The sequence below is a fragment of the Trematomus bernacchii genome, unplaced genomic scaffold (genome assembly GCF_902827165.1).
Source record: "Trematomus bernacchii unplaced genomic scaffold, fTreBer1.1, whole genome shotgun sequence".
In the NCBI taxonomy this organism is placed as follows: Eukaryota; Metazoa; Chordata; class Actinopteri; order Perciformes; family Nototheniidae; genus Trematomus; species Trematomus bernacchii.
The window spans coordinates 17,257,600-17,321,898 of NW_022987689.1; the positions used below are offsets into that span (position 1 = coordinate 17,257,600).

General features: G+C 41.5%; 1 protein-coding gene across 3 annotated transcripts; it reads left to right on the forward strand.

Moving 5' to 3' along the window:
* Nucleotides 1-12,186: 12,186 nt before the first annotated feature.
* ccdc18 (coiled-coil domain containing 18) lies at nt 12,187-46,670 on the forward strand. 3 transcript variants are annotated; one of them, XM_034138127.1, is made up of 26 exons: nt 12,187-12,689; nt 13,943-14,147; nt 15,428-15,574; nt 16,162-16,268; nt 17,748-17,876; nt 18,182-18,278; nt 18,900-19,021; nt 19,171-19,471; nt 20,710-20,797; nt 21,975-22,192; nt 22,738-22,848; nt 23,406-23,537; nt 23,675-23,809; nt 25,579-25,656; nt 26,165-26,281; nt 26,385-26,552; nt 29,383-29,525; nt 32,719-32,882; nt 34,044-34,257; nt 36,900-36,999; nt 37,231-37,368; nt 38,167-38,307; nt 38,948-39,073; nt 40,983-41,384; nt 42,774-43,493; nt 46,376-46,670. In XM_034138127.1, exons 1-26 carry the CDS (start codon nt 12,589-12,591, stop codon nt 46,469-46,471), a joined length of 4,500 nt encoding a protein of 1,499 aa, XP_033994018.1. In that variant the 5' UTR covers nt 12,187-12,588; the 3' UTR covers nt 46,472-46,670. The 3 variants fall into 3 exon arrangements, with proteins under 3 accessions (XP_033994018.1, XP_033994019.1, XP_033994020.1); XM_034138128.1 differs by having other exon boundaries at nt 25,582-25,656; XM_034138129.1 differs by lacking the exon at nt 38,948-39,073.
* Nucleotides 46,671-64,299: the final 17,629 nt, after the last annotated feature.

Consider the following 64,299-nt stretch of genomic DNA (forward strand, 5'->3'; position numbering starts at 1 on the left):
TCGGGTCGATGATCGTGTTGCTTTTAATCATACGAAGCCAGATTAAATTAAATAACGACTTCTCCAACCTTATACTTTTCTCCAGAGTGCCGTGGTTCATTGTTTATTAATGTGTTTCAGCGGCATTTACCGACCGCTGCAGTGCTGGCTGCTCTTCCACGAGTGTATTCTCCCGTTAGCTCCGGGTTAGCTCACACGGCTCTAAAGTATTCACTGTCTGACTGTCACACAAGCAGCTGATACATATCCCCAGTTCCCCTTAAGTGAATGTGTGTCAGTCTGAATTGACGCTGTTTGGCATCACAACGCTGTTATGAAAGTTTCTCTGGTATAACATGGGTGATGTTAGCATAGCAACCGAAGCTAAACTGACTACTTGCTAAGCCGTTTTCTACAGGCACATTTTACCGGCGTATTTTTCATTATGATTCTACTTGTGATAGTCGGACATGACAACCTGTGCAGCCCATGTATTGATTCCATCCGATAGCTGCTATAATAACAAACAAAACGTCTGCCTGCTTTCCACAATGATCAATAACAGCGAACGGATGGTCAAAGTAAGGTACAAATTTCCTGCACGCCTCGACGTAAGAGAGACGTAAGCGACGCCGCGTCATAGCTCCGAAGCTCTTGCCTCAAGACCGACAATTTTTTGGAGCTGGAAGTGAACCGCATTCCGGAGCTATGACGCGGCGCCGCTGCGGTGTGAACAGGAAAAAACGGCGCTTTTCCAGCTCCAGCTCCGAGCCGGAGCTGGACAATTGTGACATCACTTACGCGACTCTGGGATTTGTAGTCTTTCTCATTGCGTATTTTTCATAGTCTTATATTTCAACAGTTTTACGACAAACAGTGACTTTTTTGACATGGAAATGATTTTTTAAGATTGACAAACATAATATGTGTAATTCATGGCACAATTCAAACGGGATCGAAAGATAAGTTTTCTCTCCCCATTGACTTCAATGCATAATTTTTCCGAAATAAGGTTCCATGGACCGGAAGTAGATGGGCGTGACTTCGCCACTCTATAGAGAGGCGAAGTCCCTCCCCTTCCGGTGGGACTCATGGGACCTTATTTCGGAAAAAGTTTGTATTGAAGTCAATGGAGAGAGAAAGATTATCTTTCGATCCCGTTTGAATTGTGCCACGAATTACACATATGATGTTTGTCAATCTTAAATAATAATTTCCATGTCAAAAAAGTCACAGTTTGTCGTAAAACTGTTGAAATATAAGACTATGAAAAATACGTAACTAGAAAGACTACACATTAAAAAAAAAGCGTCACATACAGCGCTACATTTTACACCAAAACGGAACACAAAAGCAGGAACAACCATCATACATTGAATTCCTTGACTAACAACAGAAAGATTCATTCATTTAAATAAATGTTTAACAACAAATGGGCCAGTTCTAAGGGGTTATTCAGTTGAGCCCGATGAGAGGGGATACAGCTGTGCACATGTCATCATTAACAGACGTCGTTTAAAAGTGACGTTTGAGTGAACGAGGACATCCCAATTAATACCTGAGGACTCCTCTGTCCTCGCGTCTCCTCCTCGTGTCTCTCGCTCGCATCTTACGGAGGCGGAGCAAGACGCAAGGAAGGGACGCGAGTGAGGGAAAGGAGGAGTGGAGGAGGGGTATTGAGATGAGGCTAAGGAAACCACAAGAAGCAGGGAAATGAGTTTTAAGAGCAATGGGACGTCCTTTCCTCCGGAGCGTCACGTGAAGCGACGTCCGTTTGTGATGACTCCGCACAGCTGATCGTCTGACAGCAGCCAGCTCTGTCCCCGTTATTTTCACAAACACCCCCGCCTCTGTTAGTACACATTGACTGACATAAACATTTGTATCATCTGTTGTAGACCCAAATACATTAAATAAAATAAGAACTCATTCTCAAAAAAGATAAACGCCATTCTTAAAGGTCCCATGTCATGGCCATTTCTACTGATCATAATTCCATTGTTGAGGTATACTAAAATAGATTTATATTGTGCAATTTTCCAAACTCACATTAGTTTCTCATACAGCATCTCTGTAAACTACGTGTATTCACTGAATTTCACTCTCTGCCTTTTTACGGCTCGTTGTAGCTCCAATAGCTCCAGCCCCCACCCTCCCTGTGAGCACAGTGTGCTCTGATTGGTCGGGACGTTGTGAATCGCGCTGAACTCCGTGGAGGTGTTGTTTCCTTGTTTAGCATACACAGCCAAACACAGCCAAACTCATCCTGAGCACACACAAACTCACAGCCGAAGTAAAAACAATAAGTGTGGCTTGATATTGAGTAAGAAAAAGGTTGATAAACGCTGTGAGAATGGGTCTGCAGCAGTGGCGGTTCTAGAACATTTTACATGGGGTGGCAAAGGGGGGCCAAGAGGTCATGCCAGGGTGGCATGGGAGGGCGGACCGTACGTGGTATTTTATACTGTGTATATAACCTATTTATTGTTAAATCATGCCCTAACACAAGTGTTCTTAATGCACAAGAGAAACAAGGTGTTCAGACAAACAAACTAAAATATAGTATAAAACAGCAGAAAATACTCATGATACCCTAGAATTCTGTTTACTGTGAGTACAGTAAAAGTACTTGGTTATAATTAAGTACACAAATGACATCACCCATCTCTTAAGAGAGCTAAAGGTGACCTGTGCAGCAACACATTTCAATAAATATTTGTCAATACTAAGAGCCGCTAGATTGTGCTGCTGTAATGGAATATGAATGCAAGGAGAATAAGAACATACCATGTGGTCCAGCTGGAGTCTCATCTGCCTCCTGATCCCTGCCTCTGTCCCTCTTTCTGACACTTCTTCTTTATTCCTCACATACATTTCTTCTTCTTCACTAATGTCTTCATCTCCTCCTGGCTTTCTCCTGCTCTGACCCTCCTGGTCTCTTCATCTCTCTTTTCCTTTTCCTCTTTCTGTTCGTCCTGATCACTTCTCAGATATGTCTTTGTGTTGTTGTTGACTCACTCCAGCTACTCTGGCCTGCAAGAGTCTACTTGTGAAAAGCACTGGTACAAATGATTGTATAACTTTACACGTTAGGGCCATGTAGCTAATAAGTAGCATATAATATAAAATCAGAAAGTATTTATCAAGCGCACACAGCTGTGTTTAGACCCAGTTTGACGGTAAAGGATGTATCCTGGTTTCATTGATCTGGCCTCATTGCTGTGATGTGTAATATACGTGGATTTAATAGTACCGCATAGTTTAGCAAATAAAGTGATCGATCTCAAAGCTAGCGCTGTCTGCGTAGTATTTTGTAACTTAACGTCCCAAACAGCGACTGTCTGTTAAACGCTATCGATTCAAACGGCAGCGTTTTATTAATATTTTGTTTCAAGCTCTCGTCCTTAGTAAAAACAAAACTAGTGGAAGGGGAAATGCACCCATGGGAAGCTGATCCGCCTTCAGGTGCTGGGACAGCTCGGTCTCTCTGCAGCGGTGTGTGAGCCGCGGTCTGTGTGAACGCCGCTCCGCAGTTTAATGCAGGGCCGTAGCTGCGTTTTTAACGGGCCTAAAATGATATTTAAAATTATTCACTTTTAATGAATGAACTGCTTGTTTCGTTGCTTGAGAAGCTTGTGGACATAGTGTAGGTTTGTTTCTACAAGTACAATTTTAGGAACACAAAAGTTAGGGGGGCAGCTGGGGGGGGCAAGGCTCTACAGTGGGGGGGCAGCTGCCTTCCCTTGCCCCCCCCGTAGATCCGCCCCTGGTCTGCAGAGAGAATTTCGCCGCGACGGGGTTACGTCACCCCGTCCTGGAAGAATCAAATGGACAATGACGTATCTCCAACGAGGCGTTTTGGGGAGGTATTTTCTGTGTTAGAGTTTTACTCGCTACAGGGTGTACTTTGAGGGTTTTGACTCTGCACACCGTTCACATGCATAAAAACCTTCATAACACACAAGGGGACGGGTAATAACCGGAAAAGCATGACATGGGACCTTTAAAATGTATAAACGAACAATAGTTTGATTAATATTGATTTGAGTGCACAAAATAAATAAAATAATTAAGAGAAGAAAAAGAGATATGTTATCTATCAAAACCCAGTTAGATTAACATTCAATGGATTGCACACTTTGTTTGTGTGGATATGTAGCAAATTAACATTTTAAATAGCACTTAATGACTGACTGAATGGAAATGACAATAAATGAAAATGTAAAACGAAAAAAGCGATCATGAAAATGTTTCCAATAAAATGAATAAAATGATTTTTGTCCATGTTGTTCAGATATATCACATATTTGTAACTAAATGATGCATTAATTGAAACAAAACACAGTATAAACTGAGGAGTGAGTCCCGTGAATTTAATGTGTTTTCTTCACTCCGCTGTTAAATTGCTCTCATGTCAAGAAGCAACAGATCAGTGCATGCACTGCATCGTCCAATCAGTGAGCGATACACAGTAAGGGGGCGGGGCGAGTGTCTGAGGATTTCACCGGAGGATGGTCTGGTAGTTCCTCGATTATCGCTCTTCCGTTATCACTCCTCGGTCCTCGATCCTCCGTCCTCCGGACCACTGGGACGGTACTCAAGATGGCGCAGACAAATCAACTTCCGGTGATACCGAGCCCGAGGAGCGAGGAAATGAAAAATAACCGAAGTGAGACGCACCCATAGGCTGCATCTCAGGTCGGTTATTTTCATTATACCGCACTGTGAATGAATTAAAAGTAAATATATAAGTCATCATGAACACAGTTCTGTCCATCAGACAGAGGGCTGTGCCTCCTGTCATCATTAATGGACGTCTCTTTAAAATGACCACTCAGAGGAGAGGATTTCTCATTTCTCTAACCGCCTGCTGCTTCCCCTCCTCTCTCCTCGGTTCCCTTCCTCGAGTCCTCCGCTCGCATCTCCTGTGGGCGGGACTAAAGAGGCTTCTCAATTATTGTGTGTGTGTGTGTGTGTGTGTTGTGTGTGTGTGTGTGGTGTGTGTGTGTGTGTGTGTGTGTGTGTGGGTGTGTGTGTGTGTGTGTGTGTGGTGTGTGTGTGTGTGTGTGTGTGTGTGTGTGTGTGTATAGAGGTGTCACTTTGCCCAGGTGGTTTCCACAGACGGACCAAAACATGTTAACGACCATAAACACACTCGTATACCATAGGTACCGGCGGTCTATCCGCCAAAACAAACTTAAAGGTCCCATGTCATGGCCATTTCCACTGATCATAATTCCATTGTTGAGGTATACTAAAATAGATTTATACTGTGCAATTTTCCAAACTCACATTGGTTTCGCATACAGCATCTCTGTAAAGTGTGTGTATTCAGCAGTATTCACTCTCTCCACTAAACGGCTCGTTGCAGCTCTTGCCCCCCCCTCCCTGTGAGCCCAGTGTGCTCCGATTGGTCAGCTCGGCCACTCTGTTCTGATTAGTCAACCACCAGAGAGGCTCCGCCCATGTTTAACAGTGCTTTTTTCGGCTCGCTGTGAGCGGAACATCAGTCTTATAATGGCGTCGGTATAGCCGTATATTTCATACGCTAACTAACCAAACTGTACCTACAACTGTTGTTATAGAAGAGTAATTTATTTTTACCTGTAATAAACTACTACTATTTGATGAGAAATCAAATCATGGTTTGCTATATATGAATGATATGTTATAGGAGCAAATAATTCAGGGAAGAAAGGATACTAAGTATTTCCATCAAACTTTATTTTTAGAAATGTACAAAATGAACATGTGTAAATATACATATATACACTGTATATCATCCATTCCTCCCCTTATAGGCGTTTTCTGCATCTTGCCTATCGCAGCTTTGTAAGTGGCTGCCGGGGCTTTTTAGGACGAGGCATCAGAGTGTTCATCCTGTGTGTGTGTTGTCCGCCAGATACGCCAGGAGTTTCCTGATCTGGCTGGACGAAATCAAATGCAAATCACAAAATATTAGAGAAACTTAGTTGTTTTAGATTCGTTAGTAGTAGTTGTGGTAGGAGTGTGTATCTATCTAATCAACACAGTTAGCTTGCCAGCTAATATGCTAACCTACGTTTGCTAGTTGTTCAGTGTAATATGCCAATCTACTATGAACAACAGCTAGTCTAGGCTAGCAAGAACATGTTTACAATTGCAATCTTATACGGGTAGTCTGCTACGTTCGGTCATTCATTGTAGCTGGCATGAAAACAATGTTTTCCCTAGCATGTCTAGCTCTAGGTAGCCTTGTTGTTTAGCTATGTAGCATACACGCTATGAACGGTAGCTCGGTAGCATACACGCCAGGAACGCCAACTATAATGTACTGACCGTACGGTAAATCACCCGGAGTATACTGTCTATGAGTATTTCGTGTGTGATTGCAGACATTCTCCAGCTATGAGATACATGTAAGGCCATCTGCTAACATTGGAGTTGATATATGGAAACGCTAGCAACTTATGGCGCATTTCCACTACACGGCCTCGCACGGCCTCGTTAGGACTGGCTCACTTTATGGCGCATTTCCATTACAGTTTAGGAACTGGGGTAGTATCTATAGTAACGCAGTGTAGGCGGAGCCGTGACGTCATCTTCAATGAGAACCCCAGAAAAACAACACAGCCGTTAGCTGTTAGCACTCAGAGCTCACAGCTCCTCATATATGTTCAGAAACTAGACAAAAGTTAAACAAGTACAAACCACAGACTGCCTGTGTCATGGCGAATACAGTCGCTGCTTTATTTATGTCTGTATAGGCCGTTGTTGTGAGTGTGGACGGTCGGAGCATATACTGCGTTAGCTTAGCCAATCTCCATTTAGAAAACACGCATTTTAAAAGGTTTTTCGCCTGCCGTCTGTCTGCAGACTTGTCAAAGCATTAATTCATGGTTTTTACTAACCGGTATCAGTATGTTGTTACTTCGGCATCATTTTGAAATGTGTATTACAATTAAATCACGGTCAAATATGTCCATCTTGTTGTAGTTGTAGCCCCCTTGCCAGCGATTCTCTCTCTAGTTTAGCATACTCAGCCCGACTCAGCCTGGTTGTTCCTGGCCCTAGACCCACGATTTTATGAGGCCAGAAAAACTGTGAATTAGGACCCGTCGGCCGGTACTAGGCCAAGTGGAAACGCAACCAAAAACGGGCCGCTGACGTCACAGCCCTCTTAAACCGTGCTCCGCGCTGTAGTGGAAACGCGCCATTAGTTAGCCCAGTTAGCATTGCTCGCACACACACAGACACACACACTGCTGGAGGAGCAGACAGGCTTGGCGATACAGCTAGAACAAGCGAAACTCATCCTGAGCACACACAAACACTCACAGCCGAAGTAAAAACAATAAGTGTGGCTTGATATTGAGTAAGAAAAAGGTTTATAACGCTGTGAGCATGGGTCTGCGGAGAGCATTTCAACGTAATAGTCCGAAAAACGTTTACCCATTTAAACAGTCGTGGTAGATACCTTGTTTGTTTTAAACATCATAAATACACAAACAACAATGAATACTTACAGGTTGTGTACCTGAACTCCCGCTGGTCCAAACAAAGTAGGAACAGCATCGTTCTTCAGTGCCCTACGCTGTACATATCCGGCATGAATCCTGAAAGATTTTGGGAAGCTTTGTTACGTGAAAGGCTGGCAGAGGGTGCGGCCATAGCTCTGGGCGTGGCTACTGGGTATCCCTACGTAGCGATACCCAGGAAGTAAACAATGGAAAATGAGAAATCTCCAACGAGGCGTTTTGGGGAGGTGTTAGAGTTTTACTCGCTACAGGGTGTATTTTGAGGTTTTTTTACTCTGCAGACCGTTTACATGCATAAAAACCTTCATAACACACAAGGGGACGGGTAATAACCGGAAAAGCATGACATGGGACCTTTAAGTTTGTGTCAATCACTTGCACGTCACTTCTGGTATGATGACATTCCCTTTCCGGTTTGATTCTCTAGTTTGTTAAAGTGTTTCGGCAAATGTTAAAGTGTTTCGGCAAATGTTCCGGTTGATCAAGTTTGATAGTCCTATACGCCCGACCCTAACCTTCCCTTATATTGTAAAGTGATTTTGAGTCCTTGAAAAGCCCTATCAAAATATAATGTATTATTATTATTATTATTATGATTATACTGACAGGTATCAGATCTTGCTGTGTAAAATAATCTTCCTGAGAGGTGTCACTTGATGTAGTCTGTGTGGTCTACAGTGAATGTATTCCTGACAGCCACAGGTGATAAGAATCAAAGGTTCCCATAGGATTCCATAGAAAAAGCATGCGGGTCAATTTTGACCCACTTATGGAAGCTTGGGGTAAACAAAAACTACAATTTCTTAAAATGTATAAAATTTAAATGTAAAATTTGAATGGCATGATATCCAAAACATGTTTTTTGAGGAATAGCTGGAATATGAAATGATAAAAAAATGTAATTACAAAGATACTTCAAGAAAACCACCTCACCGGGTCAAAAAATACCCACTTATGCATCTAAGGCAGTGTTTCTCAAAGTGGGGGGCGCACCAGGAGGAAAAATTGTTATTTAAACTAAAAAAATTATTGATTCGAAAATAATATGATACAGTACAGTACAATTACGTCTGGGTCTCTGTGTTTCATTCAAGCTCGGCTCTGTGTGTGTGTGGAACGAGCCATTTTGTGTGCGTGCGTGCGCGAGCGAGAGAGAGAGAGCACACCGGTACCGGAGATCGTTGTTGTTAGCTTCTGGTGCTAGTGAGCTACGCTAACGGATACAAGGAGCTTTTTCAACAACAAGGTGAAGGATAGTCCTCTCCTGTCAGACTGAGAGGCTCAGTGAACTAAAGGACTCTCTGAGTGTTTAGATAGTTAACTTTAGTCTAAGTTATCTCAGTGGGTCTCAAACGTTTTGGTCACGATTAATGTAAACAATTATTTCCGAGGCAAACGCTTATATGATCATTATAGTTATAAAAAAATAAGAGAATAAATGAAAAACAGGTATGAAATACTATATGACAGTAAAACAAGAATAAAGTTTAAAAGGGTGATTTGTAAAATATCCATAAAGAAAAAGTAAATCTGTTTACAGTTCTGTTTCATATGTGTTGAGAGTTGTATCCATAGATCTCTTTATTTTGCTCTCAAAGTGCACCAGATTGATGCTTTTAACTTCAATATTTAAAAAAAAATCTTCCCTGGGGAGCATGCCTAGAGGAGGTTAGGTCCACACACCACCTATAAAGCACTTTACCCCTGCTTACACCTATATGCCGTGAGCTGATTATCGAGCCTTCATTGTAACAGTCGCAGGTACACTGTGTATATGCGTGGGGATTGTTGCAGTAGAAAATTCCACTGTAGCGACCGGTACATTAATGGGAAACCCTAAATGTTTGAGCACCCTCTATGAAACGTCAAGCTACCCCACAGCACCCCCAAAATAAATCTCTGGCGCCGCCACTGAGCCTGCAACCCTGTTTTGAAGAAATGTGCAGTGCAAAACAGGCTCACTGCAGCCACCTGTGATAAGACACACTTTTTTGCCATATATCAGCATTTTCTTTGCAAAGTGGCAAAGTATTATGACTTATTGTTCTAGCAAAGGGATTGCACAATTGTATTATGTATTATTTTTTTGAGCACACAGACTTATGGAGCATTGTTTTATTATCAGTGTTCTAGCAAAGTGATTTTTAATTTTTTTTTGAAAGGAATGCTCACGTTCATATTGATGTATTTTAATAAATGTTAACTTGGCCCATTACGTGACTATTTGTGTTGGAGGGGCCCCGACTTATTTTTTTCTCCAAAGGGGGGGCCTGACAGAAAAGGTTTGAGAACCACTGATCTAAGGGTAGTGTTTCACACTTTGTAATTTAGTGGGAATGCTGATACAGCATTCAAACTACTTGTTATGCTACGCACGAAGTTCTTTATTATTCCGCCGGGTTATTTTGCACCTCTTCTTCTCCCACATTCCACATCGCAGAAACTCCGTTCAAACATCAATACGTTCAGCTCGGTCGGGAATCGATGGCTATTACTTTTCTCATTCATAACTTTCATAATACTTTCACTCAGAAACCTCATTCCAACTTTAAAATGTTACACATCTTTCTGACATTATTCGTGTAACACAACTTTTAAATCTGATTCATACTTTTAGAGATATTAAACATTGTTCAGACCTTGGTAAAGAGGCCTTCTTCAGATTTTAGAGTGCGTGATGTCACAGAGTGGAGGACAGATTTAATTTTGCCTTCATATTTTCTTTTAAACCTGCCATAATTCCCAAACCGAACATTCCTGAGACATAATCTTTCATGAGAAACGTAGGAAAACATCTCATAGCTTGAAAAATTAAAAAAAAATTAGCAAAAGAATTAAACAAAATGCCTCTTGAGGGCATGAAGTGACAAAAACTTTCAACATGTCTCCATTAAACTCCATTGTAAGTTCAGCCTCATCTTTCCCCACCACAGCAGCCGCACACCTTTAGTTAATCTGCCAAAAAGGCCACATTATTAACCCGAAAGTACACAAAAAGTACACTTGACATGCTTCACGCTTTGAAATTTCACCGATATCTGTTATGGTTCTTCAACAAAACGTTCACATGTAAGAGGTTTATCTCTCATTCAGAACAATGAAAATGCTCTCCTTTCACTGATTACTGCACATCACCATGGAAACCTTTGATCTCTGGACACGTCGTTAGCTCAAATATAAACACCTGTGTCATGGAACACGATGATGTCATAACTCCAACTGACATGCTCAGAGCAGCAGACTTCAGATAATGGTTAATGGTCCTGCCCTCAACAGCTCTACGTCAATTATGGGGTGTCATCATATGCCGTTTCCATGGAAACGCATCCCTCGCCATAAAAGACGATGTCGCTATAACTCCTACGAAAATGTTCAAAAAGTGCTCAAACTTCACATGTGTGCTAACAGTCCAGCCGTGAAGACATCTACGGGACAGTTTTGAGATTTCTTCAATTGCCGTTGCCATGGCAACACAATCCTCACCATAAAACACAGTTTTCTCATAACTTCAGTGAAAATGCTCCAAACGGCCCAAAACTTCACAGGTTTGGTAACGATGCAGCCATCAACGCATCTAAGCGTATTATGGGATGTCATCAAATGCTGTTGGCATGGTGACAGATCATTCGCCATCAAGTTAGTTCAAAAGTTTGCAGTTCAAATATTCTGCTGCTTTTCCAAGCCTTTTTACTTTCTTTTCTTCTCTCATCACACATTCAAGCCCCCAGTGTTCATCATTTCAATCTAAATTCTAGACTTTCTTCTTGCACATTACATTTCAGCATAGCAGTTTAGCATCAGCTTTTCAGCATAAAGCATTCCCACTAGCAATTTCTTCAGGAATTGCATTCTCTAGTTATTATTATTCCGCCGGGTTTTTTGCGCCTCTTCTGCTCCCACATTCCACATCGCAGAAACTCCATTCAAACATCAAAACGTTCAGCTCGATCGGGAATCGATGGCTATTACTTTTCTCATTCATAACTTTCATAATTCCCGAGATATATCCCATAATTCATCAAATTCTTAACATGGAAGTCAATGGAGAAACTCTTCAGACTTGAAAAATCTTCATGCGACTTCAACTGCTAACTGTTCCTTCATACTTTCACTCAGAAACCTCATTCCAACTTTAAAATGTTACACATCTTTCTGACATTATTCATATTACACAACTTTTAAATCAGATTCACACTTTTAGAGATATTAAACATTGTTCAGACCTTGGTAAAGAGGCCTTCTTCAGATTTTAACATTAGTGTGTATTGCGCAGCTCGTTAAGGCTTAGAGTGCGTGATGTCACAGCTAGAGTGGGGGACAGCTTGAAATTCGCCTTCATATATTTTATTAAACCTGCCATAATTCCCAAACCCTACACTCCTGAGACAGAATTTAATTTAAATTGAAATGAATCAAATGTTGTAATTGAATCTGTTCTTTTATTATTCACATATCTGTTCTGAATGGAATGATGGTGTTGATCTGTATTGTTTGTTTATTATGCTTTTGTCAAAAGAATCTTAACTCTAGGCCTAGGGCCGTTGAAAAGTGACAGTTCAGCGCAGGCGCCAGTGTTCGCGCCTACTGTAATTAGCAACCCTTTCCACCAATCAATGCGCACACAGCTTCTGTTCGTCCAATCATAAAACGTGTTGTTAAGGCGTGGGCGGGGACTTAAAATACAAATTGTTCCGGCTACATTGCTTCTACACGGGTATCCTGGAAAGTTTTGTTGAACTAGAAGTTTTAAATACATATATTTTAAACGTTTACAGTGACAGGAAACATTTAATATTATACTCGGAACGTAAATGTTGTCAGTGAGGTTGTTCGGTAGGTTATAGGCTTTGGAACGATAATGCGAATTAGCTAGCCACCTGTTAAGCATCTTTGTTTACATTTATCGAGTGTAGCTAAGGTAGCTGCTAGTGTGCCATGCTAACTATTAACTTACCGATTTGTTGATGATATAACTTAGTTGTGGGTGTTCTTCACTTTTCCAAACATTCACGTTGGATATGTTGTAACTTAAAGCCAACCTCACCAAGTCGACAAGTTGTTGAGTAGTTACCATGTACTCATCGTTACTCTAATGTTTGAGAACGAGAGGAGTTTAACCGAAGATGTGGTCAGTCTGAGGAATCTGCTTCTACTGACAGAGCTCAGTCTGATCAGTGTGGGACAGAAACTGAGGTGAGCAGCACACTGCATGACATGGACTCAGACACACAGTGAACCTGCTGCTAATGTCCACAACAGCACTTATACCACTGAGAGAAACCACAGACACCAGTTCAGGATATTACAAAGAGTTTTCACGCATTCATTGTATATTTATGTAAGAGAATACTTAAAAAAAGTATCCAACGTTGCACATTTGATGCTAGTGTGACAAGTTAATAATGGTTTACAGCAGATTTCCTTTCTGCAGAGCATACAAGATGATCACATTAATAAAACAACAAAACAAGGAAAAAACACAAGCAGTCACACAGAAAGGACAGATGGGCCCAAATCTCTAAAGTATTAATTCTGGTATAATAGGTCATTCAGGAATATTTCCCTAACAGATTACACAAACGTATGTTAATCAACTTGTCTGGTATTGACTTTAATTAGTTCAGTTAACCAATAATATGCATTTTTAGAATAAAAACCAGATTTATAAGGCTTTGGTTAATCTTTACAAATGATTGTTTAGTGTTATAGGAAATTGTATTGTGATCTGTGTATGTCTTTTAATTTGTTGGTATTGTATTGTTATTTCAGCCCCTGTACATGACCCCATCATATGTTACCTTGAGACTTGAAATAATTGTAATTTGGTTTAATAAAAAAACAAAAACGTAATTAACATAAAGTTTGTATTTATTTTGCAATAATATTTGATGTCTTTGACCAAAAACGATATGATTGGATAACTTGCAATATATTTCTGAAGCTATGCTTTCTGCCCTCCCACTTCAGTTTGCTTTGTTTTCTTGTAACTTGTCTGTATATATTCATTTTAGTGAAGTGTATATTACAATACCATATTATTTCTGGTAAATTCATAAATAATTAGCCTAAACAACATAACCATTACGTAAAACCTGTTTTTGTATACACGTGTGAATTAAATATTTGATATTATTTAAAAAGAATGTTTAGATCTTTAGTGCAAAATGAACATGCATATCAACATATTTCCATATGTGCTTGTTATTATCAATTTAGACAAAGTAATTGTCTATAACGAAATCTTTATCTTTATACAATATCTATTCACAATTATCCAGATAATGGAATTCATCACAATGAATGTATTGTGAGTTTACATCGTCCAGTGTTGGAAAGAGAGTTATTGTTTTAAATCTAAATGTCAAATGTATTTGAGTAGTTCTGATGCTGTGTTTGACTCCTCATCCTCCTCTCTTGATCCCCTTTTGTATATACATGCTCTACAGTCAGTCAGGAGGCCATGAAGACAGAGGGGAATGTGAGCAGAAGAGTCCTGAGCAGTGTGAGCACCTAACCCTCACCTACCTGCTGACCGAACCTGATGTTCCTCCATCCCAGTCGGGCTGTGTTTGCCAGGAGAGTCCTCTCAGTGGGACGGCTGAGAGACGTGCTGCTGCTGGCAGTCTCACCCCACCTTCCCCCATCTCTCAGGTAAGAAACACCAAACTTGTGGGTGAAAGAATAACAAACGGCCATCAAGATATGCTGTGCATTGCGTACGAACATGTTCATGTTACATACTGTATGAGTGCAAGCCGAGCGTACAAAAAGTATAATTGGTCCCTCTAACGAAGAAATAGGTGGGTAGATATTAAACTTCTCTTCTGTGGGTTGTGTGGAATATATTTAAATGGGGTAATTTGAGACGTTTGGTTTGAGTCACATGACAGATTCATATTTGACGAATTTGATTACTTTGACAAAAAAATACTTCCTTAAACCTGCATTCTTTCAAATAACCAGCAGAATCAGAAACGGGTTTATTGCCAGGTAGGTTCACACGTACGAGGAATTTGACTTGATGGTGCATACATAACATTTAAAACAACATTTATTTTTAATGTACACAGATAGCGAACTATATTAAGAACACTGTAAAAAAGTATAGATAGATAGCAATAAAATAAAGCAGTAATTTACAGCGAAATAGAATGCAGTGAATGATAGAATATGAAATATGTGCAGTAAGCAATATTTGAACAATATTTGAACATTGTGTGCATTAATGTAATGCATAGAGTCTGCGTTGTGGCTGAGGTAAAGTGTCAGTGGGGGGGCCGGGCCTTGTTTAAGAGGCCGGTAGCGGAGGGGAAGAAACTGTTCAGGTGGCGAGAGGTTTTGGTCCTGATGGAGCGCAGCCTCCTGCCAGAGGGGAGGGGGGTGAACAGTTTGTGTCCAGGGTGGGAGGGGTCGGCCACTATCTTCCCTGCCCGCCCGCAGCAGGGGGCAATTTATTATTTATTTGCAAAAAAAGAAGTCTATGAGAAAATTAGCCTCCTTCACACTTGATTTATGAACTCGGTGAACATTTAGGTAATTTGCTCATTGCCTCGATTACATGATGTTAATATTTTAAACTGTTAAACCTATTATTACCACACAGAGTATTGTCTGTGTTTTTGTCTACAACTTTTATAGAACAGTGAGTTTTCTATTCATGAAAGTTAGTTGTAACATTAAAGCCGGCTCAAACTGTCCGGTTCAGCGTGAGATTGTACTTAGACACCACTTCTTGTCTCATTTCGGGTTTGTGAAACCAAGAAAATGCCCAACTCAAGGGTTCAAAACAGCAGTCCACACACATAGCTGATATCACGGTGACTACTTCCATTTTTTATATACAGCCAATGCTTGAGAAAATCAACTTGAGTACATCCTTTCAAACTGCAACACATGTCTCATCCACACTTGTGTTCTCTCTTCCCCCTCAGTGTGCCTCACTCAAGTCAGTAGAGATGGAGTCTTTTTCTGCGAGGCTGCGTCAGGAGAACGCCTGTCTGAGCGTGCAGGATGAACAGATGCAGCTCATCAGCGACCTCGATGCCATGCAGTATGAACTGTCCTCCTCCAGGTCTCAGGTGTGGTGATAATCCCTGAATGGAGGTGCTGAAATCTTCTAATGGTCTATGTTGTGCTTTATAGCATATAGATACATGGATGGATGTTCAATGTCACATTTAATCACTTTATTTCCCCTATTTACAATATCTCTTACATAAAGGCAATATTCAATATAGGCTCTAAATGTGGGGATTTACATGGACAGATGGATGGGTCCGCATTGGGGGAAAGAAAGGTGTTTAAGCAGGCAGCAGCAGGTTATCAAGGCATTGCACACAATGAAAAATACATCAAAATATATCATTATGACCAGTAGAATGGTGTGTGTATATACTACATTCTATATAAACGATAGGCAATATAAGTTGTAAAGAAATCAGAAAAAACCTTGGATTCTTTATATGCTAGTAAATTATGCAGTTTTATTTATTTTCTGTTTTATAAGAGTTCGTAGTTTCAGTGTTTTGTTGCAAAATACATTGCTCCATTGACTCTTCACATGAAATGTCAAGGCACAACAACGAGAGCATAACCACTGTCACAGATGTGTGATGAGTACAACTGTAAATAAATATCCTGTGTGTTGTTGTTTGTTGTTTTTTAGGGCCGCCTCAGAGGCCCCAGGCTGGGGGTTAAGAGCAGTTTGGCAGCCATGAGTGAGCAGATTCGTCAGCTTCAAGCAGAGCTGGAGACTCAAACTGCACAACTAAAGTAACCCCCCCTCAACACAGATTACTGTCGCTGTTTATGTAACTGACAATTGCATGCCTATTTCTACACACTGGATACCGAATTTATGTTAAAACTATAAACCTTCCCAAATCAAATGTAAACGATTAGACTTAAATACGATTTTCTTTTTTTCATTGAGTACTTCAATTATGTAAAATGTGTTCAACACTTTTTAAACCTAGAGAACTCTGTAATTGAACCAAGGTGATGCTGCATTTCATTTGGTTGACTGCATTAGAAACCTACCCTTTTTGCGCATGTGTGTTGTCTACCGTCAGAAGCATTCCTCCATAGTCTTTTTATCCAGGTTAACCACATTTTGAACAATACCATGTTTGATCTTGGTTGTTTGTATATATTTGAACCTGGTGAATAGTTTTAGTCATCAGACACCTCGGCACATAATCACAAAAAAATGAAAAGACAGAAAAGATCTAAGAAATCAATTCTAGCAAGGATTCCTAGCTAAGGATGTACTTTAGGAGACTTCTCTGAGCAACTCTAAGCAAGAAAGAGACAGACATATTAAAGCTAGTGAGCAGGCTTTGCTGACTTGGTTCCTAGGTAGGGTTTATCAATAGTAACGGTGGAAATGTCTCAGCTCTCATACATTTGTGTGATTGCTGGACACTCTAGCATCATTGGTTGGCATGCAAATCTGTAAACCAGCTCACGCTTTTTATATTTTTTTACTCGCAAAATACAAGTGTTGTGATCTCTTACACTCTTAAATAGTTATTGCGTTCGGCAGTAGATGTGGGAGATATACCACAAACATGAATACAAAAGTGTTCAAATAGAGAATATGTCTCCTACCTCCTTTGTTGCCATTTTATCTGCTTAAGTAACTCTTCTTTAAAGACCTCCACCCTGCTTGTCACAATTGTTCACCTAAGAATCTTTAGGGCTAAGATGCTTTCTGGATCACTTTTATATTCTCCAGGAACTAGTCTTAACTATAAGTGAATATTTTTAGAAATGTCATAAAACTTTATTCCCTCGAATTTTGTAATCAACTGATCAACTCTGAAGTCTTGTGAATACGGCTCCAGATGAGTTTGTTACAGAGGAGGTGCATCATTCCCAGTAAAAACCTCCTGAACAATACAACAATATGTAACCTGGAGAATCTAATAACAAACTCCCATGATCCTAGGCTCCTAAAAACTGCCCCCAAATTCTCTCCTTTTTATTGTTATAAATACCTTCACAGAAGGGGCCTTCTGTGGCAGAACATGTACAAATGGTGCATTTAAAGTCATGTAATGTGCTCTTGGGAACAGTTAGTCATTCATAACACTACAATTGTCCATATATACCCTTGATGTATTCCTGTAAATACTCTAATTAGGCATGCTTGAAGTGGCTTTCAATTATTTCCATTTTATCTTTAAATTATACTGTTCACTTAACCTCCTATCAAACCTATCTTTAATATCCTGTGCCGTGTGTTTCCAGGGCAACAGAGCTGAGGGCAGACTGCAGTCAGGAAGCAGCCGCCCACAGTGACATATTGGTGGCGAATCTCACGGAGGACGTGAGCGCGCTCAGAGAAGAGCTGGACACCAAGACAGCTCTGTGCAAACGGTGATTCTTTGAATTTTGTCTGGGTACCGCACACAGTTTCATTTTATTACATTACAGATCACAGTTCTTACATTTTGGGAAATTACATAAACCTCAAATGTATCTGCAACACTATGATTTTTCTCATAACTAGTGGTACCTGTTGTTTTGACGTTTTTTAATTTTTAATTGAACTAAATGAAGGGACATACTAGGATCTCAAGTTGAAAAAAATCACATACTCTATTGATATTTCTGATTGACTTTTCCATTAGTTATTGTTAGAGTTTTTGTTAATGACCTTTTCTCTCTCTCATCCCTTACAGGGCTGAGCAACAAAGGAACCAAGCACTTCAAAATGCAGAGAAACTCAAAGAAGCCTTCAAAGAGTATAGGGCTACTGTTTCTATAACATTTCAGAGGGTAAACATTATTTATTTTAATGGTTTAATTATTAAAGGGGCCCTTTTTACTCATTGTCAGGTTCTTATTTGTATGTAGTGTCTCTACTGTGACATGTCTCCATGCTTTAATGTTCAGAAAGCTCTTTATTTTTCTCACACTGCCTGTGATGCAGCACCTCTTTTCACCCTCTGTCTGAAACCAGAGCCCAGTCTGCTCTGATTGGTTAGCTGGTTGGCTCTGTTGTGACTGGTCGACCGCTTAGAGATGTCCCGCCCCTTAGCCTATCAATACAATGTGTTGGAGCACTAGCCAATAGAAGCGCAAGTGTTACATAGTGATGTCACTATGTTATGATAGCAAACAAAGTAGTCCAATGAAGGCGTTTCAGGCAGGGGGGGAGAGTGTGTGAGAGAGAAACTCCCTCTGGAGGGAACACAGGGATTTTAGCCTTTGCAGACCATTTACACAAACCTATAGAACAGACTACAGGTAAGGAAAAACCACAAAAAGCATAATAGGGCCTCTTTAAAGAACAGTATATTCATATATATATTTTAATATATATATATATTTTTTAAATGACTGCTTTAATGTTCCACATTAATGCCAAAAATGCCATTCCTTCTTTGTGTTTTCAAGGTGATGGAGAGTGAGAGCAAACTGAAAGAGAGTCTCATTGAGTGTGACAGAGAGAAGGAGCAGTTGGAGGTGAAGTGCTCTCTGTTGGAGAGGGGAAAGGTCGAACAGAGTCAGACAATCTGGTACGTAACCTTATTTTATGTTTGTAGAAACAGAAAAACATAGGTGGCTTTCTGACCTTTTGTCATTATCAGTCAAATCTTTGAGAAAAAAAAGCTTTGATTTGCTTGCTAACACATTCTATCCCCAATGACCCCCTGTCTGCCTGCAGCCAGCTGACGGAGGAGGCGCGGCAGGCCAGGTCTGCAGCTGCTGGCCTGCAGGCTCAGCTGGAGGAGGCCGGACGAAAGGCCTTACACCTGGAACGGCAGCTAACGGAGCGGGGCGCTGAGTTCAGGGAGCTGGCCTCTCTGCGAACAGATCTGGAGAACCTGCGAACTCTGACCCAGAGGCAGGAGCAGAGCCTGGTCCAGAGCCAGAGGGAGGCCCAGCAGAGCCAGAGGGAGGCCCAGCAGAGGGAGGCGGAGCTGGCCGGCCTGGAGGCCACGCTGACCCTGCTGCATCTACGAGAGGTCCATAGGAGTACTATACACAAATCACAGTGTTGTTTGTGACCTAATGTCCCATGATTCTGTGAAGTCTGCAACAGTGACCTCATGGTTACATCATGAGTTATTTGCTTTGGTGTACCAGGGAATGTCCAAAACTAGTTGCTATATTAACAGGGTTGGGAGGGTTACTTTCAAAATGTAATCTGTTACAATTACTCAATACCTGTTCAAAAGAAAGAAGTACTCAGTAACCTAATCTATCAAAATAGTATTGAGTATCACAATATAAAAGTAATGTAATCTGATTGCTTTCCGTTACTTTTGGATTACCTCAATGTCTAATGCATTGCAAATAAATACAAGAGAAGATAAATATCAATAAGATGTTTTTTACTTAAGTGTTTTAAGTAACACAACAGAACCTTAGAAAATAAGACATTTTGTATCAAAAATGTGTCCTCTTATATTTTAGGTTTACAGAATAGTATAGTTGACAAATGCTGTTTTATTTAACACATTAATTAAAGGTAGGGTAGGTAAGTTTGAGAAACCAGCTCGAGATCGCTAGAATTTGAAAATACACAACCGGAGAAAATCTGCCACTTCCTTATAGAGCCCCTCCTCCAACACACACGAACGCGCACATGACCAATGAGGGCACGAGATAAGTTTGTGCACCGATGGAAGGCTGACAGGCAGGTAGGCCATCCAGTTATTTTAGCCGGGCCGGTGAAAATGATTGGTCGTGCTTTTTACAGTACTACGGCTTCCACAGATGACATTTTTTAATGGATGTTTTGTCAAAGCACTTAAGATATTCATTGCTATCGGGATGTTAAGAGCATTCCATGGAATTTAACAAAAAGTGTATCTCGAGCCGGTTTCTCAAAATTACCTACCCCACCTTTAAAAGCAAACACAGTATTTTTGTTTTATAAATCAGGTGTCCACATTAAAATAAATAAAAGTAGCATAAATGTAAAGCTAAAATAAATTCAGACAGTATATCTTCCTATAATATATAATTCTTTATCATAAAACACATTATACCCTGATAATCCTGCTAGTAGTCCCCATTTAAAAAAAATGTAACAGTAATCTGATTACTCCTTTTTTTTTTAATGTTATTGTAATGGAATACAGTGATAATTTTTTTGAATGCTGATTAACTAATCTCGTTACATGAAATCCGTTAAGCCTGTATTTTTATCACTAAGGATGTGTTCACTATTGTCTAATATTGTTTCTTTTTATTTCAGGGTGTGGTGGGGACGCTGTGTGTCAGGCCCTGCATGCTTCCCCCAGTGGACTATTCAGGAACTGCACACCTACTGAATCTGAAGCCAGGTATGCTGAGACCTCGGAGTTATCATGTCAGTTAACTGAGATGTGAAGTTTTCTGGGCATTTGAAGACTCTGCCTCCCCTTGCAAGGTCCTTTTAAATGACACTATATACACCACTTTTCATGGAGTAAGAATGAGAAGCTCATTCTGCATACCTTTTGCTCATGAGGTGAAAGCAGAGGTGGAAGCAGTAGAAGAAGTAGATATTGTACTTGAGTAAAAGTAGAAGTACTCAGATCTTGTACTTGAGTAAAAGTAGAAGTACCAGAGTGTAGGAATACTCTGTTACAGTAAAAGTCCTGCATTCAAAATGTTCCCCAAGTAAAAGTACAAAAGTATTAGGATCAAAATATACTTAAAGTACCAAAAGTAAAAGTAGTCATTGTGCAGATTGGTCCATTTCAGAATAATATATATGATATGTTTTATAATGATTGATCATGAAAGTGTTCTCAAAGCTGGTAAAGGTGCAGCTAGTTTGAATGACTTTGTATACTGCAGGGTAGCTTGTGAATTTACTCCAGGTGGAACTAAAGTCTGATTTAACACTTGGTTATATTTCACATCATTCATCCACATCTGTAAAGTAACTAAAGGTATTAAATACATGTAGTGGAGGAAAAGTACACCGTGTACCTCTGAATTGTGGAGTAGAAGTACTAAGTAGCATAAAATAAAAGTATCTCAAAATAGTACAGTACAGTACTTGAGTACATGTATTTGTCACCTCTAGGGGAAAGAATGAAACTATTTAAATCTTGCATGGTAATTAAAGGTGTAATATGTTAAATGTGTGTAAACATGACTAGACCCAAGTTATATTTTTTATACATTTAAGTATTTACATTTCCATTCCCCCTCCTGTTTCAAACATCTTTCAAACCTATAATAATTTTATTGTAATCAAGGTCAATGAATTTCAATTTGTTTTCAATCTTAGTCATTTGAACTAACTGTACTATTTTATTAAAATGAAGGATGATAGTAATCGGACGTCTGATTATTACAAATACAACAGAGAAAAAAGCTTATCGAGCGCCTCCAACCTACAATTTCGCCTTACCTTGTAAAGAAAAATAGATTTTTGTTGTTAAAATGTGAAAGTAGAAAAAAATTGCATATATAATTTTTTTATAAAGAGTAATTCCTGTCCTCTCTTCCCCGTGGCCCCCCTGGCAGGTGAAGGCTACCAGCAGCTGCTGCGCGCCCTGCAGCTGATGGAAGCAGAGCGGAGCAGACAGAGCAGCCTGGTGGAGCGGCTGCAGGAGCGTCTCAGCAGGTCCCAGGAGGAGACCTCCACCCTGCAGAGCGCCATGGCCCAGAGAGCCTCCCACTACCAGAGCCTCCACTCAGAGCTGCTGGACAGAGTCAGCCACACCACCGACAAAGAGAAGGAGGTGAGGTTTCAGGTCCTCTCTGTCATCCTCTTCATCATTTCTTTGATGTATTTTACTGTATCCAGACCCGTATTATATTAAACATGGGTCTACCACATCAAAAATAAAATGTTCCTGTCAATTTGTAGGTAAAGGTAAAGGGAGCTATACAATGTCTAAATAAGTTTCCCTGGGGTTCTTTTGAATCTCAGATTTGAGTGCACGGACGCCACCCTCTCAGCAGGCCACAACTTTAGTGACAGACTAAATATAAGTCACTAGTCAAGGTCAGATATCTTACTGACTCTAAATATAAGAAAAACAATGTTTTAAGGTAAGGGGATCTTCAAACTTTTGCACGTAGCCTGATTTCCCAAATCCAGTCTCTATTATTTCAGAGCATTGATAATACAAATAGCATTTTTACGATCACTCGTTTGTTATTTTTCATGGATTTCACAAAAGCCATCTCGGCCATGAAAAATAAGCATATTGTCAATATAAAAAAAAGGTTAGAGCCGATTATAGGTTCTTACTCATTGTTCTTTACCTCTGTTTTACTCTAGTTGAAAAGAAAAAGTGCACGTGTGAATGCGCTGGAGAAACAGCTAGAGGAGAAGACCTCTGCTTACAGTCAGGCTGCTCTGACCAACACCGAGCTGGAGAATCAGCTACTGGTAACGCACGCACACGCACACGCACACGCACGCACGCTCGCTCACTCACTCACTCACTCACTCACTCACTCACTCACTCACTCACTCACTCACTCACTCACTCACTCACTCACTCACTCACTCACTCACTCACTCTCTCTCTCTAAGCCTTCCTTTCACGCCTCTAGCACATTTTGTTTGAATTTGACACAAATGGCCTCCGGGCCAAAGGTCAAGCTCACAAAACACAATCGGGCCATTCCTCATGCATGCTAAGTTATGACAATTTAGCACACATTCCTAATAGCATTATTAGAGAGGATGAAGTGATACATATATATTGGCTCCACATGGATGTAAATTGCAACTTTTTGTATTAATGGTTTTGTTGACTCTTGTATGTATGTTTTATAAAAATATACATACAAGGTCTTTGAAAACAATCTGTCGATCTTAATGTGTTTCTTACATGACACAGGTTATCATTTAAACATGCTAAATGTATTCTCTAACGCCACCATTTACATTTTTTGCCGAAAAAACGTTGTTATTTAGTGTCTTTCTTTTTGTAATTACAGGAGAAAAAGGCCACTGTTCAGCATTACCAGTCAATGATGAGTAAAAAGCAGAAGGAGCACCAGCAGTCTTTGGAGAACTGTAAAAACTCTCAATCGCACCAACTGACTGAGCATCAGCACAGAATAGAAATGGTGATCTACTTCTCCACTCTGCAGCCCCCCCACACCCCACCTGATTCTGTTTCATTCATCACTTTATTTGTTCATCCCATCTATGTTTAGTCGGCTACATTTCCACCTATAAACTCTGTATTTCCTGTCCTCTGCAGCTTCAGCTGTGTGTGGAGGAGGCTGAGACTCGGGTGTTGGAGATGGAGCAGAATCTAAGCTCGGTCCAGACGGAGAGAGACAAGGCTCAGGAAGTGGCTCTCCTGCTGCAGAGCTCTGTGGAACAACTCACACAGGTCAGGACAGTCTTACACTATGTAGAAGCATATCTGTGCATTTCCACCTTCTCTGGGGCAAGCACAGGAACCATTTCAGATTAAGCTACAACTACTTTGACCCTTGTGCCTCACTAGGGAAATGTTTGTCTTTTTCATCTTTGGATAACTTTGGCTTAATGCATATGGCATAGATTCTGGTCTGGTTTTCATTTCAATTTATTTTAATTTAGGATTCTTTACCTTAGCTAAAGTTCAATAAAGTGTGTATTTAAAATACAAACACTTACAAAAGACCCTTAACCTGTTAAGCCAGAGAGCCCCCGGTACAGGGGGCTGCGGTTTTTTTTCTTCACAAAACTGTGTCTCAGGGCTTCTTAACATTTAAAAACCTATTAATGTGTCATACCCACTTAACGGGAAGAAACTCAGCTAACTGACGATACGAACCATTTTTACCGAAACAAAGCACAAGTCTCACAAGAAGCGTCTAAATGAGCCCTGAGCGAAAAAATGCTAACACACTTAGCACAGAACTCACGTTAAAATACCCTTATTACTTATCGTATCTGCACAAACAAGATATCGATTAGCAAGCTGAGATTCCACAGATCTACAGGTATTAGTATCATCACTGTACGATCATAACTCGCGACATGGGAAACAAAACCAGACTTCGCAACACGTAGCATTACGGAGGAAAAACGGCAATATGTCTTACCTTTTGCTGTTTCTGATCAAAAGTTGTGTTCAATGGCATTAAAACGATAAAAACGCTGCTGAAGGTTAATCCAATGGTTAATCCAATGTGTCTGTGTCACTTTGAAATGATTACTGATAATCCATCAGCAATAAACCTAGTTTTCAGATTTCAGAGCGTAAAATAGCTTTCGACTGCGTGCGCATAGCTTTCACTTCTCAATGGTAACGTGTGTGTGTATATGGAACTTTCCCTTCAATTCTATTGGCTCTAACGGTTCAAAAGAGATGTCAATCATCAAAATTGACCAATGGGTTCCAGAGAAACGGCAAATACACCCACATCCACCCAAATGACCCCAAAGGTGGTTTTTGTTTGGCTAAACCTCTCTAAAAAGGTTAAATGTCACTTGTTTTGCATCAATCTTGATACAGGGTACTTATTATATGTTATAGTTTGGATTCCTAAAGCTTTTAGTCTACTATCCCATCATTCAAGGGTGGTTTTCACTATAAGTAATGTTTTTATTTTGGACGGACACTATCATTTACATTTTTTTACTATGTTCAATCTGAATTTACTTTAAAATAAAAAAAATCTATATTGATTCTGACTTTACTACATCCAACTCACAGGTTTATCGTTGCTTTGAGAAAAAATATTATTAATTTACCCCTTTTAGAAGTGAAGATATAGTCATTTGTTCTGGGAATGTCATTTTCGAGCCTGAGACCTGGAAAACAGGCTCGGGGCTTAACTGGTCCAAAATGTCACCAAAATGTTTTATCCCACGGCCATTACATCATACAATCATACATTGTAATATATCAAGCTTTCCATCTGAAGCAAGGGCTTCAAAACAATAGTTTTGAATAATTTCAAGCATATGTAGCCATCTTTTGTCCTATGGGACAAAAACATGATATTTTGGGGTTTTCTGAAGCACTTGTCTTATGGACCAATGGGCTTTTAAGAGTTAAAATAGTGATATTGAATGAAAATGTGAAAGTTAAAATAAGGACTGAAGTTGGTTGAAAGATGTTACCTTTTTCATCCAGGTGTTTTCTATTTGTTTTTGATTGAATTACAGCAGAGGCAGGATGAAGTGCAACACAACGAGGAGTTGCTGAAGAGTTTGGAAGAGCAGGCGACTCAGTCTGCCACCAAGGTTTGCACAAAGACATGTTACCAAAGACATGTTACCAAAGACATGTTACCAAAGACATGTTACCAAAGACAAACAGTGAGATTAAAAGGGCCAGTGTTTAGAATTTAGGGGATCTATTGGCAGAAATGGAAAACACTATGCTATGTTTGTATTTGTGTACACTCACCAAGAGTCCTGGTGCTGTCTTTAGCTTAGATAGGGCCCTTTATATCTGCATATGGAGCAGGTCCTCTTCACAGAGTCTGCCATGTTTCTACAGTAGCTCAGAACGGACAAACCAATCACACTCCAGAGAGGTCTTTTCACGTGTATGCGGTACCTAAAGGCCAATTCTCTACACGTCTAGAAAGGGAAGGGTGAGCGGAGGATCCAGTTGGTTACACTCTGCGACCTTGCTGCACAATGCCACTTCATTTTACACACTGGACCTTTTAGATGATCCATCTGATATATTTAATGAATTCCAGCATAAACACTTGTAAGCACCTTCCATGTGTTTGTACATCAGGTGAGTGAACTGCAGACGTCTCTGTCAGAGTGCAGAGAGGAGCTGGTCTTCTACCTGCAGCAGATGGAGGAGGTGACGAAGAACTATGAGAGTGAGCTGCAGAAGAACAAAGACAAGGTACAGCGTGAACACACTAATATCTCGGTCTTCTCTCCTCTCCTTTTCTTTATGCAACCCTGATCCTCTCCCCTGTTCCTCCCCCCTGTTCCTCCCTCCTCAGGTGTCCTCCCTGCAGGAGAAGCTCCACAGCACCACCCTGGTGTGTCAGAGCTCTGGTGAGCAGAACCTGCAGCTGCAGCTCTCTCTGCAGCTGCAGCAGAGCATGCTGACCGAGAGCTCTGCTCACATCTCGGAGCTGGAGGAGAGTCAGAGCCAGCTGCAGGAACAGGTCAGCTGGAGAAAGTCAAATGCATAATATCTATTTTTTGCTAGGATGTAGCGTAGCATTATGGGAGTTTTTATCTTCACCACCATTTAGGTTATTGCAGTCAGCTCAGAATTATCCAAAGAAGGCTCCTCGTCAAAAGCAATGCACCATAGTGTCATTCTTTTACATTTCTATTTCTTCTTGCATTTTAAAAAATGTATTTTTATGTCTCAATTATATTCTATATTGCATTGTTCGAGGTGCCGAGTATGCTGGCCAAAACTTGAACAAAAAATGTGATCACATGATCACATTATTGCTATTATTGCAGATCTGCTGTAAGCTAGCTAGCTAACGCAGATAACCTAGTCATTTCAAATATACTGACAAACAAATACAATTATGAAAAACCCTGCCAACAGTGACAGTTTCCAACTTTATAATCCCAGAAAGTCATCAAGCGCTCCGCTCCCAGCTGTGTCACACTTTTTAGTGTCCCCTGGTTTCTGTTTGGTTTTTAGCTTCTTGCAGCATTTTTTTCAGTGGCGAAGACCTCCATGGGACCGTATTTCGGAAAAATTATGTATTGAAGTCAATGGAGAGAGAAAGATTATCTTTCGATCCCGTTTGAATTGTGCCACGAATTACACATATGGTGTTTGTCAATTTAAAAGATAATTTTGCAAGTAAAAAAAAAAAAAAATGTGTCGTAAAACTGTGAAGTAACACTTTTTTTTGTGTGAAACGCTCAATGAACTACATCTCTGGTCAACAACACACGTCACCAAGATGGCTGTCACTACTGTCTTGTCAACAAAACGATTGACTACCCTCACTATCACCACAATGAAACACGTCCTGAAGAATGTCATGCAAAGCTGCCTGCCTGCCTTCCTTTGATTCTCTCTGAACTGCCTGGTCGTTTTAATGTTTAATGTCAACCATTTGTGCAGATAGCATGAAGTAGAGAAGATCGCCGATGCTAGTGTTAGCGTTAGCATTTCTCCCCCGGGCTTAAATTGTGTATTATAGAATGATCACACCGGTGACAGTACTCTTCAAAAGGTTCACGAAATATGACTACTACTCTTACTGTTTAACATTTTGGGTTACTTAATGTTACTTCATGTTAAGGCTAATACAAATGACACGGCTGTAATGCTAACTAACGTGCTAACTACTAGCTAGCTTGATCCAGACACTCCTGGTCCTTTCATCAGACGGGAAGCGAAAGAACGAGCAAGACCCATTGCTGGTATAATAACAACCTGGTACTAAGCACACAGGCATCTTGTTAAAGTTATCTTATCTTAGCCAGCGCCATATAGATAGATTATATCTATATGGCGCTGATCTTAGCTATCTCTTAGTGTAGGAAAACAATTGTGACATCACTTACGCGACTCTGGGATTTGTAGTCTTTCTAGTTGCGTATTTTTCATAGTCTTATATTTCAACAGTTTTACGACAAACTGTGACTTTTTTGACATGGAAATGATTTTTTAAGATTGACAAACATCATATGTGTAATTCATGGCACAATTCAAACGGGATCGAAAGATAAGTTTTCTCTCTCCATTGACTTCAATACATTATTTTTCCGAAATAAGGTCCCATGGGGCGGAAGTAGATGGGCGTGACTTCGCCACTCTATGCAGCGTTTTCAGTCAACTGTGTGCATGTTTCGTCAAGTTGGTGAATGTCTTCTAAATGCTGCGCATGTGTGCTCAAGTTGGTGAATAGAGTTCTCCATTTGCATGTGTTTTGGCACATTTGTGTTTTTATATTTGAATCGTTTTTGAAACTGCAGAGCGTTTCTCCTAATGGAAATGTTTTGGGCCGTTGTTATGCGCTTGCACCTGTCGGCCACCTGGCTCTTAAGATGGTTCTACCAAAACTACGCTGAAGCTATTGTGCATATGACAATAGAGCCTTTGAATCTTCTTCTATTTAAAAAATAAATAAAGCACTTTCCCCTTTAGTTAGTGTTTCTCCAGAGGCTTGTTTCTCTGAAAGTGTAAGATCAATGCACGTGATTAATTAACTGTTATTAAGTGTTCTTATCTTGGCTTTTAATGATTTGTTCAAGCCTTCCAGTTGGCCATCTTTAGAGGGTGACAGAAATACTGCAAAATGCTTTTTATTTAATGACATAAGACATTAAGTTCACTGATAAAAACTGTAACTGAATCACTGTCATTGCTTGAAAGAATATATCTGTGTTAGCGTGAGATTTATTTTCCGGCTCAGCACATTTTAGGAGCTGGTTGTACTTTCTGTCCTTCACAACAAACAGAGGACAACAGTCTCCATTCAGTGAGCTCAGGGAGAGTAATGTGGAGCCTCTCTGTAGAGAAGAGGGACCCTGCTAACACACTAGACAACAGATTGCCTAAAGGATGAGACCGTGTTCATCTCTGTTCTGATCGCTAGTCAGGCCTAAACAGAAGGGTATGAGGGCAAGACATGAAGTACAAAAAAATAAGAAGCAGGATTTATTTTCCGTTTTGCGGTTAAAGCTGAAATGGTGAGAATAAATTGAAAATATTGAGAAAAGGTTTTTTGAGAACAAAGACCTCAAGAATAAAATACATGGTTAGAATAAATCAAACTATTAGGTTAAGCACATATACTGACAACTCAAAACAAATGCAAAATAAACCAAATGTTTCATTTGACCCTAATGCTCTTCCGTAGGTCTTTGTAAGCAAGACAATGTTACTTTAAAATAATGAATTTGTTGGGCCAGGGTTTCTTTATTGTCTTTCTTAATTTCAGTCCTTAGATCTCTCCAGTTTGGTACAATAGAACAGTGAATAATGGCTGAAATAAATGTGGTGTTTGTGTGCAGGTGTCCAGTGTGGAGCAGCAGCTGGAGCGGGCCCGGGCGTCTCAGCAGGGCGAGGTGAGGAGCAGGGAGCAGGACGTCCAGAGGAGAGAGGGGGAGCTGCAGGAGGTCACCCAGCAGAACACACAGCTGGCAGAGAGTGTGGGGTGAGAAGCACACGCACACACACACACACACACACACACACACCTTTTTCTATGGACAAACGTCACTCAGAGTGAGTGTGAAAGTTTGTCATCAATACATCATCATTTCCATTCATTCTCACACATATGGGCTCAGAACAGTCTCATAATACACACATGCACACAGAAGGATTCACACTTGTATTTCCGGATCCACACTTGTGTTTGTCAATGCACACACAAATGTGTTCCGTTTCATATACATGTAAATAAAATCCAAATACAGAAAAAAGTTTTACATATGTATTTTTGATCCTCACATATTTGTTTTCCGTTTAAAACCTCTGAACCTGCAAACACAAACCGCTTTCTGTGCATGGATCGCTGTGCATTCGTGTGTGGGTTTTTTGAGACTCCCCTGACGGTGACCCGATTCGTACTTGTAATTTTTTCTATCTATAGCCAATCAGATGTCTCCTCAATTCTAAGCCAATCACATCAGCGCGCCCCCACGAGGGTAGATTTCTTGCGTTCATGACGTAGCGCTTCATGTACGCATTTTGCGCTGTCCGGAGCTGACAGGTCCATGGAGCCTGCCTGCAGGCGCTAATCTCAGGACACTTCCACTCTCAGTACATTGCGCCTTTCCGAGCAGGAAATGCACGCAAATACAAGCCTTTATATTATTAAGGTACAGTGCCACTTTCCGAACCATTAATGAATGCTTGTGTACACAAAAACGGCAGGCAAAACCGTTTTAAATGTGTGTTTCCTGTATGGCGAATACAGCTGCTTTATGTCTGTATGAAGTTGTTGTGAGTGTGGAGGGAGCAGCTACAGGTTAGCTTAGCCTAATCGATCAGTACCCTACGAAGCCAGTGCTAGACAGTGAACTGTCAACGGGGGGAGCCCCGCCGGTCATTATCGGCCGATATTCACTCTTAATAGTTTGATCGGTGCTCTCTATAAAGGCCTATCAGGAGAGCTGGATCTGATCGATATGGACATAAACGCGAGTGAAGTTTTCGCGAGCTGCATGAGAAACTGACGGGCTGTCAGGAGAGAGGGAGGGAGAGAGGAAAAGAGATGATCCTTACTCCCGTGTTATTAGCCATATCCGGTCATAGTCCGGTAATTACCTGCTAACGGAAACTCTGCTACACAATTCTTATTATTATTATTATTATTATTGAAACATGACCGGTAAGTTTCAAATTTGTCCGGTAAAATAAATTCTGTCCGCGGAAACCCTGCTCCGGACAGCGCAAAATGCGTATATGAAGTCTCATGAACGCAATAAATCATACCCTCGTGGGGACGCGCTCATGTGATTGGCTTAGAATGAAGGAGACATCTGATTGGCTATAGATAGAAAAAATTACAAGTACGAATCGGGTGACCGTCAGGGGAGTCTCAAAAAACCCACACACGAATGCACAGCGATCCATGCACAGAAAGCGGTTTGTGTTTGCAGGTTCAGGGGTTTTAAACGGAAAACAAATATGTGAGGATCAAAAATACATATGTAAAACTTTTTTCTGTATTTGGATTTTATTTACATGTATATGAAACGGAACACATTTGTGTGTGCATTGAAAAACACAAGTGTGGATCCGGAAATACAAGTGTGAATCCTTCTGTGTGCATGTGTGTATTATGAGACTGTTCTGAGCCCATACACGTGAGGCTTATAATTAGATCAATCCTTGTGTCAGTTTACAGGAGTACATTTCCGCTTTCCCTGAAACATTAAGCTAAATAAATATTTTCCGGTGTTCAAAAGAGATCACAATCAGGCCGCCCCATAGCACAGTGGTTAGATCTTGCGGCCCATGTACTGACGTAGGTTAGTACATGTGCATTTCATGCCCTCTATAGCCCCCTTTCAACACTGTCATTCTCTAATAAAGTCTAAACAGGCATATACTGTATATGCATTCTGTCAGTAGAAATGGTTCTTGGGTCTCAAACATGCAGGACCCAGTATAAAGACATAATGCAGGGTGTTATTTGTGTGCAGGTTTTTGTTAAACAAGTAACAGACTGCTGCTACTGATGTTACAATTACTGTTAGCATTTATTGGTATTAGCACAGGGTACATGAGTGCGGAAACAAACTGTCAAAAGTCTGATCCGCTGTCATCAGAAACAGTCATTCAGCGGTAAGCCTGTATCCTTCAAGGGGTCCTATTCTGCTTTTTAGTGTTTTCTCTTCCCCATTGTTCGTGATAGGCTAAGGGGCGGTACCTCTCTAAGCGGTCATCAGAGCAGACTGTGCTCTGGTTTCAGACAGAGGGTGAAAAGAGGTGCTGCAGCACAGGCAGGATGAGAAAGATAAATAAACATTAAAGCATGGAGACATGTCCCAGTAGAGACACTACATACTGATATGAACCTGAGAATGAGCAGAATAGGGCAACATTAGTCTTATCTATTCCATCCATAGTGTTTTTTCTAGCAGCATCATAGTATTTTACCAAGAATACAATGACGCCCTGCTCCTCGCCACTTAAAGCATACAATGTTCCTTTAACTTTTTTTTGTTGGAAAAATCAAAATGTAGTCTCTTTTCCATTTTCTGTTTTAAGAAAATAGCCTGAAGTTACAAACTTGTAGTGCCGAGTGTATTTCCCAGCATTCACTGGTGCACTCTTTGTGTGGGGCTTTTGTTTGTTGCTATTTTTAACAGAATGTTTTTTTGCGTGCTGTTCTTCTTGACCCGCAGCAAAGGCAATCAAACGCCTCAGCAGTCTGTGGGACAGTCTTATGATTACACCACATCCCATTTGTCTGCAGGCATGAAGCAGCCCTCCCTCCCTGCTCCTCTCACCCTTAATTATATAAATAGCGATCTTAGTTTGAAACTGTGAGATAGAAGCCTGGTGTTTGTGGAGTTATCTCATTCCATAGTTCTGCTGGTTATTTCTCTTTTTGTGACCTTTTGAATGCTCCCAAAGCCTGTTGGTGGTTTAAACATGGCATCAGAGGGCATGTTTGCATTGCTCAGTTAACACTTTCTAAGGGATTTTCCTTCCTTTAAGTCTACCATGGGGGCCATGCTTACAGTGAGGTGAGGAAATGGACATGTCGCCGCAGGAACAATGCCACGTGCATACTGCTTTAGGCTTCGTATGTCTTATTTTCTTCCCTTTTGGTTGCTGTACAAACCCACTGATGATTGTTTGTATGTGTTTCCTCTTTGTGCTTACTGCAGCCATCTGAAATCAGAGATGGTAAAGTGTCGAGGGGAGCTCGTTTCTAAAGATTCGGAGCTGCATCGCCTGCAGAGGGATGTCACCGTCAAGACTTCTCAGATCAGCTGCATGGACGAAAGCCTGCAGCAGCTGAGGAGCCTGCTCAACAGCAAGAGTGACACGGGTACGTTTTGACATGTTTTTATTTTTCAGAGAAGAGACCGTAGAAGCCGACGCGGCTCTGGTTTTTAAATCGGTGGAACTTACCTCCTTTCCCACTGGACAGAAAGCCACTAACATCAGGCGTTTGTCTGTAGATGGAAATGTTACAATCAGCATTCATTCCCGGGACAAGTGACTCGGCTATAGTCATGGTAGGAAACGGATACGCTCAGTGATGGAACTTACACGCTACTTACAGACTCAAGAGATAGACATTCTCTGATAATGATGAAACACACTTCATTTAAAGTTCTCAGGGAATACAATTAAACAAATGAAAACTATCTTTGTTCGTATTTCAAATGTCTTTACACAACAATCTCCTTTTCTGGTGAGTTAAAGAAATATTATCCACAGAGTAAAATGTGAAAAGAAACAGCTGTTTTCGCTGTGCCCAAAGCCACCAGACTCCTTAGACAGAAACAGTATTTAAACACACTGTTCATCATGTCAAACACAATTCAAACTCAAGAGAAGCGAAAATACAACTCAATAAAACCACATTTATTTGTCTCTGCACTTTTCTAACAATCTCAAACTCTGGTTTGGTTTAAATACATTTTTATTTAATTAAGTTAGATGTGAAAAGAAACAGTTATGGGCTGTGCCCAAAGCCACCAGACTCCATTGACAGAAACATCCATTTTACCTCAGTAATCATCGTGTCACGCACTTCATTCAAACTATCATATCATTATAAATACAACTCATCAAACCGTTCTTAATATCCTATTCCCATTATATACTTTCCTCACAGTCACCAGAATCCATTGTCAAAAACTGTAATTTTATCTCACGGTTCATTTTGTCAAACACAATTCAAACTCGACAGAACCAAAAATAAAACTCAACCAAACAGCTTTATGAGTCTCTCACTGCTCCAACAATCGGCAACTCTGGTTTAAGGGAATGAAAGAGACACTTAATAAGAAAGGACCATTCTCCTTTACTAACCCTCCTTTCTGGGGCATTTATGACTCTGAAGGTGAAACACTAGAAGAAAAACATACTTATCTTCTACTAGCATGGGGAGGAAGTATATTCCTTACTTTTAGTGGGTTTGCGCTTGCTTTAAAAACTGCATATATGTGCATAAAGTAATGTTTCCTTCTTGCCCCTCCAGTGATGGACCTGGAGGAGCAGCTGCACCGCTGTGAGGCCGACAGGAGCAACGTCTCCCAGCGGCTGCAGGTCCTGGAGGGCCAGCTGCAGGCGGTGCGCACCGAGCTGACCGAGACTCTGGAGCAGCTGCGGGAACTCCGAGACGTTCTGCAGAGAACCCAAACTACCGCAGACGAGAGGCAAGCCTCGGTGGAAAAACTGACAATCCAACTTAGGTGAGGTCACGCCCTCGTGTGAAATATCCTTCTGCTCACAGGAACAAGGGACGAGCCTCACGTGGAGATGACGTCCATGTGTTGTTGCTCAGAGGAAAATCCTGCACTGCATCGGCCCGAGGTGTGAATCAATGTAAACATTGTACATGTTGTATCACAAAGTCACAAACTGACACACATGGAGCCTCACTGCCCCAGAGCCCCACTTCAGCTCACACTTTGAATGTATGACTTCTGGATGCTGTGGCTAAATCTGTGTTCTCAGATGAAATCATGATATCATATAATATGAATTTCAGATTGTTATTGTAAATAACCCCTGATATGCTTTTTGGGGTTTCCTTTTCCTTTAGTGTCATAGGTTTCGGTGCATGTAAATGGTCTTCAAAGGCTAAAATCCCTGTGTTCCCTCCAGAGGGAGTTTCTCTCCCACACACGATACTGCTTCATGAGCAGAATAGGGCCCATTGTGTACTGTATTGTAATGTATTTTGTAATTTGCTGGGTGAATTTACACATGTTTTGGTTTTCTAATGTTAGACATATTTATTTAAAACATCAGATAAAAAAGTGTGTATGTTTGAATAACATACATTGTGTAACACACTTTGTGCAGCTATTGTACACCAAGCACTCATGAAGGATTGAAAATGTTTTATAGAAAAGAAACACAAATATTTCACAAGTCCCATCATTCATTCCCATATTAGTGTCTTAGAGCAGTCGTTCTCAACCTGGGGTTCAGGACCCCCATTAGGGTCCTAAGGTAATTCCAGGGGTCTCCATATAGCAGTGACCATCAACTGGCACATCCGGCCTGCCAGACATTCTCATCCGGCCCGCACGACGGGTTTGACTGTGGCGTTGGCAGAGTGGTTAGTGCGTTCACCCCCCACTCATTTTTTTTTTTTTACAACGTCTCGTGAGTAATGTGCAGTACCGGAGTCCAACAGAGAGGCAGCAGCTGCGGGACAGTAGACTGCGTAATGCGTAGCCTTCCCTGCCCTGAAGAAGAAGTGATCCTTCGTTAGCGTGAAGAGTCTGCTTTCTGCGCTCCGCAGAAGTAGCGCCGCTGCGAGGCTCCGGTGACTTCACAGTACATGCAACCCCCCCCCCCCAACAGTGTCCAACAGAGAGGCAGCAGCTGCTGCTTTATGCGCTCTGCAGTACCTGAGCGTGCTCCACTAGCACCCCCCCCCCCCCTTCAACAACAACTTCAAAATTCAGGGCTATATATAAAAATCGCTGGTCCGCGAAAGTGTCTATTGGATACATTTTTGTCTTGGTGATCCCTGCCATATAGTATTGAATAAATAAATATAAAAATCTCAGTGCAAAATATTTTTATATATTTATTTTAATTTTTATATGTTATATGTTATATGTTTTTATAATAATATTTTAGACTGTGAAATAACTATTACATTACATTGCCTTACCAGTGATATCATTTGTTCAAAATAGATTTGTGAAAAGTGTATTTCTGAGAGTCAAAGTGTGCTGCACATGAGTTTCTGACAGCGGACTATAAGGCCCCGGCCCCACGAGGACGATAAGGGTTGTATCCGCATAGTTTCTCTTGCGTATAGCCCTTTCGTTTACACGAGGCCGTAACAAAACGATAGGAACGGACCCCGCAAACGATAACGGGTCCCAAGGTGGATAGATCTGCAAACGGAACGCTCTGGGGGGGCAAACGGCTCTGTTTACACCTCTATACGATCATTTTCTGATAACAATGAAATAGCCCCGCCTCCCTCTCCCCACGTCTCCTGCTCAGATTTCAACTTTAACGGACATGTTGACTGGCGAAAAAAAATGTTAACGGAAACTCTGCCGCATGGTCCCCTCGTCCCTTGGAAGAGGCGGAGAGGTGGGTGTTTTTCATCTGCTGGTGGACTGGTTAGTCCACTGGTTAGTCCACCAGCAGATGAAAAACACCGGTGGACTCCACACGCCATCCACCGCGGAGAATAAATAGAAGGGCAACCATGGCAACAATGCTCCGGGGGCGGGGTCTTCTTCGCTGCTTTTGGTGTATTTTGTGGCGGCAGCAGCGCCACTTACAGGCCTGGCATATGTACTACAGCGTTTCCAGCGTTTCCAGCAGTCTCGTGTGAACGGACACGTTAAATTAATCGAATGCGTGTGAACGGAAGACTTTTTTGAAAACGCATACGCGGCGTAAACGCAAATGTCCTCGTGGGGCCGGGGCCTCAGTGAGTCAGGACTAGAGTCATCAAAAATCCACAGTGACTGGAGCAAATTACACAACTAGGTCACAAACTCACATTATTGCTTAAGGGTCGTGTCCTTAAAAAGGTTAAGAACTGCTGTTTTAGAGGACACTGAGCTCAGGCAGTAGCAGGGACATGCTGACGCTCAGTACAGAAATGCCCTCTAGAGAAGAACATAAGAGTTGTAATAATCTAGGCTACAGTCATGAGTTTCTTTGAAGTCAAAAAGGATCCTAAAATGATCCCTTGTTCACGTTGTAAGCACTCAAATCAACCTAAAAAAAGGCCAACAATAAGCAATGGAGTCCCTTATCATGAAATAATGCATTCACACACTCACTCACTACTCAGTGCGCAGTTTTTTTCTGTCACATTTGTTTCATTAAAGTATGTGTTGCCTTACAGTGAAACCCAGAGGGAGTTGGAGGAGAGGACTCAAGAGGTCTTAGACATGGACCGTGCACTGAAGGAGAGACAGGAGGAGCTCCAACAGAGAGCACAGCTGGTACAATGCACGTGCACAAACACACACACACACACACACACACACACACACACACACACACACACACACACACACACACACACACACACACACACACACACACACACACACACACACACACACACACACACATTGTGCAGTGTATTACATTTGATTTGGATATATGTTTTATGTCATCCCTTTCCTCATTTCTTCTCTGTGTTTTCTTGTTTCCCGCCCTGTACTCCTCAGCTGGGTCACCTGGAAGTGGCCATTAGGGAGCGCAAGCAGGACATGGAGAGGAAGGTGGAGTCACTGCAGCAGAGCCTGGAGGCCAGAGAGAGAGAGCTGAGAGGCACACAGAGGGAGCTCACACACAGAAACATGAAGGTCAGAAACACACACACAGTAAAAGGGCTGAACATTTGAGGAAAGGTTGTGTAAACCTGGCCATAATGGACCGGTTAATTCAATTCACTGAAAACTGAAAGCAAGAAAACAACTGTATGTGCAATGACTTTAGCAGAGGGCGGATCAGTCAGCAGCTATAAGTAATACATGATAATCAGGTTTGTGATAATAGGTGTTATCTGTACTGTGATATGTAACCTTTGGTTCACAAGTCTAGTAGGTGTGCAGCTATCAACTGGAAGTAAATGTTTACACCAGTTGTATTGCAGTGTTTTGTGATGCTAAATGGCTTTTAAGGATTTATTTAATGTTAATACATAATTAACAATAGAAAACAATTTTTTTATGAAGTTTGAATAAATTACAGTAAGTACATTGTCTTTATTGGAAAAACCATATTAGTTAGATTAAGATGAAATAGGATTACTTTATATTGAAACTTAAAGGTAAAACATGACACATATTCACACACTGGTATTAAAGATATCATATTATTATTCAAAGATTCAACCATTTAGGAGTGAGTTCAGCTGCTGGTTACCACAGCTGTAATATGAGAGGAGGAACACGCTTTATGAAACGTGTATCAATCACTGTCATCAACGCAATCAAGCCATGATTGTACCTAACCTATTTTCTTGTAAGCTGGTGTCCTAAAAGTATTTTCAAAGATTCTCTTTCAAAACAAACACTGCAAACTATGAACAGACACTTACCTGAAATGAGTTGTGTTCTAATGTTAATCCTCAAACTGTGTGTGTTTATTTATGGTGTTAGGAGTCCCAGGAGCATGATCAGCAGCTGCGTGTGTGTCAGCAACAGCTTCACACTATACAGCAACAACTTGAGGAAGCTGAACGTCGATGTGAGGATTTAACCAGAGAGCTGCACGCCACCAAGCTGCATAAAAAAGAGAAGGTGAAGCAAAAGCACCATTTATTATTATTTATCATTTGGTGTTAAGGGGAGACACTACATTTAAATGAGTTGGACAATGTTCACCACTATATATCATAAGATAACTTACATCATAGAGGACAAGTTATGCTAATTGTTAGGTTCCATATTTGTATTAAGTACCTCTACTGTGACATGTCTCCATGCTCTAATGTTCAAAAAGGTCCTACAAACTCCCTCTGGAGGGATTTTTGCTTTTGAAGACCATTTACAGTACATGCCCTAAAACCTATATAACACACTACAGGAAAGGGAAAACCCCCAAAAAGCACAAAGGGGCCTCTTTAAGTACATTTTTGTATATTTAAATACACAAAGGATAAATATCTAATGCTTGCTTTTTTGCAAATATATGAAAAATCTGCATAGGCAAATAATCACATTTGAAAAATATATACACCTAAATGTACATTTTTGCACGTTTTCTCTGCACTAGTCTGAAAAACGACATGTTATGGAAGCAAAACAATGTATTTTCTTTCCTGTAGTGTCGGAGATGGAATGTCTTGTTGAGGCGGACATTTTTGTTACTAATACTGCCAGTTGTGTGTGTGTGGGTGTGGGTGTGGGTGGATGTGTGTGTGTGTGTGTGTGTGTGTAGGAGGCCCGGCTGTGCGAGCTGGAGGAGGAGCTGGCTCTGAAGCTGCAGTTGGAGGCCGGGCTGCAGAGCATGGTCACCTCTTTAGAGCAGGAGCTGGAGCAGGAGAGGGAGCAGCACAGCAGGGAGGTACAGCAGGGAGTGGGGCTTCATACATGTTGTCCTCAGACTCCACATAATGCATCAGAGGCCCTATTCTTTTTTTTTAGGCTTTTACCTTTCCTGTAGTGTGTTCTTTCTTCTTTAGGTTGTAGTGCATGTAAATGGTCTGCAAAGGCTAAAATCCCTGTGTTCCCTCCAGAGGGAGTTTCTCTCCCACACACTCCCCCCCCCCCCCCCCCCCCCCCCCCCCCCTGCCTGAAACACCGTCATTGGACTTCTTGCACTCGTACCTAATATCTAAGAGGCGGGACATCTCTAAGCGGTTGACCAATCACAACAGAGAGCCGGCCAGCTAACCAATCAGAGCAGACTCTGGTTTCAGACAGAGGGTGAAAAGAGGTGCTGCAGCACAGGCAGTGTGAGAAACATTAAGAGCTTTCTGAACATTAAAGCATGGAGACATGTCACAGTAGAGACACTACATACTGATATGAACCTGATGTTTGTATATCAGGTTCAAGAACATGTAAAGCTTTAAGTTGTTCTTGCTCTTGACTAAGACTTAATGATTTCTGTGATAAGCTGGTAATTTCACTCTCACATCATTACATTATCAGTAGAATGTGACGCCACTGGAAAACCCCCAGTCTGCTCTCCATTTCTCTCCCCATCTACGGGCTTAGGGTTTGTGTTGTTCCCTTTTCATCTGTTTTCTTTCCTCTTTTTGTCCTTATAAACGTCAACTACACCATTGTTCCTATAGCCTTATCTCTCCGACACTAATAACATATTAATTCCTGCTGTTAGTTAAGATAGTGCTGTTTTTACTTCCTTGTACTGCTGTAACCTTTGAGGTTACCTGATAACTTAGAAAGGAGGTGGACCCACAGAGTGTATGAAAGGGGAAATGGTCTCTGGATCTGAAGAAGTGAAGCCAATGTGAAAGTGCCATAGTGGTTATACAAGTGCCCTTAAATCCATTGTTGTCAAAGTAGACATGCACACGGAGTGCTCAAACACTAGAATGCTGCAATGTGTTAGAAATATTGACACTTTTGGAACAAAAACATCCCTATCATGTGACAAGGAATCTAAATCCATTCCAACAATGACCTATATTGAGAGCAATTAACTTTTAATTTAGATTCAGAGCTTGAATGTGATATTTTTTCTTTCTTTTTTTTTTACATATTCCAAATACATAAAAAAACAACCAAAGAAGATGAAATGGACTCTCAGGCTCTGTTAAAAAAATGTGCAATGTCTCTGTAATAAAATGGTAAACGTCTTTTAATGGTAGAGTATACCCTGCTGTTTATTCTGGCCAAGTTATGTTTATATGTACTCGACAATAAGATGTTAATGTCAACATTATTTAGGTCACGTCTTACTTTTTTCTTTAGGTCGTGTCCATATATGGTACGATAAATCGTAAATGTAAAAATGAATGGTCATGTTTATACAAACAATTAAACGAAAGCCTAAAAATTACACCTGTTTTGGGATTTATTTAAATCGGCGTTATTTTGTAAGATACGTTTTTCTAATTAAGAATGATCAAGGTCATGTCCATATATCATACAATAAGTGAACAGCATATAAATGATCCAGGTCAGGTTGATATATTGTAGGATAAATAGATAACATTCAAATGTTTGAGGTCATGCTCATATACCGTACAATAAGTTGGTATTGTACAAATAAGGGAGTGACGTTTCTATATCATATTAATATACAATATTTGTAACACATTGCAGCATGTTCATATAAGTCTATATAGATGGTATAGATGGTGACAGCCTCTAGTTTGGTATAGTTCCTTTCACATTTTTATTCCACAGACTAACGGGTGGCATCACGTTGACCACGTCTTTAATGTGAGAGCACATCAAGCGACTAGTCCCAACTTGTCTCATCTTGTTCTTCCTTCTCCCAGCTGGAGTCCCTGCAGCAGACCCGAGGTCAGCTCCTCAAAGTGTCCTCTCAGATCTCCTCCACCATGCTCTCATCTCAGGAGCAGCTCGCCACTAAACTCCAGCAGAGCCAGAACCAGCTGGACCAGACCAAAGAGGAGCTGGATCGCGCCCGGAGCCAAGCCAGTCTCCTCCAAACTCAGAGAGACCAGGCTGAGACGCAGCTCCGTCAGAGTGGAGCTCAGCTGGAGCAGAGCAGGGTCCTGTACCAGCAGACCCGGGCCCAGAACCTTCAGCTCCACACCCAGCTGGAGCTGCTCAGCACCCAGCTACAGCACTTCAGAGTCCAGGCTGCCCAGCTGCAGGCTCAGCTGCAGGCCTCCAGGAGGACCATGGAGACCTTCGACGAGTCCCTGCTCATCAAGGTACAGTGCTCTAGTGAGAGTGATGGAAGCTGCATTGTGGAAGGGTATACGGCAGTGTTTCTGTTAGCCAATATGTACCTGATTTTGACCAGAAAACATCTGTTAAAGTCCGACAAATTTAAAATCTGGTCATAATGTCTGATGAAAATAATTCCCCGAAATAGGCTAAAGAAACAAGTTAGCCCCAGACTTCTCGAAATACATATTTTTGGTCACCGGAACTAACAAAATTGAATATTAGAATTGGTGATTAAAATAAGATGATGTATTCTGTATCTCTCGCAAACAATGATGGTCCTTGAATTTGAAAGAAATGGGCCTGGGTCTTTGAATTTTAGGTTTAAGAATGTTCAGGAAAACAAAAAAATTGAATTGTCTGTACATTTATTTTCAGTTAAAAAAAAGAAAAATATTATTCCAGTGGATACTTGAAATCATTAAAAGCTTGTGATCTTAAGGAGGTGGGGTCAAGGCCTTGAACGTTTTTGAAAATGGATACTAATTCTAACTCTTTGGCAATAAAGTAAGTTTACTTAAAATGTGTTATATGCCATGTACTGTCATCGTATCAAACGCTACATCACACGATGTCATGTGACAGGAATTAACTGTGTTCAGTGTCCCAAATCATGCTGTCCTTGAATTTCAGGGAATTGAGCCTGAAAAGTCCTGTAAAAAGTCCTTGAATTTGATGTTAAAGAAGATGTGTTGTTTTCTACCTGCAGAAGTCTGAAAGTTGCATTATGGAACTGTCTCAATTATATTCAGAAAAAAACATGGTTCCCACAGGTCATGAAATCATGAAATTGTTTTACTTGACATTTCTCCCATAACTCGAGAATGTCTTTTCATGCGGCCACCTGCAAAGAAAACACGTGACAGGAATTAACATTCTTTCGTGTCTCCATCTTTGCCGTGTTTTGGCCTTGAATTACAGTGAGTTGGGCCTGAAAAGTATTTGAAATATTTGATGTTTAAGAAAAACCCTGAACAAACCGGTTCTGGTCTACCTGCAGGAGTCTGAGAGTAGCATTAGCAATACATTAAACGCATTATTATGACACAGTGCAACAGAAGCACATTATAAAACAACATTTAAATACATTAAAAGATTATAAAAAATCTAAGAAAATAATAATAACAAGCTACATTCTTTAATTATTTTGTACGCCTTCTGCAAGTATCTCCCACATTTGTGTAATTTTCTCATGCGCCACCTGTTGCGAGAAAGAGACGTCATTAACTTTGCTCCATGTCTCAAACTATACTGTGTTTGCTCCTTCACTTTGAGAAAATAGGGCCAGGAAAAACCTTCATAAAACCTTGAATGTGATGTTTAAGAAGCTGTGGAGACCCTTAATAATCCTTTGTGTTCTGGTCTGGCTGCAGGAGTCTGAGGTGACCCGTCTCCAGGCCAGGATCTCCAGCCTGGAGCGAGCTGCTGAGCGACAGCACCACCTGTACACCCACACCCCCTCCCTCCCCGCTCTGAGCACAGTCACACACTCCTCAGAGAGCTCCTCCCCTCCTTCCTCCCCCCATAAGACTCCAGCAACCCTCCCCTCTCCTGAGCACGCTCACTTGCCTCACCCTCGCTTAACACCCCCGCCTCACACCTACCTTCCTCCAGCCTCCGCCCCTTGTCTCTCCATCCAATCATGCGACTGGCTGAGCAACAGCGTGGACTCCTCCCTGGATCTCCCCCTGAGCCTGAAGGAAACCCTGAAGGAGGCTCTGAGCAAGCATCCGTGGGAGTCCCCCCCCTCCGGCTCCTCTTTCCCTAACACAGTGGACCACAGCTGGCAGGGTCTCAGCGCCGTGGAGACCACAGTGACCTCTGACCTCTCCTTCAACCCTCTTACATACAGGGTGGAAACGCAAGAACATGGAAGAGACACGGAAGCTCCCTCCATGCAGCTGGGAGACGACGAGGAGCAGATCAGTGAGTCCAGGAGGGAGTCTGTGAACACCCTGGTGGGGGAGGAGGTGGAGGGGGACATGAGTTCACTGACAGGGATGCTGAGGTTTGTTAACAAGACGTTAGCCATGCAGGAGGACGCGTCTTTATGGAGCTCCACAGGGCCGTCACAGAGCAGCCTCACACTGCAGGTAACAACTCCTCCTGTCTGAGATATACAGAGGATGACTTGCAACACATTATCCAGCTGATTACACCTCAGTGTTAACTTCCTGTCTTTCTTCTTCTGCTGTTAACTTCCTGTCTGTCTTCTTCTGCTGTTCCCATTAGTGTTTACTTCCTGTGTGTCTTCTTCTGCTGTTCCCTTAGTGTTTACTTCCTGTGTGTCTTCTTCTGCTGTTCCCTTTAGTGTTTACTTCCTGTGTGTCTTCTTCTGCTGTTCCCGTTAGTGTTTACTTTCTGTCTGTCTGTCTTCTTTTGCTGTTCCCTTCAATGTTTACTTCCTGTCCGTCTTCTTCATGGATGTATAATAAGAACTGGATACAGCGTGGGAGGCGGGGCCTCATTAATTCCTATGAGAGCTGCTCATTGGCGCATGAAGATAAAATGGCCCAACTTTTGAGAGAGCGAAACGTCACAGATTACCCGTCATGCCTGAGAAGTACCCGTATGTGCGCTCATAGAGCATGCGCAACTTTAACCACGCCCCCCAAAAGGCTTGTTCACATTAAGCACGTCAATTTGTACACGTAACGGCACCGCACGTTCATGACAGCATGGTACTGGACTGTTATATGATGGATTTTGATATTAACGAGGCGGCCGCGGCAGTTAGCAGCTAGCGGCTAGCTAGTAATTATGCTAATTTACACATCAATCGTTATGTACTTTTATATTACGCTGTAACAGGATCTAGTGATATCCAAGCAACAGAGCTTAATTTAGCATGAAAGAATTATTGCACTGTATATATATATATATATACACATACATATATATATATATACATACATATACATATATATATATATATATACATACATATATACATATACATATATATATACAGTGCAATAAGCTTCTTAGTGCAATAAGAAGCTCCAGGGACGTTAATCTACGTCGGTAATATTAACTTTATTTAATACAACATTTACGGTACAAGATTTAATCATACAGCCCAGGGGCGTCGCCTGGACCTGAAAACATTCGGGGCTTAGCCCACAGTGGTGGCGGCACTACAGTGGCATTTTTCACTGCAACACTCCCCACACGCACACACACAGTACACCCTGTTAAATGTTACAATGAAGGCTCGATAATCAGCTCACGGCATATAGGCAGGGGTAAAGTGGTATTTTGTGGGGGTCTCACCTCCTCTAGGGGGGTCCGGGGGGATGCTCCCCCGGGAAGATTTTTTTTTAAATATTGAAGTTAAATGCATCAATCTGGTGCACTTTGAGAGCAAAATGAAGAGATCTATGGATACCTCTCTCAACACCCATATGAAGTTGAACTGTAAACAGATGTACTTTTTCTTTATGGATATTTTACTAATCACTCCCTTTTTAAACTCTATTCTTGTTTTACTGCCATATAGTATTTCATAACTGTTTTTCCTTTATTCTCTTTTTTTTTTTATAACTATAATGATCATATGAAGGTGTGCCGCGGAAATAATCTTTTGAATAATTTGTGACCAAACCGTTTGAGACCCACTGAGATAACTTAGACTAAAGTTATGTATCTAAACACTCAGAGAGTCCTTTAGCTCACCTGAGTCTCTCAGTCTGAGAGGAGAGGACTCTCCTCCAGCTTCTTGTGGAACAAACAGCTCCTTATGTCCGTTAGTGCAGCTAGCTAACCAGATGCTAACAACACGTCCATGTTGGCACCTCCCTCCCTCCCTCCCCCTCTCTCTCTCTCTCTCTCTCTATCACACTAAATGCGCTATTGCCACACACACACAGAGGAGCTTGAATGACACAAGCACACGTTTTTTCCATGCAACTCTCTGATTGGTCTGGTGTCATGCCTCTGTTGCATTCACTGAACACGGGAAATTACAGTGCTGCCGTCCTCTCTTGTGTCATGATGAGGTTCACGTAAAGCACGGTTAATGTATTATATTATTGAGGGAGAATTGTCCGGGGCTACAGAAAAAACATTCGGGGCTAAAGCCCCGGATGCCCAGGCCAGGCGACGCCACTGATACAGCCCATGTAGTATAATAATTTACAAATGATGAATTACAGCAAACATGTGCAATATATCCATTATTACAGCTCCGTGGGCTGGCAGTAAGGCGATATGGGTCCGTTCTTATTGTGCATCCATGGGTAAAGATAAAACGCATGTAGTGCTGAACACGCAACATGAACGTGCCAGGCGGCGCGGTCCCGTGGGTTAGATGCGCGTTCATAATGCCGAGGGAAATAACTCACAGAATAACGTTATTAGCACATTTTACAACTTGAGGACCGAATGTTTTTAATAAGGGCTATACAAACGTTCATACTGGGTTGTTTATTTAGTTTAAAAAAAAATTATCCAACGATTTACAGACCACTCTTTCCCCATGTAAGTCAATGGGAAAAAGTGTTTCCGGGCCCAGCAACCTAACGGAAGTGTAGTACCGCCGTTTGGCCACCACGAATATTTTCCTCAGAGTCCGGCGCACTTCCTGGGGGCTTGGTCTTCTTCTGTCATCCCCTTCAGTGTTTACTTCCTGTGTGTCTTCTTCTGCTGTTCCCTTTAGTGTTTGAACCTCTTTCTGTCTCTTGTTCTCCTTTTCTTTTCTTGACTGGTTAAACGATTAGTTTATTGATATGATTTGCAACTATTTTGGTAATTATTTGTTTAATCATTTTAAGCAAAAATACAAAACAACTTTTTATTTCAGCTCTACAATGTAAAGATGTCCTGTATTATTTATCTTAATGGAATACCTTAGGCTTTGACAAAGACCTGATCTTTAGGAAATTATAATATCCTATTATTCAGTTCTGTGGTAGTGGAGCAGTGCTGCAACACAAGCAGGCTGAAGCATGATACATTTTTTCTTTTCCATTTTTAGAGGGAAGTCGAGGAGACATTAAGCTATGTTGCCAAGGAGACGTCAGAGAGAAAGGCTGTTGACACTGGTGTCAGCGTACATGTAATAAACATCTAATTGAATCTGTCCTGTTGGCGTTAAATCTGTCAAACAATGAGTTAAGATGACCACTATTTCGTCTGTAAATGATCTACTGTGATGTTTCGTACAGTATAAATGTAGCATTTCATTTTGTATCTCTTCCGAACTGATATTTATATATTTTGTACACAATTTTGAATAAGCTAAGTGAATAAAGAGTATTTTTATCTGTCTACCACAGTACCACAGTGATTCTGAGTTACTCTCCTGAGAAATGTAAAGCCTGCTTTCACCAACATCTGTTTGGATGTTCCCATGCTGTCAGGAAAGGAGCAGCGGGGGGTGCTGCGGGAGTGTCTGCGTGCGCATCTCTCCCAGATGAGCTGAACTGTTTTTTTGCTCGCTTCGAGTGCAGCCAGGCTGTGGAGGTACAGAGGGACCAGGAGCCCTGCCCTTTTGTTTTAAACAGGGCAGATGTGTGCAAATCCTTTAAAAGGGTTAACCCACACAAGGCTCCTGGACCTGATGGCATCCCTGGCCGTGTTCTAAGGGTGTGTGCAGTTCATCTGGCAGAGGTGTTCACAGACATCTTCAACAGGTCCCTGCTGCAGTCTGTAGTCCCCACATGTTTAAAACACTCCACCATCGTTCCTGTCCCCAAAAAGACAAAAATCACCAGCCTCAATTGGCGCGTTCACACCGGAGTACTTTTCCCACAATAGTTCATCAGAACTCAGATATATTTGCGTTCACACCAAAAAGCCCCCTGAACTAAATTAGTTCATCAGAACCATTTTTACCCCCTTTTCAGTCCCTGCTAGAGAGCAGGGACTTTCGTGGGAGAAAAAGGTTCCTATTGGCTGGGCGGATTGCAAACCACGCCCCGTAAAACTCCCAAAAGGTTTTGTGAAGCCGCCATTTTATTATCCTCGCATTAGCATTATTAGCATTAGCATTAACCCAGCGCACAAACGCAGAGAGACTAACTTATGGCAACACAAAAGAAAACATGGGAGCGGTGGAGATGAGGAGGTGTCGGCGTTCTGGCGATTTACTCTGAAGGCTTCAGTAGAAGCTGATGCGACTCCCAGCAGCTTCTACTGAAGCCTTCCGGCCGGGGACTCCGGGTGGCAGTATACGCCGTGAAGTTGTTTGCGGCCTGCCAGTAAACCCAAAGCAGAAGAAGAAGTGACGTCAGCGGCTTTATTTGCCTAATCCACCCCCAGGAACTCATTGCGGTGTGAACGCGATCTGCTTTAGTTCATCATAACTAAAAGAGTTCTCATGAACTGAGTTCTCATGAACTATTGTGGGAAAATAACTTGGTGTGAACGCCCCTAATGACTACCGCCCAGTAGCACTCACTTCCATCATAATGAAGTGCTTTGAGCGGTTAGTCAAAAACCTTCATCACCTCCTCCCTCCCTGACTCTCTGGACCCCCTGCAGTTTGCCTACAGAGCAAACAGGTCCACAGATGACGCCATAGCCCTCACCATCCACACTGCCCTCTCACACCTAGACCAGAGGAACACATATGTGAGAATGCTGTTCATTGATTACAGTTCAGCCTTCAATACGTGCCCTCCTCCAAGCTGGTCATCAAGCTCAGAGACCTCTGGCTCAACAGCGCCCTCTGTGACTGGATCCTGAACTTCCTGACGGGCAGACCCCAGGCAGTGCGGGTGGGAAACATCACATCACCCTGATCTTCAACACCAGAGCCCCTCGAGGCTGCGTGCTCAGCCCTCTCCTCTACTCGCTGTTCACTCGACTGCGTGGCCATACACAGCTCCAACACCATCGTGAAGTTTGCTGACGACACGACCGTCATCGGCCAGATCACAGACGGCGACGAGATAAATAAATCTATCAATCATAAATCTTTCGATTAGATTTATGATTAGAAAATTATGAAAGTAGTGTAGACATGTGGAGATTATCCGACTGAACAAAACGTGATCCGTCTCTTAAATGTGTGTCAACCACAGACCTTATTTCAAGCTATTTTCCAAAATCCTATGGACAAATTGCATTGCGTTTTTGTCGAAGGAACCCATGCGCAGCTTACTTCCGGGTTTTAGGACGCGTCACTGTGGCACTCTATAGAGAGGCGAAGTCCTGCCCATCTACTTCCGACCCATGGGACCTTATAGAGAGGCGAAGTCCCTCCCCTTCCAGTGGACCTCCATGGGACCTTATTTTCGGAAAAATTATGTATTGAAGTCAATGGCGAGAGAAAGATTATCTTTCGATCCCGTTTGAATTGTGCCACGAATTACACATATGATGTTTGTCAATTTAAAAGATAATTTTGCAAGTAAAAAATTAAAATGTGTCGTAAAACTGTGAAGTAACGCATGTTTTTGTGTGAAACGCTCAATGAACTACATCTCTGGTCTCGCACACGTCACCAACACCAAGATGGCCGTCACGTTAGCACATTTCACCTCTTTCTTTCAGAATAAGGCGAAAAATATTAAAAGAGGTGAAAATCACTATAAGTCTGAGCATGTTGAGAGCTGTACATACGAAAAAGGGGAGTTAGACGGTTCCGTAAGAGCCAGCATGCGGGACCGGCTTTACAAGATTTCGGTGAGTAACACGAGTGTAATGTGTAACGTTAATGACATCACTTACGCGACACTGGGATTTGTAGTCTTTCTAGTTGCGTATTTTTCATAGTCTTATATTTCAACAGTTTTACATAATTTTTCCGAAATAAGGTCCCATGGGGCGGAAGTAGAAGGGCGGGACTTCGCCTCTCTATTTCGGAAAATGTATCTTTCGATCCCGTTTGAATTGTGCCATGAATTACACATATGATGTTTGTCAATCTTAAAAAATCATTTCCATGTCAAAAAAGTCACAGTTTGTCGTAAAACTGTTGAAATATAAGACTATGAAAAATACGCAACTAGAAAGACTACAAATCCCAGAGTCGCGTAAGTGATGTCATAACTGATGTCATAATTGTTTTCCTCCTCTAAATATAAGAGATAGCTAAGATAAGATCACTTTAACAAGATGCCTGTGTGCTTAGTACCAGGTTGTAATCATACCAGCAATGGGTCTTGCTCGTTCTTTCGCTTCCCGTCTGATGGAAGGACCAGGAGTGGCTGGATCAAGTTAGCTAATTAGCTAGTAGCAAGCACGTTAGTTAGCATTACAGCCTTAGCCTTGTATTAGCCTTAACATGAAGTAACATTAAGTAACCCACAATGTTAAACAGTAAGAGTAGTAGTCATATTTCGTGAACCCTTTGAAGAGTACCGTCACACCGGTGTGATCATTCTATAATACACCGTTTAAGCCCGGATGCCCCCGGGGGAGACATGCTAACGCTAACGCTACATTAGCATCGGCGATCTTTTCTACGTCATGCTATCTGCACAAATGGTTAACATTGAACATTAAAAAGATCAGGCAGTTCAGGGAGAATCGAAGGAAGGCAGGCAGGCAGGCAGCTTTGCATGACATTCTTCAGGATGTGTTTCATTGTGGTGATAGTGAGGGTAGTCAATCCCTTGTTTGGCAAGACAGTAGTGACGGCCATCTTGGTGACGTGTGTTGTTGTGCGAGACCAGAGATGTAGTTCATTGAGCGGTTTCACACAAAAAAAGTCTTACTTCACAGTTTTAAGGCAAAACATTTTTTTTTTTACTTGCAAAATTATCTTTTAAATTGACAAACATCATGTGTAATTCGTGGCACAATTCAAACGGGATCGAAAGATAACTTTTCTCTCGCCATTGACTTCAATACATAATTTTTCCGAAATAAGGTCCCATGGAGGTCCACCGGAAAGGGAGGGACTTCGCTTCTCTATAGTGGATTACAGGAAGCAGCAGAGAGAGGGACACGCCCCCATCGCCATCAATGGGACTACGGTGGAGAGAGTCAGCAGCTTCAGGTTCCTCGGGGTCCACATCACTGAGGACCTGACATGGACTCTTCACACCACCACCATCACCAAAAAAGCTCGACAGCGGCTCTTCTTCCTCCGCAGGCTGAGGAGGTTCAACATGGACTCCAGGATACTCTGCAACTTCTACAGGTGCACCATAGAGAGTATCCTGACTGACTGCATCACGGCCTGGTACGGCAGCTGCACCGCCCTCGATCGTAAGGCTTTACAGAGGGTGGTGAAAACTGCACAGAACATCACCAGGACGGAGCTGCCATCCATGGAGGACCTTTACTCCCAGCGGCTCAGGAAGAAATCCCTCCGGATTATAAAAGACCCCCATCACCCCAGCCAAACTGTTCTGTCTGCTGCCGTCTGGCAGGCGTTACCGCAGCATCCGGACTAAAACCACCAGATTCAGAGACAGCTTCATCCCACAGGCAATAAGACTGTTAAACAACTGAACTGCTGAAACAACATCCATAACATTCATCTGCTACTTAGTAATTATTTCTCTATTTCTCTAATATATCATTCCAATAACTTGCATATAGACTCTTATTGCACTATTTCACTTTTTTAAACTATTTTTCTTTTTGAATTTACTATTTACTATTCACTATATTTTTCTGTTTATCTGTGTTTTGTGTTGCACTGTTGGAGGAGCCTGTGACCTAAGATTTTCATCGGCATAACTACACTGTAGCTATGTTCGTATGACAAAATAAAGAACCTTGAACCTTGAACCTTGAACCTTTTCACTCAGACAGGATGAATGTTATGGCTTGAGGCAGGGGCGTTGCCTGGACCTGAAAACATTCGGGGCTTAGCCCACAGTGGCGGCGGCACTACAGTGGCATTTTTTACTGCAACACTCCCCACACGCACACACACAGTACACCCGCGACTGTTACAATGAAGGCTCGATAATTAGCTCACGGCATATAGGCAGGGGTAGAGTGGTACCTCCTCTAGGGGGGTCCGGGGGGATGCTCCCCCGGGAAGATTTTTTTTTAAATATTGAAGTTAAATGCATCAATCTGGTGCACTTTGAGAGCAAAATGAAGAGATCTATGGATACCTCTCTCAACACCCATATGAAGCAGAACTGTAAACAGATGTTCTTTTTCTTTATGGATATTTTACTAATCACTCCCTTTTTAAACTCTATTCTTGTTTTACTGCCATATAGTATTTCATAACTGTTTTTCCTTTATTCTCTTTTTTTTTATAACTATAATGATCATATGAAGGTGTGCCGCGGAAATAATCTTTTGAATAATTTGTGACCAAACCGTTTGAGACCCACTGAGATAACTTAGACTAAAGTTATGTATCTAAACACTCAGAGAGTCCTTTAGCTCACCTGAGTCTCTCAGTCTGAGAGGAGAGGACTCTCCTCCAGCTTCTTGTGGAACAAACAGCTCCTTATGTCCGTTAGTGCAGCTAGCTAACCAGATGCTAACAACACGTCCATGTTGGCACCTCCCTCCCTCCCTCCCCCTCTCTCTCTCTCTCTCTCTCTATCACACTAAATGCGCTATTGCCACACACACACAGAGGAGCTTGAATGACACAAGCACACGTTTTTTCCATGCAACTCTCTGATTGGTCTGGTGTCATGCCTCTGTTGCATTCACTGAACACGGGAAATTACAGTGCTGCCGTCCTCTCTTGTGTCATGATGAGGTTCACGTAAAGCACGGTTAATGTATTATATTATTGAGGGAGAATTGTCCGGGGCTACAGAAAAAACATTCGGGGCTAAAGCCCCGGATGCCCAGGCCAGGCGACGCCACTGGCTTGAGGTCTTATCATATTAAGTGCTTGAATTACTATTTTAAGTTTAAAGCTTTTTTAGATGTCATGAAGTGAACATGTTTTACTGTGCATTGTATCTGTAACCCTTGAGCTATTTCTGAGTCTGAACAACCATGTGTATCAGCACGACAATTGTTTTTCACACCAATGGATTACCCAGGGGCCCCAGGGGTCTCTGTGTTAGGTGTTAACATTTCTCTTTTGAACATCGAAGGGCTCGGTCCAAAGCAGGGATGTTCCAACCACATCCTGAACTCGGTCCTTTAAAGGTACAGTTTGACATTTTGTAAAATGCAGGCTTATTAGAAAATAACCCCACTCCCCCATACTCTGAATATTTTAAACATCGCTTAAGATTGCTACATTGTTCTTGCAAGCCAATCAGAGAATACTTGGATCTTTTAGGACTGGGGTTGAAAGATAGGTTCTAAAACAGCGTTTCAGACAGACGGTATGTACTAGTAAAATATGTGAAATTAGCATGATCAAATACATTTGATCAGAATAAATAAATAGAACTTCTCCCTGTGATATTTTAGTATTTATTATTTTTCCATTTCCATTATTTAAGCCAATTCAAAGAAATAAATCCACATTAAAATACTCATGTTTAAGGTTTAACTTAATTCAATAGACAAAGTGGCTCATTTTGAAATGCTATGTCCTCTCAAAGTTGAAGTTACTACATAAATAATGTAGCACTTTCAAAATCTATAACGCACAACAAACTAAGTTATAATGTAGTATAATCTGCTTATAGCACTGTACAGTTATAAGCATACATATGTATAATGCTTTATAACAGTATTCAAAAGACATAATGAATTAAAAGATCAGAGAAAATAATATTTCATAATTGCTGGTTTCTCACTCACATTTAAGATTACATTTGATTTGTACTTAAGCGAACAATGCGCACATACAGTGACATGCAATCAAACAGGGTTTATGATGCATGACAATATATATTACAACTATGGTAACTATAATGAACCTAGCAAAGAAAGATGTCAGTGAGTGACATATTAAGTATTACGACATACTTATCTCATTAGTAATTTTAAAAGGCTTTATAATTTGTGATCTTAAAAAGCATCGTTGAAATAAATGAATGCTTTTAACCATCATTTTTAAATCTATACTTATATACATTATAGAAAGGGGTCTCAGAACGGTACCCAATACAACAACCGTTATTACTATTGCTTATTTTAATTATGTCTGCAGCTCTGAGCTTCACCCGCTTCAGTAAATGACAGCAAGAGATTTCCTGCCTATTCAAGGGGACTGTTCATATTTACATTTCCTCACCACAGGCCTCCATATGCAGGTTCTGTCCTTTTGTGTGTTTGAAAGCTATAGAAGGTGTGTGTGTGTGTGTGTGTGTGTGTGTGTGTGTGTGTGTGTGTGTGTGTGTGTGTGTGTGTGTGTGTGTGTGTGTGTGTGTGTGTGTGTGTGTGTGTGTGTGTGTGTGTGTGTGTGTGTGTGTTGCCACAGGAGACAAAGACTGCAATCCTTTGTGTATGCATCCAACCTGCCTGTTTTACACTCGATGGAGGATGTGGTTTTCTAGGCGGTCGGCCTATGTTGCGTGCAAAGAAGCTGTGCTCTACTTCCTCCATGGACTTCTCTAAGTACAGTATGACTCCACAGCAGTCTTCATATGTCGAAAACATTTTGTTAAAAAAATAGCAGTTATCACTAGTGTTGTTGAAGGCATTGTTTAATGTATTCAACCCACTTTCCCCTTTTGCTTTTTATAGACACAATCTTAAAACATGCTATACTGAATGTTCGAGTAGTAAATGTGTGCAGAAATATTAGAGCTCACATTTCTATTTGTGAGTCTTTCAATTGAGTTTATAAAACATCCCAACGATTGTATAAGACATAGTATAACTGGCCAGGTTTCAGTCAAAGGTTAAAGAAGAAACTCGTCAAACATTTGCAAAAATGATTTGTTTACCCTCATAAAATATAAAATAACATTAATAATTATGTGAGTCAGCACTGCGGTGAAATAAATGTTTTTTTGTTTCCTGGTCTGACTCACCCTGCGCTTACTGTTATTTTCCCAAATATTTCTGGCCAAACATTTTTGGAGGTTTTTCACATACTAAAGAGATGCGATTTTAATTGATGACCTTTAGAGGTGGCAGATTCTTTCATATTTGAACTATGGCTGTCACAATATCAGTATTTCACTGCAAGATTATAATTCAAAATAATTCCCTCAGGATAATATCTTTAAAAGAGATCCACCAGACAATTAGCTTTCCACAATCAAATCAGTACACAACATCAAGTTACACTAAACCCAGCCTAGCTTCATTGAGAAAATATGACAGCAGTGTTTAAGAACAGCGACAGAGTTAGGTGCTAGCAAATAAAGCTAGTGAGACATCTGCTTACAAAGCAACCAGAATATAAAGGCAAACCAAAATGGTATTAACCAGAATTATATTACTTGAGTTGTATCACTATTGGAGAGGTCTAAAGTATTACGTTTGAAAAGTTACATTAGTTCAAATTGCATGAGCACAATGGTAGTAGGCCTCAGCATATGCTACAATTGTGAGCGTGTTGAGGTTGAAAATGTTCTACCACCGAAGTATGAGTACCCTATATCTTCATTACAATTTGTGTATTATCGACACAAGATCGATATATATATATTTTAAATATAACAGTTACTGTCTGAACTGAGCCAGGCTAGCTGTTTCCCCTTGTTTCTTGTGCTAAGCTAACCAGCTGCTAGCTGTAGCTTCATATTGAACAGACATTGCCATTCATATTTTCATCACTCCACAAGACAGTGACTATTCCTTTAAGAAAAGTTTGAACTGAGGGACTTTTGCTTGTAATGGAATATATTTTACATGCTGATGTATCTTCTAGCCTGAGCTACCTGTTCCTCCTTGTGTCTGATGTTTGTGCTAAACTAAGCAGCTGCTGGTGTTAGCTTCATATTTAACAGGATTAGCTTTCTCATCATTCAACACGGTGACTATTACTGTGAAGTGCAGATGTTTACTTGTAATGGATTATTTTTCAGAAAAAACAATGTCTGTTTATTTAGAAGAAGTTTCATGTGAGAAGTATATTGTTTGCACAAAACAGGACCCAACAGTGCGGTTGCAATTCTAGAAACTAGAGTCTGGTGTGTGTGCTGTGATGGGGGGGGGGTAACACCCTTTCTGGCACACGATTTAACCACAGCTGGCAATGCATGATCTACAGTGTGTATCAAGAATAACAGGCTGTACAATAAAATAATAATGGTACAATAAAGCAGCAGATCCTTGTTGGCTCATGGTGACATCAGGATGTTGGCTCTGTGGGTTGTGCAGCTCGGCTGAGGTTCATGCATGATAAAGTTTGATTCTGTTTATTCTGTACACAATGATTATGCTCCATATACTGCATCAGTTCTATGTGATCTATTCTGAAATTAATATTTAACTGTCTTAGATGTCTTTATCCCGTGGAAGAGGATTAGAGCCACATATGAAAACAGTATTTAAACTCAGGGTTAGTAATCCAATACATTTCTTAAAATACATTTCTAAAACAACCTTTGATTTTAATGTCAGATTTCTGAAAAAAAAAAAAGAAGCCGAATGAGCCAAACTTAAGCCGCTCATAAGTTTCTCCAACTCCAGCAGTGTTGCACAGTGTCTAAATAAATAACCCATATCCTACGACTCAGATTTCTAACTTTATTCTCAGAAATCTAATTTATACACATTTTTCCTCATCCTCTTCGGTGTTATTCTGGGGGTCAGTGTGGCGGACAATACTTCTTATCTGTGTCCACGCCCCTGGCGGCTTCCTTCTTAGCATTCAGATGCCTTTTAGAGCGGGAGCTGTGCAGCCTTATCTGACTGTCCACACCAGGAGCACTAATGATAATGTGATAATGATAATGATGTGCTTGTTTCTAACAGAAAATGAAGATGAAGCTCCATAAATCAGAGGCAAGCGGAGATCTGAGATCTACAGGAACACAAACTGGCCACACTTTTTTGAAGCAACATTTTTCATGTATTCAATGGATTTTGAGTCCCGGGGGAGGCGCTGTGCTTTGGACTGCGCCCAATGTAAAAACAACCATTATTAGTTGACATTGATGAAAGGTCATTGCTATCTCCTCCCACAGCACTCACAATCACCAAGGTGCAGCTCACTGATTTTGACCTTTCCCTCATTCAAACTGAACCTTCATACGAGGGGCTGGGAGTGGGTCTCCTAGTTACGTCTTTTATGACAACCCAAGGCCAGAGACATTTCCAACACTTCTGGTCATGGGTTATTGAGCACTCCCCACCCCCTCCTAAGGTCCTGCTCAGTGTCATGTGTTGACCCTCCGTGTCCAAACCAGTTCTCTTGTCCAAACTGTGGACACTTCCTGTAACAAGTGGCAGGATGACAACGAGGGTGGACAAACCTGCTGGAGCCACATTTCTGTCCCACACTAGTGCAAAGGGAGGAGTTTGGGGGCTGATACCAAACATTTTTTTTCCTACATACATACGTATAATAACTTATTGAGGCTTGCCAACAACATTATCTTTGACCCCAACCTGTTGGCTCTGTAGGTGAACTGCAGGGGGTCCAGGAGGGGGTCTGTGATTGTTTTGATGTGAGACAAGGCGCTCAAAAGACTTCATGACCACAGAGGTCAGGGCGACGGGTCTGTAGTCATCAAGTTCTTGAATCCTTTTTTTCTCAGGGATGGGGATGACATGCTGGTTCACTGATCAGCTGATCAGCACAGTGCTTCAGGGTGAGAGGTTGTCCGGGCCAGCAGCTTTTTCGCAACTTGAGTTTCTTAGACTCCTTCCACACGAAGACGAAACGGGTTGTATCCAATCCAGAAGACGATGTAAAGTCACCAAGCCTAACAGAGAAGGATCTCTGGGACAAATAGGACCTGATCCACTCTAAGGCAGTGCCCCTGATACCCACACAGTGCTCTAGACGAGAGATAAGAATGGTATAATGGCAATTTCAATGTTCCAATAGCCGCGTTCACACCAAGTACTTTCCTGTACTTAGTTCCGGCACTCAGAACCCCGGCGCTTTTTACCCCAGGGCACTTAGTACAGATCGCGTTCACACCGGAGTACTTTTCCCTGAGGGAAGATTACGCAAATGAGCCGCTGACGTCACTTCTTCTTCTTCTGCTTTGGCTTTACTGGCAGGCCACAAACCACTTCACGGCGAGTACAGTAGGTGGCGGTATGCACCTTAAAGTTGTTTGCAATCCGCTGCAAAACAAGAGAAGAAGAAGAAAAACTTCCCGCGTATACTGCGACGCCCACCCACTCGCTGTATATTAGGCGTCTGTTGTTTACCTTCCGACCTCAGACATGATGGAGATGGAGTCGACTGAAGTTGTGCTGTTTGTGCTCATGTTATACAGCTTTGTAACCGAGTTAATGCAGCCTGAGCAACTTGCGTACAATAACAAAACAAGCCGAGCACGAGTGGTGGTGGAGAACGCTTTTGGCAGACTGAAGGGCAGGTGGCGGTGCTTGATGAAAAGAAATGACTGCAAGATGGACAAGATCAAAATCCAGGTGGCAGCATGTTGCATATTACATAACCTTTGTGAAAGTAATGATGAGTACAGGGACGAATGGACTGCCTTACCGGCGACCCAGCTTTATGAGGCATCTGAACAGCGTGTAAATTGTACATTGTAAACATTTTGACAATAAAGCTGATGTTTTGTACAGTGCTTTTGTTTCTCTCTTTTATTTTCCAGTCAAGACAGGCAACATTGCAATAGTGTACAGTGTGGCAATATAATAACAATAAACTGTGCCAGGTGTGGGGGGGGAATTAAAAGTTTGCAAATCCCCATGTCCTCCTCAGAGGATAATCATAAAAACATTTAGTTTTAGGTCAAATAATATTTTAAATGATATAAATTATCATATTTGTGTATGTGCCCCTGCCATTCCTCCACAAGGTTGCAACATTGATGATAAATAAATGACAAATAAAGCTTTGCCAGTTTATAACCGATGAAACATGATGGTATCAGAATAATCACTTACATGTGATGTATAGGATGCTACGGTCACTAAAGATAAAGTGTCAGAGGAGAAATAAGCAAGATACAGGATCTGTTTAACAGTAAATAGAAGTTCACATTTTTAATGTAAATAAAATAGAAGTTGTACATGTAAATTAACATTATCAATATAAAATAAAGTGTCAGTTGTATCAAGACTATATAATAACAGTAATAACAATAATATAAAATGAACTGGTGAGCATCTTGTCCTCCGTTTCCTGGGCCTTGGTGAACAGCACCATCTGATCCCTGTGCATCGACTCTTTCACCACGGCACGCCGGTCCTCCAACGCCTGGACGGTGTCAAAGAAATTCGCATCCCGTGTCCGCTTTCCTAAGAGGGGAAAATAAGCAAGATACAAGATCTGTTTAGTCGCCATGTAGTTTTACAACATACTAGGAATGTTTTTTTTTGTATTTTCACAAATAGAATTAAGGTTTCACAAATCTGAAACTGTGTTATAAAGAATGTTTAGACCCTCTGGGATAATCCAGTCCAGATTTGATGAGTCTAGGTATAGTGGTTTTAGATCAGGACCTGGTCTAATGTGGTCTACATGTAAAAAAAGCACTGAAATCTCCCTTTTTTGTATTTTCACAAATAGAATTAAGGTTTCACAAATCTCAAACTGTGTTATAAAGAATATTTTGACTCTCTGGGATAATCCAGTCCAGGTATAGTGGTTTTAGATCAGGACCTGGTCTAATGTGGCCAGGATGCGAAAAAGCACTGAAATCTCTCTTTTTTGTATTTTCACAAATAGAATTAAGGTTTCACAAATCTGAAACTGTGTTATAAAGAATCTTTTGACTCTCTGGGATAATCCAGTCCAGATTTGATGAGTCTAGGTATAGTGGTTTTAGATCAGGACCTGGTTTTATATGGCCAGGAAGCGAAAAAGCACTGAAATCTCTCTTTTTTGTATTTTCACAAATAGAATTAAGGTTTCACAAATCTGAAACTGTGTTATAAAGAATGTTTAGCCTCTCTGGGATAATCCAGTCCAAATAAATCGGCTATGCAGCGATTCAAGAGGTTCAAACACGGAGGATTGTGCTTCATGTATGCTTGAACTTTGTTTAATGTTGTTGAGGCAAGTTTTCTTACCGGAAGTCATGTGACCTCTAGCCCGAATGTTTACAATGTTTGTGAGAGAGTAAAAAGGCGCGAACATTTGTAAATGCCGGTCTAGGCGAATACGTTTTCACGCTGTTTCATAATTGTACCAAGAAGGAAATAAACATGATTGTGAACATCAGTTCGATGCGTAACGTTCTTTCAAGACAAAGTTACAGTGTGTGTACCTTTGCGTTTGGTTGCTGGTAAGGGGAACGAGCAAGCGCTGTGATCTAGAATGCAAAGCTCGCTTGTTTCCAATCCCGAGAGTTGTCCATCCTCGCCTGAAACAGACGATTAGTGCCATGAGTTAGTGAAGCAAATTACAGAAACACTGCACAGTTATTCACAAGTCAAAACGTTTTCATAGCGGCCGAGAATATCTAGCTAGCTAGATGTAGCTAGCTCGGGGCCGGTGTTAGCCTATTCAGCCTGGCATGGCTAGCTTGATCTACTGAGCAAATAAAAGTACATCTGAGACCATTATTGTGCAGATTAAAACCCCAGTGCATGTAGTTGATTTTACCTTCGTCGTGGTCGTCATCGTTGGCCACTGAATCCGCCGTTTGTAGTCCTGCCTGAGTTTCTTTATTTTTAGCCGGTATGCCGTAGGGCTGTGCAAGATTCCCAGGTCGAGTGAAAGCTACTGAACTGGCTTCAGTAGCATTCCCTGGGTCGCGTCCTCGGCGTAGATCTCCAGAAGCGCCGACACCTCATCACTCCACCGATTTCTTGATGCTTGCCATAACTGCTTTCAAAAACAAACTACTCTCCGTCGGTGCGCTGTTTTTGTAGCGAGGAAAAACAATGGCGGCTCTACACAACATTTTCACAGTTGTACGGGGCGTGGTTTGCAATTCGCCCAGCCAATCAGCACTGGGGCACTTTTTACCCACAGGAAAGTACGATCTCTCAGCGGGCACTAAAAATGGGGGTAAAAGTTCCCGAGATTAAGTACGATTTTTGGTGTGAACGCGACATAAGGGGTACTAACGGAACTAAACGCGAAAAGTATGGTGAAAAGTACTCCGGTGTGAACGCGGCTAATGCCCTATATCCTTTTGCCATTACTTCACAGGAGGGTTGGAGAGTGATCCAGACGCAGACACAAACAGATGAATTTCTGGTCCTTTGGTGCAGTTTATAATTATGTTTTATTTAGCGTTTACATTAGGGCTGTCAGTCGATTAAAATATTTAATCGCGATTAATCGCATGATTGTCCATAGTTAATCGTGATTAATCGCAAATTAATCGCACATTTTTTATCTGTTCTAAATGTACATTAGAGGGATATTTTTCAAGTTTTTAATACTCTTATCAACATATGAGTGGACAAATATGCTTTATATGTTTGTTTATTATCATTTGAACAATGACAAATATTCTCATGAATAATAAACACAACAACCTCTGAACATTACAAATATTCGCCTCAATTCAACCTGGAACCTCTCTCATACAATAATACAATACAGTGTGTGTGTGTGTGTGTGTGTGTGTGTGTGTGTGTGTGTGTGTGTGTGTGTGTGTGTGTGTGTGTGTGTGTGTGTGTGCGTGTGCGTGTGTGTGTGCGAGTGCGAGTGCGTGTGCGTGTGTGTGCGTGTGCGTGTGTGTGTAGACACTGTGATGGATCGTTGGAGCTATGTGCAGCTCAAGGCATTGATGCTCGAATGGGAGCTGCCTGGACGCTGCAATCATGTTGCGCGCACTATCCGTGCTGAGTGTGCTGACTTTTCGTACAATGTCTGGCTACCTGCATAAAGTCAAGTGCTCGGCGCAGTTGTCGGCGAAATGTCGCTCCTCTGTTTTCATTGAAACAGCTCCTTATATCCGTTAGCGCAGCTAGCTAGCATCAGATGCTAACAACAACACGTAAGGTGTGCTTCGCTCGCGCCACACATACACACACCCTCCCGGTCCTCCCGATGGCCAGTCCGGGCCTGCCAGTGAGCGTGGAAGTGTGGTCTGCCACAAGCGGGCGGCAGGAGCGGGGCTGTCAGCATCAGCTTGTAGATGGTATTTTAAACTCGATGCGCTCTGAAATTACGGGGCGGCCGAGGACAAAAAATACACATGCGTTAATCGCGTTAAAATAATTAGTGCCGTTAATTTTTTTTTGCGTTAACGCGTTATTAACGCGTTATCTTGACAGCCCTAGTTTACATACCAAGGTTTAATTACAGTCAATAGTTGTGGTTAGCATCTGCCGGGCTGGTGAAATCGGTATGCTCTTTCCTCCTGTGTCCCCGTCCTTTCCTGTCACCTATGACCCCTTTTATACACCCGGTGTCGCTAAACCCCGCCACCAAGTGTTCAAAATAGTATTGCACTATACATATAAATAAAGTAAACTGAGACACCAACAACACCCATAAAATGGCTCCTACAAATGGAGTGGTCAATCGTATCGAAGGCGGCTGTGAGGTCTAAGAGCATAAGAATAGCAGACTCAATACTGTGAAGCGCTTTAAAACCGGACTGAAAAATATCAAAAATATTGTGTGCAATTTTGGAGAAACCAGCTCGAGTGCGCTACAATTTGAAAATACACAACCGGAAAAAATCTGCCACTTCCTTAAAGAGCCCCTCCTCCAACACACACGAACGCGCACATGATCAATGAGGGCACGAGATACATTTGTGCACAGATGGAAGGCTGACAGGCAGGTAGGCCATCCAGTTATTTTAGCCGGGCCGGCTAAAATGATTGGTCGTGCTTTTTACAGTACTACGGCTTCCACAGATTAAATTGTTCTATGTATTTATTGTCAAAGCATTTCATATATTCATTGCTGTCGGGATGTTAGGAGCATTCCATGGAATATAACAAAAAGTGTTTCTGAAATAAATTACATACCCCACCTTTAAAGGTGGGGTATGTAATTTAAACCGGCTCGAGATACGGCTCGAGATACACTTTTTGTTATATTCCATGGAATGCTCTTAACATCCCGACCAATCATTTTAGCCGGCCCGGCTAAAATAACTGGATGGCCTACCTGCCTGTCAGCCTTCCATCTGTGCACAAACTTATCTCGTGCCCTCACTGGTCATGTGCGCATTTGTGTGTGTTGGAGGAGGGGCTCTGTAAGGAAGTGGCAGATCTTTTCCGGTTGTGTATTTTCAAATTCTAGCGCACTCGAGCTGGTTTCTCCAAAATTACCTACCCCACCTTTAAGTCATGGATAAAGTTTAACGTCTTCATATTTGTCTAATTATAGTTGACTTTTCATTCAGGAAGTATGACGCGCTGCGCTGTCAGTACGCTTGTCCATGTTTGTGATTGGTCGAATGCTCCAAATACCACCCCTTTCATGTGATCGCGCACCTAACTAGATAGGGCAAAGCTGGCTTGAGTTAACGAGTTGATAACCAGCGTCGTAGGACAGTTTAGCGAGAGCGCGTTTGTTTTGGATTAGGTAAACCGGGTAACTCAAACATATCCAGGTTAGGTTGAACCGGCTTCGTAGTACAGGCCTCAGGTGTTAGTTATGCGAAGCATAGTATACAAACAACATTTCTATAAATAGTGCTTGTGTTGATGGACGCCATTTTGAAATACAATGAAATTATCTTTTTCAAAGGCACACCCCCACATATGTCACATGTCTGAAAAGCCCAGGATGTCCTCTGTGGAGTACAATTGGACTTAATGCTGTGGCATGTATAACCTCATAGTTATGGACCAAAACCAAATGTCCTCCACAGAGGACAAAAATGAATGGGTGGGTCTCAGGAAGATAACCCTGAAAATGAGCATATAGGGCCCCTTTAACTCTTGAAACAAAAATCAGAATGGCATATTTTCAAAGAAGCTGAGATATTCCTTTAAGTTCTTTAAAAGCACACAAACTCACTAGTCTGCGGCAGGAATCTACCTTAGTGTTGGTCATTGCTTGCAGCTTGATGCTTCCCTGTTAAAGTGGGGGACATTTCTGCTCCAGTGAACTAGCCTCTCTTCTCCCAGCGTAAGCCTCCCACTGTAAGAGTCTAATCCATTTTGTGCTGGTGGTATTGTAGCGAGGATGTGAATCAGTCAGCTGTCAGTGTGTGGCACAATGAGGCCAATATGTCACATCCTGTTTGATGTTAAGACTCAAACATCCCCCAGTCTGGCACCAGTGTTGTCCCACTGCTCACAGATAAACAGACTGATGGGGTTAGGGTTAGGGTTAGGGGGTTGACCGAATTATTGAAGAAAAATGTACATGCAGAAATTAACGAAGGATTCACTTCTGTTGAAGACTCAACAAGGAGCTTTGGGAATCTGTTCCAGGGGATAGAAACCACAGACACAGATGTCTCCTCTTTTAACTGATCCATTCAGCGTCTTTAATCTTATTTCGAGTGTTTTGGTTACTAAGACGTGCACTCACATCAGCACAAACATCAGACAAATGAGGAAATGTCCCATGGTGTGGTTTGTGATGTGTGATCGTCTGATAAGCAGCTGTTGGAGTCATCCGTTTCTAAAGAATTACCAACAGTGGGAACTTCTCTGCTTGCATTATGGACAAAGTGATACTGAATACTACATGTCATTTTCAAATATATAAAGGTTTGAGTTTTTGGCAAAACTGCCCTCACCCACAACATGATCAGTAACTCACCTCATGTTGCCTTGAATTCTTGAAGTCAACTTTTTTTATTTATTGCATGAATGAAGAATTCTGAAACGGCAAAAAAAACTTGACAAATTGAAGTTAATGGGTACTCATGTGGTCACAACAAAAACACATGCATTTTCACTAAAACATTATAATTAGAATCGTAAAAAGGTTAATTAGCAGGCAAGTTGTTGCTGATTCTGTGTCTGTAGCTTTAACCTGTTAAGCCCCGAGCCTGTTTTTCAGGTTTCAGGCTCGAAAATGACATGCCCAAAACAAATGACTACAACTTCACTTCTAAAAGGGTTATATGAATAATTTCTTTT

Excerpts from the sequence above, each read along its gene's own strand:
- ccdc18 (XM_034138127.1), top strand. The coding sequence starts at position 12,589 with ATGTTTGAGAACGAGAGGAGTTTAACCGAAGATGTGGTCAGTCTGAGG. Across the intron at positions 15,575-16,161 it reads TGTCCTCCTCCAGGTCTCAG|GGCCGCCTCAGAGGCCCCAG; the intron begins GTGTGGTGATAA and ends GTTGTTTTTTAG. Across the intron at positions 43,494-46,375 it reads AGAGCAGCCTCACACTGCAG|AGGGAAGTCGAGGAGACATT; the intron begins GTAACAACTCCT and ends TTCCATTTTTAG.